The 72,089-nt window shown below is 44.0% G+C and overlaps 1 protein-coding gene across 1 annotated transcript; it reads right to left on the reverse strand.

Annotated features, from left to right (window-relative positions):
* Window positions 1-3,998: 3,998 nt before the first annotated feature.
* LOC134490675 (nuclear receptor subfamily 1 group D member 1-like) lies at window positions 3,999-42,143 on the reverse strand. Its single transcript, XM_063293881.1, has 8 exons — window positions 41,618-42,143; window positions 17,307-17,597; window positions 16,118-16,206; window positions 15,003-15,147; window positions 13,219-13,739; window positions 11,505-11,690; window positions 10,422-10,632; window positions 3,999-6,895 (listed from the first exon to the last, which is right to left on the reverse strand). Exons 1-8 carry the CDS (start codon window positions 41,631-41,633, stop codon window positions 6,699-6,701), a joined length of 1,656 nt encoding a protein of 551 aa, XP_063149951.1. The 5' UTR covers window positions 41,634-42,143; the 3' UTR covers window positions 3,999-6,698.
* Window positions 42,144-72,089: the final 29,946 nt, after the last annotated feature.

Raw genomic sequence — 72,089 nt, forward strand, 5'->3', positions numbered from 1 at the left:
TGTGTTCAAAAATTCTAATAAAATTCTAATTAAAAAAAAAAAGATCATGGACCCTGGAATTGATCTGAAATTTTCCACTGACTTAGTGACCCACATCTAGGATGCAAAAGAAAAAAGAAAATAATTTTTTAAAAATTGCAGGTGTCCTATAATGGATACAAGATGAAGCTTTATAGCAAGCTGGACCATGCCTCCCAGTATTTTGATAGGCAGATGTTCATTAGGTGAGACACATTCCTGGAGGGTAACTCTATTAATTGTGATGGCTGAATGCCAGAGATGGACAAGTCAGATCAGCCAATAGATATTTGGAAGATCTGCAGTAATTCAGCAACAATATCTAATTCTGAATTAATTTAGCATTAGTAGCAACCAGCCTCACGGGATGAATTATTTTGCCGACATTAATACATCAGGAGTATGTTCCTTTTGTCAGTTCTAAACTCTAAACCAATATCTACCAACATCTAAATGTTTAAAGTCCAAGGGCTTGTCTTCTGTAATAAGCTCCACTTGACGGGGCTCAGTGTCCTAGCATAAAACCCAATCTGTCCAGCCCTGTATTATGAAGCCTCCAGATGGGGTCAGTCTGTTTCTGAGTACCAGTTGTTGGGGAATAAGGCAGAGAGCTACTGCTGTCCTGAATTGCTTACGTGATTCCCAAGAATCATCTGGTTGGTTGCTCTAAGTTTGGTACTACTGGAGATGCAAGGGCTGATCTTGAAACTGTGAACCTTGGGTAAAAGCCGGCTTATGTCCTGTGGCTACTGCTTGACCTGTTACATGGGAAAGTGGCCATTTTGGAGGCTCCCTCTCTCTTCGTTTGAGGCCTTAAAACTGTAGTTGTCTGTAGTGGAGTGGAGATCCCAAGGCAGTTGGACTGGACAGTGTTCGTGGCTGTTGGTTCCTAGTGGGAAAAGGTCTGGAGTGGCTAGGACCACCTCATGGACTGATCGTTTGGGGGAATGGGCTAAGTGGGATCGGACCTTCCTGCCACTCTCAGGTGAGAGACTGGGCGGGGGGGGGGGGCTTACCTGTGGAACTCACAAGAGGTGAGCCTCCCCTAATCATCTGGGTGAGATATTTATTTATTTATTTATTTATTTAGCAGATTTACAGTATAAGGCCACCCAACTCACACACAGCGACTCCAGGTGGCTTACAGAATTAAAAACCACAAAAACACAATACAGCAAACACATTCATACCAGCCACTTGACTGGCTCCAAAGCAGCTTGGGGTCCCCAGGCCCGTTGACAGAACCACGTCTTCTGGGCCTTCCGGAACAGGAGCAAGGAGGGGGCCAATCTTATATCTGCGGGAATGATGTTCCAAAGGGAGGGAGCCACCATAGAGAAGGCCCTTTTCCTTGGTCCCACTAGATATACCTCCCTAACTGAAGGGACCTGCAACATGTCCTGCCTCCCTGCTCTAGTGGGCCGGGTGGAGGTAACTGGGAAAAGGCAGTCCTGCAAATAACCTGGCCCCAAGCCATGTAGGGCTTTAAAGGTGATAACCAGCACCTTAAATTGGACCCGGGAGCAAATCAGCAACCAATGCAGCTCCCACAAAAGAAGTGACACATGGGCAAGTCTAGGCTTGCGCAAAACTATGCAGGCCGCTGCATTTTGAACCAATTGAAGCTTCTGGATACTTTTCAAGGGCAGCCCAATGTAGAGCACATTACAATAGTCCAAATGGGAGGTGACTAGGGCGTGGGTGATTGTGAGAAGGGCCTGTTGGTCCAGGCGCATAGCCGGCGCACAACATGCAGTTGTGCAAAGACTCTCCTGGCCATGACTGCCACCTGCTCTTTGAGATGCTTGGGGAGGGGAGTTGAATGGAGTGAGTTAGGAAGGTGAGTGTGGTTCAGGGGAGGGGGAGGGAGAGGGAGAGCCTGACCAGGTGGAAGCACTGAATGCTAGGTAGAAGTGCCTTTGACCAGGTCTATGTCTCTCTACCCCTGTTTGTTTGTGGGTGAATGTTAAGATGGGTTCCTTTGCCTTGGGGGAGGAGGACGGGAGGGGGCGCTGATTGGTGAAAGGGGCAGAGGGCAGGGGAAGGCATTGCAGTGGTGATGGCTATGGGGACATATGGCAGGAGACAGGGGACAGGCCACTATTGGGGAAGGCAGCCTTGGTGTTCAAGACTGATACTGCGTTCTGGCCCCGTGCTCAGCCCTGGGACCTGGTTTCCAGAGTTTCAGTGGCTCTGGACTCCGGCTGCTGCTGCTGATTGCCAGGTCAGTGTCTAATAAAGCGTCCCTCATCCACAACCTAATTGTGGGTGAGAACACTGACCTGGTCTGTATCACTGAAACCTGGTTGAGCACAGCGGGGAGGTTCCCCTCTCTGAAATGTGTCCCCGTCCAGGTTTTGAGTGTGGCACCAGTCGCATCTCCAGGGCAGGGGTGTGTGTGTGGCTGTTGTCATTTGTGAGTCTCTGGTGGCCACTATGGGCCCTGTGCCACTGGGGGAAGACAAAGAGCAAGGCCAACTGAGCACAGGTAAAGAGCCTATATTTATATTAAGACTTAACTTGTGGCAATAAGGGCAGTGAAGCGTAATTACTTCTCTGCCCTTACTGCATCTGCAGATAGCCGACCGGTGGCCCCGTTTCAGTGGCCAGATCCCTCCTGGGTAAGGAGGACCTGGGGGAGCCATTGCAGGGTCACTGTGAGGAATATTCTCGACATCTGTCAGATAAAGTTGTTTGACCTCACGTGGAGTTGGACTCTGGCTGGGCAGATCCTTTGGTGGTGACGAGAGACATCTGAGCCTTGTTATCTGGGAGGAGTCTAAGCCGGTTGCTCTTGAGGAAGTTGGCAGGATCCTTGTGGCTGTGAGCTCGGCCCTGTGTTCTGGACCCATGCTCCTCCTGGTTGGTCAAGGCCTCCTGGGAGGTGGCATATGGTTGGGTCCCAGCAATGATTATCTATCTATCTATCTATCTATCTATCTATCTATCTATCTATCTATCTATCTATCTATCTATCTATCTATCTATGATTTGTCACCACCCATCTCCTCTCACCAGAGGGACTCTGGGCAATTAGTGCCTCTTTGCAGAAGGGGATGGTACCACCTGCTTTGAAGGGGGTGGTGTGCCCCCTTCTCAAGAGGACATCCTTGGACCCAACAGCGTTAGACAACTTTCACCCAGTCTCCAACCTTCCCTTTTAAGGGAAGGTTGTTGAAAAGGTGGCTGGCGCACAGCTACAGAAGGCCCTGGATGAAGCAGATTGTCTGGACCCTTTTCAGTCTGGGTTCAGGCCGGGGCACAACACTGAGATGGCATTGGTTGCACTTGTCAGTGACCTTTCTGGCAACCATTCTGGCCCTCCTGGACCTCTCAGCAGCTTTTGATACCATTGGCCGTGGTATTCTTCTGGACTAGCTTCGGGGGTTGGGAGTGGGAGGCCCTGTGTTAGATGGTTCTCCTCCTTCCTCCGCAGCTGGTTCCTGTCAGAGTTGGTGGGGGAGGAAAGGTCGAACCCTAGGCCCCTGCAACGTGGCATGCCTCAGGGCTTCACCTCTCTTTTTCAACATCTACATGAAACCGCTGGGGAGGTCACCTGTTGGTATGGGGTGTGTTATCAGTATGTCGATGATATCCCCACCCCTAGCCAGACAGGTGATGCTGCAGGGGTGCTGGCTGAGTGCCTGGAGGCTGTAAGGCCCCCACCTTCCTGGCCTTCCAAAAAGCACTAAAGACCCCGCTTTCCCCCCCAAGCGCTGGGATACAGTGAGATCAATGAGTTTTTATGGTGGGCTGCTTGTTGAAGTTTATCATGGTGCCAGGTTTTTATTATTTGTGGTTTTAATAGATATATGTATATTAATTGTATAATGATGCCATTTTAATTGTTGGTTGGGATCAGCCCAGAGTTCGGTATGAGATGGGAGGCTATATAAATGTTTTAAACAAGCAAGCAAAGAAACAAGCAAACCATTTTTGACATGGTCCTCACTTCTGACAAGAAAGACAGAAGCTTGTACTGTTAGCAAATATTTATTTTATTTATCTTTTAATGTATTTATTGCACTTCAATTTTAGACAAAAAATAAATTCTCTTTCTCTCTGCCTTGTCAGCAACTTTTATGAGTCTTTTGGACTCCCAGCAGTAGTAGCAGCAGCAGCAGCAAATAAACCCCTCTCCATTTTCCCATTGCAGCAAATATACTTCAATTGAGGGAGGGGACTCTTTGTTCCTACATACATTTCTAAGAAAAGTGCAATGTTTGGTTTCACTTCAAAGCAGTGTTGAACAGCAGCAGCAAGTGTCCCTCCCACCCTGCAAAGAACACCAAATATTCCCCACATCATGCAACAGGAGGGTGATCCAAACATGCTATGAGAACTCCTGTAAATGGGATGGGAAACCTGTCATACATCAATGTAGAGAACCAGGCAGGGCTGACCACAACCAGGCAGGGGCACTGGGAGATCCTACTGGAGAGAAGAGGGAGCTCAGGATCCCTTTTTGGTCATCTCCAAGTCTTTAAAAAATATCCCAATGGGTTAGCTTCTTCTTTTAAATCTAGAGTTTGATATGAGGAAAAATAGTTCCTAGGTTCTCAAGACCAAGAGCAGTGTTTCTCAACCTTGGCAACTTGAAGATGTGTGGACTTCAACTCCCAGAATTCCCCAGACAACTAGCATAGCATAGTTGGCTGGGGGATTCTGGGAGTTGAAGTCCACACATCTTCAAGCTGCCAAGGTTGAGAAACACTGACCTAGAGTGCTCAACTGTATTAAATCCATGTGTCTGCAGTTCCATCTCGTTTTGAGTATAGAATTTGGTATGTTACAATAGTTAGCATCCTGCCCATCTCAGCTTTCACTGTGTTTCTATCTGTAATGGAAAAATACATTTTCTAATATTTCAAGGTTGGGCTTCAGCAAAATCCAAGCCCCAAATACACATCAGAGCCATTTCGCCAGTGCTGTGTCACAAGCAGACATAAATAAAAAAAGAGTGCAATTTAATGTACACACTTCTGTGACCCTTTGGTGCTCCAAACCATATACATATTGCTTGACATATTGATGTGCCATTGTGATGTACAGTCTCAGAAATCCAGAAAAACCATTAACAGAATTTCTAGAGATCAGAGGGTAAAACTTCAGTATTCAGCATAACTTCCAGTGCCTCCTTCACCATCACTGTCCATGACTAGTGGAAGCAGAATACATTATGCAAAATAAACAAATATGGCATCTATTTGAATAATTTACTCAGGTCATAATTTACACATTTCTTGGCACAGAATCTGGTTGCTTAAAAAAGTAATATAAAGTGCAGAGAACACACTACTCCCCAAGGAAGGCAGTCTACTGATCATTATATCGATTAGCCAAAAAAAATTGGGATTACATGGGAAATCTATAATCAAAGATGGTGCTGAGTATATAACAAAGGCAGCTTGGAGAGTGCTTGGGATTCTTGGCCCCATCCTTAAAAAGGTATGGGATTTGGAGGTCAGAATGAGAGGCCCAGGGTTAGAATTTTCTAGGATAAAGTATCCCAAACTTCACCCTTTGGGGGGGAATGGATAGAAAAGCACCAAAGCTCAGAAATAATCAGAAAAGCTGAGCAGAAAGGTCTTCGGAGTGTTTGCTTTGCTTGGCCCTTTCTTCCTAATGGCTGAACCTTACTAGGGATGGAACACCAGCGAATCCAAATCTCCTTTCTCACTTCCAATAGCTCTCTTGAATCATTCAACTGCAATCAAGCCCCTTTCCTCTAACTTGCTGAGAAACTAGGCTTCTAGTCAACTGACAGTGTCTCCACAGCTTTTCCCCGCCTACAGCCTCCTTCGTTTGCTGTAGCCGCATCAGAGAATGGAGTGCAACTCTGTCATGAACCAGTGGAAGCCCCTTTGCATTTTTGAGATCTTTATGAAATATGTATTACCTAGACACCCATACCTGACAAGATGAAAGAGAATTGGGATTTCACTTGATCAGTTGCCAAGATGAGATAGGGTGGAGGTGGAAAACTTGAGCAGCCCTATTTTCTATCTGATGATACCAGCTACTCAGTAAAAACTTTCATGTGTGTGTGTGTGTGTGTGTACATACAGACACACTTTTTGAGAACAGCAGCAAGGGAACAGAGGCTAACAAAAGAAAAGAAAAAAGCCTGAGACTTGGGGCTGCGGAAGCATGCAGATTAAGGAAGCTAGATTTGGAGTGACTGCCTTACCAGGTGTCCTACATCGGCCCATCCTCAAGAGGTACCAATGATTACTGTTATGTACAATAGACTTGGTGCTTTTATATACAGGGTAGAGCCTCAAAACAACATCACATGGAAATATATGTGTGAATATATGCATGCGTGTGTATACACACCCACACCCATTTAGAAACAACACATGTGTCCAGTTCATTTGCCTGATCTCTCTTGGCACATAAATGATCTTCAGTCTGCATTGTGCTGTGGAGAGCGCTATCCGGGAAATGCATCCTTCTGCCTGTATCCCATCTCCTCACTGGGGAGGGATCTACTCCAACAGATCCAAGCTGCAAGGGGCCGTGAGCTTCCTGCCTTTGTCGTATCCTTTCCACAGGTCTTCTTTCATCAGTATGGTCATTTCCCAAAGAGCAACATTTAGTCCGCTGCAGTGAATTTACTTGATGGTAGATTTCTTCTTTCCTAAAGTCTTAGGGCTTATGAGATTGATGTGCTGGAATTAAGGGTTGATCCGGAAGGCAAGAAGTTTCTCTGAATGCTGGTTGTTCAGAGTTCTCAAGTCAGGGAGACGAAGAAGTAGCTTGGGGAAAAGTGTGGAGTCATCTGGATGCTTCTTGGTTACTAGAGTTCTCAAGGCCCGTATTAAAGTCTCCTGAAGAATTTCAACAGCATCCACATCGGAGATCCCAGAGCGATCTGAAGACCAAAGCAAAGGTGTTCAAGATTAAGAAAAATAAAGAAGACATGGTAAACGGGGGGTAGGTTTATCTGTCTTGGAAAAATAAAATACAACCTATGAGGGAGAATTAAAACACCTATTTCACTAGATGGTCGGTGCAGTTACTGGAGACATCCTGCTATTAACAAATATATAGAACACAAAATGTCAAAGTGATGTGTATTCTACCCCAAGACAATGTACAATGCAAACTGTGTGCATGCATGGAAATTAACTAGAATTGCACAATTTATCTAATTTTGCATGTTTATTATACTGTTTTTGACTCTTCATAATCTGTTTCGTTTTTTTAATAAGAATTTTATTAAGTTTCAAGCAAAGGTAAAAGCTACAGAAAAACAAAAAACTATAAAGAAAAAAAGAAAAAACTAAAAATGTGTGGAAACACAAGAGAAAATTTTTTCAAAGTTACAAAAATAGGTGATTTCTGACTTTTAACAACAAGGATATACAAAAATTTCCATAATCAATCCCTTACTCTATAATAAACCAAAATCAGATTACGTCTATAAACCATTCCGTTGGCACATTGTAAAATTCACTAAATACAGTTACTCCCTCCCCTTATATTAAAAGGAAAAGAAAGAAAGAAAATTTTATATAAACCTCCTAATCAACTCCCCCCCCCCAAGATAACATTTATTTATTTCCTTCCTTTTGTGTTGTTTATTCGTTCAGTTGCTTCCAACCCTTCGTGACTTCATGGACCAGCCCACGCCAGAGCTTCCTGTCAGTCGTCGCCACCCCCAGCTCCCCCAAGGTCGAATCCGTCACCTCTAGAATGTCATCCATCCATCTTGCCCTTGGTCGGCCCATCTTCCTTTTGCCTTCCACTCTCCCCAGCATCAGCATCTTCTACAGAATATTCTGTCTTCTCATTATGTGGCCACAGTATTTCAGTTTTGCCTTTAATATCATTCCCTCAAGTGAGCAGTCTGGCTTTATTTCCTGGAGGATAGACTGGTTTGATCTTCTTGCAGTCCAAGGCACTCTCAGAATTTTCCTCCAACACCACAGTTCCAAAGCATCTATCTTCCTTCGCTCAGCCTTCCCTCTGGTCCAGCTCACGCAGCCATATGTTACTACGGGGAACACCATCACTTTAACTACGCGGACCTTCGTTGTCAGCACAATGTCTCTGCTCTTAACTATTTTATCAAGGTTTGTCATTGCTCTCCTCCCAAGAATTAAACATCTTCTGATTTCCTGGCTGCAGTCAGCATCTGCAGTAATCTTTGCGCCTAGAAATACAAAGTCTCTCACTGCCTCTATGTTTTCTCCCTCTATTTGCCAGTTATCAATCAAGCTGGTTACCATAACCTTGGATTTTTTTAGGTTTAACTGCAATCCAGCTTTTGCACTTTCTTCTTTCACCTTTCCTTCCTACTATTCTATACATTTCTGTCTACTATAATAAAGATCAAACTAAAAAACATATAAATTGTCTGCCATTGTACTTGATAATACAACAATTTTAATAATCTTAATCATATTAAACCTAAAACCATCCAAACAGACATTTATTTTTTTTATTATACCTAATAATCTTAATCCAAATTGTTAAAGATAAATGAAATCAGCCAAACCCTAAAAGCAATCCAGATAAACATTCTTAAACCTTTATCCCACTTCAAAATATACCAGGACATTTACATATCCCGCAATGCGCACAGAGCTTTTTTCTTAAAAATAGTGAACAGCCCAACTGGCCCCCTCAAAAACTCTGACTTCTCTTCAGGAGACCGCCCATACATAATAACCCCTTCTTTTCCATGGCATTCTACCAGAAGATCAATTTCACTTGTGGCTTGCAACTTGCTCTCTCCCTTAAATTTCTCCAACTCAACTATCCAATCTTCATCCAGTATTTCAACAGAAACCCCAATCTCACTCTTAGAAGAGACATTTCTGTCACTGTTAAATTCCTCAGTTTCATCCACGACATCCCCAGCCAGATGACACATCTTAGACCTCATATTTTCCACAATGTCCTGAATATCTTGCATAAAAACTTGGCAGGAATCAGAAAAAGTCTGTTTAAAATTTTGGTAGAAGTCAGGAAAAATCTGTTTAAAATCCTCCATGTCTCATGCAGATTATGGCGCCCCCTAGCAGCTTAACTAGCAAAAGTCAAAGATATGAAAGAATTCCGGAATGTGTTTACACAAGTGAAAGTGAGATATGTAGACAGTTCCCCAGGGAAAGTAGAAGCAGAAAATTGAAAGTTCAGAACAGCCGATTCAATGTGTAGGAAAATGCCAATATCTTCAAATTTAGTACAAAAATAATAACATGGAGACAATTATTTACTCTCAAACCTCCTTAATATTTGGAGGGAAAACAAAGTCCAAAACTTAATTTAAAAAAAATAATCCCAAAAATAATAAGCACCAAGACAGCCCACTTGTCTTTACTGTAGAAAGCCTCTTAGGGTACGCATACTTAAAGGAAATATAAATTGGGTGATTTAGAAATGGGGTGGCTGGTCTTAGTGTTCCTTTAAGGCTACAGCGCAGCTTGGAAAGTGGTGATGGCCCAGCCTCCCAGCTGCTCTTACCAGTTGAAGACGAACACTGTTTGAGATCTTCTGGCTGCAAGCAGCTGTCCAGAGGACAGATGGGGTGATTCCAGCTGTTTTTCTTTTTCCAGAAAAACACTCCTGGGCTTCAGAAAAAACCTGAGCCCCAAAAAACTGCTGCATTGTCAGTTCTGCCCACTGAGCCCGCGGGCACAGCTGTTCAGTCCACCACGTCCCCACTGGAAGTCTCTTCATAATCTGTTTCTTCTAGACGCACGAAGAGGACAGAATAGACTCCTCCAAAAATCTTAATACTTGCTGGGCTTCTGATTTCTCACACCTTTCTTGTACACTGGATAGAAGCATTTTTAGTTGAATTCTAGGAAATTTAATCTTGCACCCAATGCCACAGCCTTAGCATAATTACAACTGCGTCTACATTTGTAAATGGAGAATCCATTAGAACCTGTCTACAAGCTCCTATGTTGAGAAAACTTTTTTTTCCCATTGTACTATTTACTTAAATGTCTTCTTTCTCATCAGAAATTTCAAAAAAGTTGCTCAACTGCCTGTCCCATAGGGATGCACTGGGGCATATCTTTTTCTCCACAGACTCCAGATGGATCCATTTCCTAACTCACCCTTCCTTTTGCTGGCTTATTCCACCATACCAAACTGGTCCTATTCTGTTTTGGTTTCAGAGAATAATCCTACTGGCAGACAGACTCCATCTATGAGATCCCCCACACAAACTTCGTATGTTCGAGATCTGATCCCAAACCGCAATTTGCACAGAACTAGTGGTTTCTGTTCTTTGAATTGCCTTGCGTTAATACTCTCTCCATCAAAGGATTACAGAGAGAAGGAAGGCCTTTAACAAAAACTACTAGAGCTCCTTCAACATGTCTGTCTCACTTCCCAAAGCCTTAGACTGGTCCTAACACTACAACAAAGATCACACCCACCTGCTGAGACAAGGACCACAGCCATGAAGAGGGCCATCTCCTGGGCATCTAAGCCCAAGGAACTGAGCTTCTCGCTGAACTCAAACATGGCATCCAGCAGAGAGCCCATGCCCATGGAACGTAGACTGCAGAGTGAATATGTCTCCCCGCTCAGAAATGTGACTTTCTTCTCCTTGGGACTGAAGAGGGTGGAGAAGCGCACCATCAGCACCTATGGAGGGAGGAATGAGGAGACAGTGCCACTTTAAGCAAAGACACATCTTCTTGACAAACACTCCACTGAATGAAGAAACAGCTAACAGCTCATAGTTTCCCAGTGCAAGCTTGTTATCATCCGCAGATGCTGGAGAACACAAAGAAATTTTAAAAGGGGTGCACAGCTTGAGAAAGTGAGGCAGCTTCTACATGCATGCGCTTTACATCTTGGGAGCAAACCAATACCAAGGGCTTTACCAGTGATCCAGTTCAAGCATAAAAATGATAAGAATTGCAGGTACAACTCTCTTGTTCTTACTTGAATTTTCCACAGCTGGGCAACTGCTGGGACACAAGAATGCTATTTAAAAAGAGTTCCAAATTCTGAGAAGAGAGTGACTCAACTATAAGAAAAATCCCCCATTCATTCATTCATTCATTCAATTTATCCCTGCCCATCTCCTCCCTTCGGGGGACTCTGGGCGGTTTACAGTAATCAATTAAAACAACAATTGCTTTTACTAAAAGCAATTAGACTGTAGTCTGCACAAAAGTTTTGGCTCCAGTGAAACCTTGCCAACAAGATGTATGCTCTCCAGATGATAGCAAAAATATTTTACAATTAAAAATTCCATAAGCCTTGCGACCGTGGAAAGCAAACCCACCCCAAACAGCCATAACTCTGTACTTCCTCATTCTTTCTGTGTACCACCACAGCTTCTCTCCAAAATCAAAGACCTTTTGGACAAAAGACACAAAAAAAAAAAAAAAAGAACCACACTAAGCACTGTTGCAATGCAGAAAAGAACATGAGGCTAACTTAGTTTGCATGAATCATTCTTTGCACAGATTTGGGCTGTCCACAGAAAGAATGCACCCAGCGCTGACCTGGAAAGTGCCTGCTTTGAGGAGCATGACTTGATCCTGCTGGCAGAGCGACTGGAAGCCTGGGATGCTCTTGGCAAACTCGACCACCTCCTTGACAGCTGGTGTGAAGCACTGTGAGAACTCTTCCCACACTTGCTGGCTGCTCTTGCCATTACCGCAATAGGGGGTGGCATTCAGAGGACAAGCCTGCATGCAACAAAGAGATTGACAGAAAGAGGTATGTTTGGTCAAGCAAAGCTATATGCAAAAGATCTATCTTGACACTCAAGCAGTATTATTTAATACTTTAAAAAGACTCTCGTTCTCACAACACATGAACAGGGTGGCTTTGTTACCAGAATGCACAGTAAAACTAGTTTAACACAAAGGCATATCCAGATGTAATGAAAGGACAGAATTGGTAAAGTGGTGGGGAGAGGGAGAAGAATGATAAAAGGGTAATTTCCCCCACTGGTCAGTCTTCTGGAGAAAAAGGGTTTGTTTGTTTTTCTTCTAGTTGAGGTTATTTCCAAAACTGACCCCCAGTGGGAGAAAAATGGTTTTTAAAAAGTATTTTGGAATACTAGAAAGCATTGCTGGAGGGTAAGAGGGGTCAATCTGCCCTTCTTCACTTGAAAGTCCCTCCATATCTCACCATTTCAAATAGATTTAGTAGTAGACTCAGCGGTCTGCCAGTGTGGATCTGCCATCACAACTAACTGTCATTTTTAATCTGTAATTGAGAAGTGGCCAAAATGATTTTACTAAAACAATGGATTGGTTCAAAACAATATTCAAAAAAGAAAACATTAGAATTTTTCATGAACCAGTACATATAATTTAAGAGAAAACACCAGACCTGTGTTTTTACTTTTTACCTTCCTTGTTAAAACTAAGAGCCACAAACAATTGCTTGAAGTCACCGGGAGCTATTTTATATTTGTGTTGATAGGTGCCTTTATCTGCTTGTGGTACACAATGCTTTACCTTGTACTGTTTGATCTGTGCATAGTGGGTGGAGAAAAGATGGTTCTATCTTAGTCTTTCCCAGTCTGGTGTCTTCTGGACAAGCTGAAATGGGATGGTGGCAATCAGCCCATTCCATTTGGAGGGCACCACTTTTATTATTTAGTCCTGTGGCTCATGGTTTTAGAAATTATCGCAAGAGCCATTCCCCACTTAAAACAGGGGCAGGGCAGGGACTGGCAACGGGAACCACCAATTTCATGCCAGCATAATTTTCTGCCAATCCAAGGATACATGGAGAGCAGTAAAGAAAGTCTGTTTGGCTTGCTTTCTTATTTTCACTGCACTACCAACAGTTTACAGCAGAGGGATGTCAAGGATTTGGAAATCAGTTTTCTGCTGGCAATGCTGATGTTTTTATCAGAGATTCAAGGAAGCAGATCTAATTCTGTGATCAGCAGGCCTTCCTCATCTGTTATATCTAATATTTTAAACTTCTAGAAAGAGACACAATGTGGCTCAAGCATAACCAGCAGTAACATCAGAGCCTCTTACTGTTAGAACTGCCTGTCTGCTGCAGTTCTGGTTGAACAGAAATTCTCTAGGGCAAGATGCCATCAGTTGTCCTCTGCTATTTCCCCCAAACATTTGCAGGAAATAGTCCCAAGGAGTCCATGCAGAGCAATCATACCAAAAAAGCTGCCTGTATGCTGGTGGTTACCTCCACACCCCCAGCCACCACTCCCCAATATAGGACTGGCCTACTCACAATGCCCCTTCTGGTGGTTCCCCGCCACGGACAGCTCCTCTGGGCATTTCCCTCAGGATAACCCAAATCAAAGGGTGGGTAGCATCCCGCATTTTGCAGATAGCTGGCCTGCTGGGCCTGGAAGATCTCATTGCCAAAGCACCGGGGACTGTTGTCAACATAACTGGGTGGCTCTTGAGGGCTGTAGCTGGAGAGGCGAAGAGTGGCCGATTCGTATTGCCCATAACCCAAGGAACGGTTCAGCTGTTGCTGTTCATTGTAGTTGGTCAAAGGGGCGGCCTCAGCCCCTGGGGAGCTACTACGCCTGCCCAGTCGGTCTTGCCCGCTTACAAAAATGTCATGGTAAGCCCTGGAGATGGCACTTATTGCCTCCTCTTCCTGGATATTAGGGCTGGGCGGAGCATCTGCCTCAGAGCTCAGGCCCACATCCATGGGGACCTCATTCAGGCTGTTCATGTAGCTTTGCATCTCATCCAACAGGCGCTGCTTCTCTCGCTTCGGGATGCGCCCAAAACGCACAGCTGTGGAAGGGAGGAAAGAGCATGACAATCTGAGTGTCGAGATGAAGTTAAGCCATAACAAGCAGCAATGGAGTAACTGCACAGGCACAACTTTCTTCTCTGCCCTAACCCTACAGGAAGAGGAGCTGCACCCATCAAGATTCTCCCTAACACGACTGTACTGAAGCAGCATCTCTTGCTGGGGAAATGTGGAAGACTGCACGATTCCTCAAAGTCCTCTAAAAATTCACTTAATATGCTCAGGAAAGCCCGTACAAACATACTCTCAGACACACGCATCTACAGTGCTGTCTTCTTCCTGGAGGTGGCGATTTATTTTTGTTCATTCTTCCCCAGCAAAGCGAGGGAGGACCAGATCCAACCCCCTTCCCAAACCAGCAGCACCACTGCAAAGCCAAAATCATAAGCAGATTCTCAAGCTTCTGGGTCATGCACTTGGGAGAGCCACTGTGCCATTAATCAAAGGATACTGCTTGCTCTCTGGATGCAAGTGGCTCTTCCCACATCCTTCTCTCCTGCTCTGCAAATTCTGACACAAAACCATTAATCAGCCCAGGGTTTCATTTATCAACCAAGCATTTGCTGACAGTGTACCCTTGTGAGAGGATGACCACAGGGACAGCACTACTGGCCAACTGGTTGGGACTAAGGATTTATCCCTCTAAATATATCAACATTGAAGTGTGCCTTGGTAACAGCCCAGCCTGGCTCAGCCCAGCCTCTGCTCGTTTCCCCACACCTCTCTTCCATTTTTCAGTCATTGTAGCAAGGGCACCCAGAGTCATCGTTCCTTAAAAAAGGGGTGAACAACCTTCCCAGAGCCGGGGACTGCTACTCATTCCCCCAACCAGCTGGGGTTTATAACCCTGGAGAAAGGGAGGAGGAAGTATCTGGGAGGCAAACTACTCATGTTCATCATTGAAGAGCTTCAAAACAAATAGTTCTGCCAAAATTCAATAGCTAAATTTGGGCAGTGCAATTTGGGGCTGGGTGGGGGGGGCTGAGTGCTTTTTCCAGGACGGAAATGGGAGCACGTTGCCTTCCTGCTTCACATCTTCTGCCTTGGAGCTGTTCAGGAAAAGAGAATTCACTTGAATGGCTTTCAGTGTTAATTCTTATGTGCTTGAAAAAAAGCCCAAAGCTTGATCACAGAGCAAATATTAATGGCTGTAGACTATCATTCAAATGAATCATCATAGCTGCCCTCAAGCCTTTAGTCCCCCCCTCCCACAAAAGAGGGACCAGCCCTACCCAGATGCTCACCATCTCTTGACATCCCCACTGCCAGGCACTTCTTGAAGCGGCAATGCTGGCAGCGGTTGCGATTCATGCGCATGATCATGCAGTTTTCATTCTTCACGCACATCTTGTAATTGATGTTCTGCTGGATGCTCCGGCGGAAAAAACCCTGATGGCACCAGGAAGGGAGGGGGGGTGAACCAACAATTGGACACATGTAAAATGAGCCTACTGGCTTTCAACTTTCTACTCTGCTTGGTGTCAGCTTTGGAGTATCACTCATGCCTTTTTTCTGAATGTTGGCTGAAGGTATCTAGAAACACAAAAGCTAGTTTATTCTCCCTTGTATTCCAGGGAGCCAGCTGAACAACCGGCAAGTTGGTAGGCTCCAGCTACTTGGAAGACCATACATGGCTGAAGCATTCCTTCTTCTGCCAACTGAACTGCTGGAGGATGCTGGACAGAGCTACTGCTCAAGGTTAATATTGTACTTTTTATTTAGAGAAATCAAACAATTAATGGAAAATCCAAATAAACTAGAATAATTTCTCTTTAGCCCAGGATCAAAACTAAAACTCAGTTTGGACTCAAGAGCTGCATGGGCCTGCCAATGTAGGATTTGACAGTAGGTATCCTAAACATTTTGGACTTTGAAAATATAGGACAGACAGAATATTGACCCTTTTGAATACTGGTGTTGGAAAGGCTCCTGAGAATACCATGGATAGCCAAGAAAACAAACCAATGGATCATCAAACAAATCAACCCAGAGTTTTCACTCGAGGCAGAAATGACCAGATTTGAATTATCATACATTGTAAACTTTTATGCTGGGAAAAGTGGCAGGAAAGAATAGAAGAGGATAAGCAGCATCAAGGTGAATGGACTCAATTTTAGTGGTGATGGGTGCACCACTGGAAGTCCTGAAGGACCAAATCGGGGGGAAATGGTCCTGGAGAAAATCCATCTACTGTACATGGTCGCTAAAAATCGACACCAACTTGAGGGCACGTAACCAACCGATCAATCTTGAGTGTTTCAACCTGAACTATTTTTAAACGAAGATGTTTTTAAGTCTTCTACAGTCTTGACATAATAGAAACAAACAAAAGAGGAAGGAAGGAAGAGAATGTACTTACCTTACATCCTTCACAAGCATGAACCCCGTAGTGGAAGCCTGAAGCAATGTCACCACAAACCTTGCAAAGCAACACCATCCCACCAGTCTCTGCAAAGGAAGAGAGCAACTAATCTTAATTCCCTACCAGGCCCAGTTTTCTAACCCAGTTCCCTCTCCCCTGCTCCCAGCAGTAACTTTCCCCAACTTGCTGCCCTCCAGACACAATAAACTTCAACTTCTATAATCCAGCCATCATGCCCTTACTACTGTGGGATTATCGGAATGGAAGTTCAGCACACTTGGAAGACAGCAGTTGGGAAAGGCTGACAATCCCAGACCAGCTCCATCAGAATGGAAGCCGTCTCATCTTCTATTTAAAATGGGAATAACGCTGGGGGCCACATGCACACATGTACAGAAAGGTTTTGCATGCTGGACTAAAACATGTTTAAACATGTTTTATTGACTGACTCACAACTGGCTAAATTCACCTCTCACGCTAAGCAGAACTCAAAATTCGAAAACCACAATGTACTATTGGTAACTGTCATAAAGGACCAAACCAAAATAAAACAAATCACAATATGGCTTAGTAGTGCATGGGGACCCTATCAATATACTTGCAAAAAGCTACTGTAAGTGAAACAATACTACACCTTGGAATAAGGAGGGTTTCAAAATTTCAAGGAACTGGGCAGATCTACGTCCTCTGTAATGGCCCACTTTTTTGTTTGAAGCTAAGCCCAAGATGTTGAGCAATGGATGATTTTCAACATTTGATTAGGTAAGCAAATGGGCACGCCCAAAGGAGCAGTAACAAGGGCAGAGCAGTTACTTCAAGGAGAATACAGTAGTCTTCACAGAAACCCTCTCCATCCATACAAATACTCTTCTAAGACAGCTCCCTGTTATTATCCCCTTACTGCAGAAGGGGCAGCGTCAGAGCAGAGGCAAAAGAATCTGGCTTCCTTAAGACCACCTGGCAAGTACATCCTGGCTCATAACTCACATCCTTACCCCCGGCTCACAGCCATTACTCCAGGATCACTTTGTAGCCCAAAGTTTTTCCTTTCTTTGCTTTTAAAGCAGAGACTTCAGGGAATTAAGACTGTGAGTTCCTGGCTTCAGTCTGACACGTCCTCCATCTCCTTTGCCACACCATCCCTACTAAACTAAGAAGAAGAGGTATATGTGGAAGAGTCACTTACTTGTGAAAGTGCTGGTGGCTCCACTCTGCTTGGCAGCAGGCACCTTACTTGGTGTTGGGGGTAACTGGCCCTTGCTGGGGTAGCAGATCCCTTCAGGAAACTGGAAGGCTACCTTGGGTGAAGAGGGGGAGCTGGCCTGCTGTGGCTTGATGGCTCCAATCTCGGTAAGGGTCAGCTCTTCCAGTGAGGAAGGCAGTGAGTGTTGGGGTGAAGACACCAGGTATCCACTGGGAGGGCTGCCGGGAGTGGGACTGGAGCCAGCTGTTGAACCCACATACAGGATCACGCCACCTGGTGCATAAGAAGGAAGGGAGAAGTTGAGCCCAGTGCAGAGTAAGAAAGACAACCTTGATGGAAATATGAGGAACCGTTACCTAAGCAAAAGGGGCTGAAATATTTTTAAAATCCAGAACCATGAGATAACATTTGGAAGTGGCTCAGACAGAGGCCTCCCTAATTCACTGAAGAAGGGGGAGGAGGGACAGCACAATCAGTCTTGCAAGATTCTGTTATTGAGATTGAGCCAATCTCAATAAAAGTAGTTTTAGACATCCTGTGGAGTTGATTCCCTGGTCTGGTCTAGGCTGACACTCAGGAACTATAGAAAAATGACTGCATTCCAGTTCAGTCTTCTGGCTGGAATCTCTGCTAGAACACACATTTGGGGAAGCTAAAGAACCACCGAATCCATATCCTATCCAATAGTGACACTATCCATACCCCATAGATTGACTCACACAATTCTGACCTTGATTGACCTCATGCATGCCACATAGCTCAAACAAAATATAGATAGTCTCATTACAGAAAGACCTCACAACACCATCAATCTGATCATTGGGTCATGCCTGCACAATTTATGTCTGACTAAAGCCCATGAGGCACATACCACAGCTGGCCTGCCAGATGCCTCCCTGTCTTCATTGCAATTCCAAGCAGGCAGGCAAGTTGTTTCTGAAACAAGACTGGTAGGCTGCCTTTGGCCTGATGGGTCACAAGCTATGCAAGCTTCCAGTAGACTGTTGAAGGAAATATTACATGCATTGGTCACCCATTCAAGAAACACAAGATCCTACATATGAAAGAGTAAAGGACATTTCCAAGCACCAGCAGACGAACTACACCTGAAAAGCTATAACCTTCATTTCCTAACTCTGCGTACTGCACCTTCTTCTTGGTGGCCGTAGAAGAGGCAGGATCCGTGCACTTAGAAGCTCTCATTGATTGTGGTTGAGCAGAGACAGAGGAAAGAAGCAGTTTCTACAGATGCAGGCACTGCTGTTTTGCATTTCCACAGGCCATAACAGCCTGCCTACACCAATGACATTGTTAGTTGAAACACACAAAGGTCAAGAATCTGCATTCACATCATCAGAGAGTGCTTCTGGAAAAGGCCTTGACTATGCAATTCCTGTGTGCTGTGGGGAGTGGGGGTGTAGCAGCCAAGCGGCAACATCTTTTCACTTGTACCCTTCTAGCATTTCCCACTTTTTATTTTTCCTTCTTAAAAAATGAGGAAAAATGCAATACTAGCTGCATGAGACAGCCACAAAGCAAACAGATCCTTCTTATTCCTCAGCTGCCTTTAGAAATAGCAAACAAGCAAACAAACAACCCCCACCTCAAGCCTGGCACGGCTACAGAAACAGGGAAAAACCAATGACTCCATTTCTCCTGTTGCAGCTTGGAAAGGCCTCTACAAAGACTGCAGGCCACGGACAGAGTCCAGCCTTTATGCTGCTGAACTGCCACTCAATCCTAACAGGGACAAAAAGAGGGTTCTGCTATTTAACTAGATGGCACATTTTTCTGCCCAAGCGGGACCCTGACATACACTGCAAGCAGTAGTAAAGGCTTTACATGCAGCTAAATTGCAACGCAAACATTTATTCAATACTCATGATTTAAAGCCACTGTTCTTGTTCTTGCCCCTGGTAGAAGACGCAGTAAACAAGTGTCTCATTTTTCCAGTCTTCTTTGTGCCAACAGTTTGACCTGCCAAACTATACATGGGATGTCAGAGAGGAGGAAGTTGGGAAACTGGCCTTGAACTAGGTCACTGCCACCCAAAATCATCATTCACCCCACCGTACCCTGAAAAACATCTCTTTGGCCATGGCTCTGATCTGCCCTACGGTTGCCAATTGCGTCTGAAGGTGCAAGGCCAATGACCAGCTGAACATGTACAGCCTCCATGTGACTCCTGGACAAGGCCAGAGAAACAGCAGGAAGTGTGGCCCAAGAGGCACAGGCTGTAGAAAACTAGGGCAAGCAAATGGCATATACAGGCAGATAACCAAACTCTGCAGAAAGTCACTCCAGAAAGCAACCCCTAAACCAGCATTGCCTTTGGGCTCAGGGCAGAGCTTTTCACCCTCATCCCCACAGTATATTTAAACAGCAATTAAAGGAATTAATAGCAATCTAAGACAGTTGGATATCAAAGCAACGGCTGGTCCTGAAGTTGCAAACAGAAGAGTATCAGGATGGAGCTCCAGCTTGCACACACATCCAGCCAAAGCAAAAGGTTAACTAGGGAAGGCCAACTCACAACAAAAATGGGCCAGGCCAGGTGATAGTCACTGATCTGATAAAGGCTATTAGGTTAGATTTGCTGGCTAACCTGCACTCTTAAGGCCTCTTCCTCACTTCTACCTAATTGTGGCATGAACATGCTCCACTAACCACATTTTGGGACATAGCCTCATGAGGTTGCTTTTGCCTCAACCCCAGTCCATAGATGGAAGCACCTTAGTCACCCTTAGTTGTTCCAGTTTTAAAGTAGTATTTTCCCTCTTCTCCCAACACAATATTTTGGTTCACTGTTTATGTGGTTGACATCAAGAGTAGGATCTGCCCAGCTTCAACTGGCCCCTTTAGGCTGCTGCAGGTCTGTCCTTTCCCCTCTGATCACTGGATATTGCTTGGGCTGCAGGACAGACCTAACACCTGCCTTCTACATGAGTAATTCCTGACTGGTACTTTCCATAGCACTTGTCGGATTTCTATGAATTCCTTACAAATACAGAGTTTAGTACTCTTCTGACAGCATGCTGGACTTGTTTAAAAAACAAAACTAGAACTCTCTTGGGGCTAGCCCTATGAAGTACAGAAACTCAATTTAAACCAGGAAAAAGACTTGGTTTCTGCTGTGTGTTGTCTGTTTTGTCAACCCTGGATGTATTACAAGTTTTCCACTACTTTTGCCAATAGCCTTTTCATGGCCATATTTTTAATTCTTTTCATATTTTTGTTACTTCTGAGACTTTCACACAAGCACCAGAACTGTTGCATTTACGTTGTCCTAGGTGGGTAGAGGGAAGGTCTACCATTTTGCCTACTCCATTCTGGCTTTGCAGTACTCAGTGCCATGGTGATGATTGTTATTTCATGGGGCCTTTCACAATTACATGTCCCACCAGTTCCTTCCAGACACTGCCAGCGATGAGGTCAGAACTGGCCTCTTTGGTCACCACTGCCAGTGCTTACCATTCCTTGGCAGAACAAGTCAAGGAATCCACTCACTTGTTGATTGCTCCCTCCCACTTCACCTCCAACATGCCTGAGATCTATCAGCTGGACTATTTTTAAACATGGATTTAGCTCTGAGGTGTGCAGGAGGTGCTGCATCAACCAGAAATCCCAGGAGAGCATCCACCTGCCTCAGCCTGCACCTGCTCCCTGCTTTCTGGGCAACATGACAGGTGGTTAAACCTACTATTCCAAGCATCTGGCTACATTGTCCTACCTGCCTACTCAAAGGAGTGGTTAACAGCATGTTAAAGCAGGTCTCTTGAAAAATCCTAAGATTTCAATCTGGTTGAATGGGAACAGATCCAACCATTTCTCCATCCAGCCCAATATTGCCTGCTCTAGGCATTTCTTCAGGGTCTGAGCCTGGCAAGGCCTTCCATATCATCTGCAACTTGATCTTCCTTAACTAAGGAGATGCCAGGGAAGCAAAGATGTCCTTTCCACCAAGGTCTGACCCTTCCCAACAGACGGCTCTCCCCCCAACTCAGGTCTCCCCTTTGCTTCTTGGACCCCCTCCCCTCTGCCCTCACATTATAATTTGCTGTATTCTTTTGCTACCTCCAATTTTTCTCATCCCCTGTGTAAGTACTTTGCAAAGTGGGCCACAGAAGTGTAGCAGAAGCCACAGTCTCCTCCCTTACATCTATGCCCAAACTTATTTAACACATCCACAAGCAACCCACAGCAAAACTGGAAATGTGCTTTCCATGTGAACCTCTCCACACTCACGTTCCCTCTGTCTCTTGTTGACAGAATGAGTTTAAGCTGCCTCCAGGACCAATCGTCGCCTGTCAACTCTGTCCTGCAAAACCCCTGGCTTGAAAAACATGTGCCCAAAATAAACAGCCTTTCTTTTACATTTTCACAGGCATTGTGGCATTTAAAAGGGCAGCAGCCGTTTGCTCAGGCCTCAAGCGCTGCCAACTTTAAAACCATTGGGGCCTCAGGAAAAGGCTTTGTATCCAGCAAGAACATGCTCAGAGGGGTCTCCAGCTGTGAGGTGTCAGAGGAGTGCTTCTGCTTTGGTCTAAAACTTAAATGAACTCAGCCTCCCTGAACGAGAAAGACGGCCCAACCATCTTCAAATGCACACCAATAAACTCAAATAATAATAAAACTCAGCAATAACAAAGCTCAAATAAAGCTCTTGGCCTCAACTTTAATGAGGTATCCCTTGATTTTATTGTCAGGGCTGCAATTATCAAGGAAGCAAACTGTTCCTCATCCCAGGAACGCCTCAGGATCACTTTGGATGTGCCAAAGATGCTGACGCAGGAGCAGAGATGTAACATTTTCAGTAATTTTGAAGCCACGGGGAGAAAACAAGGTTTGGGGGGTTTGTTCTGCCTGAAAAGAAAACAGACATGGAAACTTTGGGGGAAAATGGAAATAGATGCAATATTCATTTTTATGCCACCCTTTATTGACCTAAAAGCACTTTACTATTTTAAGAACTTATATGCAACATGTATAACTTAATTTTCTCATGCAATTATGTTTGGTATATTTATTAAAAGTAAGCGTTTAATTTAACCAGACAGTAATTACTATTTGAATTTACTTTAAAATGTTTTAATTTTTGTCTCAAATGAAACTACAAGCTGCAGAATTCTAGGAAACCTCAGATTCCTTAATTTTGTCAGTCTGACAAACCAGGAAACAGTAACAACAAAGGCAGAAAAAAACCACCCACATGATCATAAAACGAAGTTATGTCCTCTGAGGTCTAATCAGGAGCAGATCCATCAACCTCCAAAATAAAACACCATCAGCAGACAGTCCTACAAGCAAACCGGGAACTGAACTTGGGGGTGGGGGAAGACTGAAATGCACATCATGCCTCAGCCTGAGTGCTGAACTGCCCTGCTTGTCCTCTGTGTACAGAAAATGTAGCACTCCGGTATTTGAGATAAAAGTTTTCTTATTACTAATTAATAGAACACATGTTGAGGGAATAAAGGATAGCAATCCATGAGCACCCTGTTGTACTGAATTCATTATTCCAAAAGATATTTCATTGGTGGCTTTTTACTCCTTCCAGCATTTATTTATTTATTAAAAACGGCCTGGGGCAAAAATGGAAACTCCCCCTTTCCTCGGTTTTTCCAGTCTTCTTCCACATCTCTGCATCTCTGTACAAGAGAAGAAGCCCAAGGAAATTATTTCCCTTTCCCTGCTCTTCTGCGCAACTACCATGTGTTTATCCCTGGATTTAGTGAAGCACACTGGTATTGCCCAGAGATTGCCTCAAACCCCTTATTAAAGTAATCTTTGAGAGTCCATGGGCACGCAATAGGTATTTACTGCCTAGGATCTTGTGTTCCATCGCAGAAGGGCATTACAGTATCTGCTCACTTTAGTAAGGGGATACTGTAATGCCCTTCTGCAAAGCAATGCAATGCAACATCCCAGGCAGGAGATGCCTATTGCGTGCCCACAGCCTCTCAAAGATTATGTGTGATCCCCTAAAGAAATCAAGGACAGGGCACCAAGTCTACAAAATACTGGGAACCCTTTGTGAACTTTTTGCTGAAAATGGACAGAATTGAGTTAATGATGTTTGGATTTGCCAACTGAAAAGGGTTGGATATGGGAAGAAGTGATCTATGCAATGTAATTTCAAGGAGGAGGAGTGATATTAAGTCTGTGTAACTGCTGTAACGAAGATCGGAAGACACACCTTTAAATATCTTTTTTTTCTTTCTCATATTTTCTGCACCTTCTATTTTTCCATTATATTCTTTCTCTTTTTTCTTCTCATCTCATTTTGTATTATCTTTTATTACTACTAAAAATTTTCAATAAAAATTTCTTTTAAAAAGATAGGGTATCAAGTTAAAAAAAAACCCATAACATCTAGTGAAGGTTGAGCCATTTTGAAGTTCCATCCATTTTAGAGGGGAAATGAAGCACATACTTAATTAAGTCCTTGCTATGGAATTAATGACACTTAACCTTCATCCTGCTTTTCTTCAGAAGAAATAATACTGCATGAAAAAAGCATTTTAAATCAAAGGAAACCACACAAAACACCCCAAAAAAGGGATGGGTAGAAGGGACAGATTAACACTGAGCTCAGAGAAATTGCACATTTGTGTGTGTGTGTGTGTGTGTGTGTGAGAGAGAGAGAGAATATTCCTTCAAACGGAATTCTACTCCTGCTGACTCCATGTCAGCATGTGATACCCTTGTAGTTTTCTTGGCAGTGTGACCAAGTGGTTTGACCCTGTCTTCTTTTGAGAAGTTTTTTCAACTTCTTAGTCCAGCCTACAACTCCAGCTATTTCCCATCAAAGGACTAACCTAGACTGAACTTTTAGTTTCTGAGAGCAGCCAAGGTCAGCTAGGTGCTGCCACCTGCTGAGGTGATGCTTTGTAAAGGCTACCTCAAAGCAAAACCAGGCGACCTACAATAAGGAAATTCTAACTGTACTTGTTCCTTTCATGCTAACTTTCTACTTGCAGGGAGGTGCTGTTTTAAATGTAAAGGTATCACAGCTCTCAATTCCAAAAGTGAAAAAGGCAGTTCATTATATTTTTGCAAGTATCCACTAGTTCATTCTGCTGCAGGAATAACTACTATTTAATGGAATTTAAGCAGACATGCGTTAAGTACCTTTGAGAGCCAGTCTAGTGTAGTGGTTAAGGCACCAGGCTGGAAACAGAGAGACCTGAGTTCTAGTCTTGCCTTAGGCACAAAGCCAACTGGTTGACCTTGGGCCAGTTTTCTCTCTCTCTCTCAACCCTAAGGAGGTGGCAATGTCAAACCACTTCTGAAAAACCTTGCCAAGAAAACTGCAGGGAGTAGCCCAAGTAGTTGCTGAGACTCAACAGAGACTACATGCAGATGATGTGACAAGCACCAACAACAAAAGACTACATGCAATGATGTGGTGACAAACTGAGTTAAGCACTGAACAAAACCACCTTGGGTTTCCAACCCCCAATTTCTATCTTAATGGTATCTCCTGGACAAATCGACACACAATTGTCATCTGCTTTCAAATCTTGTCCAGCTACCGATAGTTTAATGAACTCTAATTATGGTAAACCAGTTACCTAGTACTTGCACAGGAAAGCACTAGCAAATATTAGGACTGCAGGGGAAGCCAAAAAAGTCTCAGAAGGCAAGAATGGAAAACTGCTGTTGCAAAGAAAACAGTGCAGATATACCCCTGTAGTGGCCAGGAACTGAACTTGACTTGATGGCATCTTTACATTCTTGAAAATGAAGGCTTCATCTGCTGCCCAGTTTACACTGCCCAGGAATTCTAAGAGATGCTGTCCTCACACGTGCCTTTTGGATTCAACCAAGTTGGGAAAACTACCTTAATGGCTTGCAGGCAGTTTTGTATTTGGAACATGTTTTATTTGCAGCAACAGCTGCTTCAAATGCATCTTGGTAGAGGACCTTTCTCTGTTTTCTGTCCCTAACATCACCTGCCCAAGGCCCCTCAAGAGGGAATTAAAGTAAATATGAATCATTTTCTATCTTCAAAACAGCACATACGGATTCCTCTCTTTTCCCTGTGAGGGAAGCCTAATCTAAAGGCTGTGACATCCAGCTGGGAATTTGGCAATTTAACTTGCAACTCCCCAATGCAAGTTAACCCCTAGCCCAGTGATTCCCTGCAATCGGAGGTTTTTTTTTTTAATCTTGTAAACAAATCCCACCCAGCATTTGCTGCTCTGATTTTCACCTCTTAAAACAATTCTGACCTATCAAAACCGCTCTTCCCCTCCCCTCCACAGCGACAACTGACCGTCTCCTATGCAACGGGGCCGGGGCGTGGGGTTACTCAAGGCTAACGGCACTCAAAACTGTCCCGGTGTTTGCGGTGAGTCAGTGCCAAGGGAGAAGCTTAAGTGCTGGTTATTTTTAGCGCCTGCCAATAGCTGGAGAAAAGTATGGACTGCAGGAGAGAGAGCAGGCTGCAAAAAAAAAGGAGGGAAAAAAAAAAAGCTCCGGTTCCCAGCTCCTCTTTGCCTCCAAATTCGGGTCAGCGCCTCACGTGTCCGCCTCTCGCTCTAGTCGAACGAGTGTAAGGAACAGGCAACGTGCTGGAGCGGAGCCAAAGCGAGGCGAGGCGACACCTGACTCGCGATTCACGTGGCTCGGCGGCGCAGGCCATTCCGACAGTAGGCGGCTTTTTTCGCCCGAACCGCCGGGGAAGCAAATGGGGGGGGGGGGGGGAGAGAAGGGGAAAAGAGCCCAGGGGCGCCTTTGAGACTTACAGCGTTTAATTTTGGCTAGAAAGGAACCCTAAATATCGCGGGAGGTAAAATGCAAAGTCACTTTGGAATCCCAAAATGAAATGGGGGAGGGGATTATTACGTAAAGGAGAGCCCCCTTTGCATTTACTAACATCTTTATTGCGTAATCAATTAATTTGGCTGAAATAGGGTTGGCTTGTTTGTGGTTCAGTGTGTTGTGCAAACATAGCTGAAGCATGGCACGACAGCTGCAGAGAACTGCACGATCCCAAGAAAAGTGGCTCCTTTAACCACGTTGCAGACAGATGCAGCGGTCCACACACACGAGCTATGAATGGTATCAGCACCTTTATTGTTTCACAAAATGGGCTCCTTAAAGCAGCAGTACCGAGGGCCCAGGTAGACATAATAAAATTGTTTAATGCTTGCTTGCTAACAAGGCAATATTAGATGCACATGATTAAGTTTCAAGAGGATGTGGGTTGAACAGGTGACTGAGGAGGGGAAAGGAAGATTGGTTTCAAGATATTCAGAAATTGCAGAATGACCTAGTTAGGAGACACCAGCTGACCTAGCTGTGACCTAAGGGCTAATTAACATAGTAAAACGCACAGCCCTAAGGTGAGGGTCTTAGGAAACACAGAACATGCTAAGGGGTTTTATGGGATAGTATGTAGCATGTAGAGTTACTGCACAACTGCTAAAAGAAATAGCCAATAAAGAAATTTTGCTGCCTTTATTTCCTTGCTAGTAAATGTATAAAAGAGAAGCCGAGGGGGTTGCTCGGGACTCTTGCACTTGAGCAGGAACGCTCTCTTGTTGTAGTGCGCAGAAATAAAAGAGAACAAAGGACCTTTCCACCTCCATGTGGTTTATTGGGTGACAACGCGTGCCGAGTCACAGGCCTCTTGGCCAACAGTACCTTCCCACAAACTCAGAAGTCTGAAGAAAGCTGGCCTATTTTGATAAATAGCAGAGAGGAGCTATGGTCATGCTATGTCCTAAGCGAAGTAAACAGCCCCAGCTGCTTCTACATGTTACAGATGTGTAACTTTTTAACTTCTGCTATCACCTCCCATTTACCCCTCTGCTATTTTGCAAGTCAGCAAAACTACCAGTAAGAATCCAAAACAGTAGGTTGGGTTCGCATGTCACACTAAACTAGATACTGCAGTATATTGTGTTTGAGGTTCAAAATATTGTCAACTAACTCTACAAACCATGGTTTAACAATGTAAAAGAGGTGATTTGTTACACGTATGGATTAATTTATGTCACAGTAAGTGGGAATATCTAGCCAAGCTTGCCTGATTCTTACTAAAAGTTAAATGTCACAATCAGTCCTACTTATACTTGGATAGGATACCACTAGGAATCCTAGGGACGATAAGATCTACTCCCACATACTGGCTGCCTGTTCTGAGTCATATACTATCCCCAGATATAAGACAGAAAAATCTCCTTCAAGATACCAGAAGATTATTGATAACCCCCAGCTGCCAATATTGAGTGACGTAACCTGCCTGGAACGAAATAGGCTGAGATCTAGACATTCAGCCATTTCAACTGCTAAATCACTTGTAGTAGATGATTTCAACATCCACAATATGTGGAAAAAGAATTGGCTAGAAAATTGTCCTCCACGATGTTGAAGTTTCTCAGAGAAATCATCTGGGTTTGATCAGCCCCATGCGATATGGACATTGAATAGAATCCACACGGGCCATGGTAGATGTGCTGATGTCCTTTATGAGTGGGGCAAAATGACATCACCGAATTGTGACTCTGGGGCTGAAAACAAACTATCCAACATATAGTGACAGAGTGCCAAAACACAGATTTTGCCGACTTCCTGGCTGTGACAAATGAAGCAAAAAATTATATTTGTAATCTAGATATATGTCTATAATTTTATATTCTATATTTTATATCTTGTATTTTATCTTCTGTGTTTTTATTCTATTGAACTGCAATGCAAATGTGCCATACGATAAATAATAACCACCACTAGGAAATTCCTGGCTATACAGTACACTACACTGGGAAGTTGGAAAAAATATCCTAGAATAATGGTTTGAAAAGTATTTGGAAGAACCATTTCAGATCTCACACAAGCACACCACTGGTTTGTTATTCACTGAAGCAATCCATCTTTCTTCAGGCCTGAAAAAAATGCAGCTGCATTAAGAAATCTGCAACTCTTAAAGCAACTTTTGGATTACACAGAAGCCTGAAAAAAGATGGGCCACTTTAATGAGTAACAGAATAGCACCGTGTTGACACAAGGGCTGAAGCATTTCCAAATCATCTTCAAAGTTTGCACGGCCCTATTCTGTATTGGTGCTAAGAAGACTATTCATGTAGTGACCAGGATTCAAATCTGATCTGAGGAAGCCTTAATCTTTTACTAATTTTTATCCCATTATATCATTATTAAAAACAATCCCCAAATCATTGTCATTTAGCATTATTTTTTCAATAATAAAACCAAAGATACAGACAAAAAGCATACAAATATTGACCTTAGAAATTGAACCTTGTATAATATGGCTTCCCCATGATGCATCTCCAAGATGCTTGGAGACTGCAGTCTTTTGCTAGTCTGCAATCTCAACTGTTAGCAGAGCAACCTTTATCTAATTCTGAAAGTGGTACTTAAGTTCCATTCTTCTCAGCCCATCTCCTCCATGACAATATGATGAAAAATGCTTGTTGCTTATAAGAGTTGGGTATTAACATAGTATTCTTAACCATCAAGCAAGACTCCACTTCCCAGCATTCCATTAGAGTAGGGTTCCCCAAAGCAGTCAATATCAATTCCCAAGCGTCAATGGGACTATCCATTATTGTTGCTAGTAGCAGTAGTAGAACTATTAGAGTAGTGTTTATTAAGTTATGTTGATACAATAAATGGTTGGGTGTCAGTGAACAATCTGAAACTTCATGAAGGGGTCAAGAGTTTGAGGACCCCTGCATTAGAGTAAAAATCAGTCTGCTAGTTCCATACAGACCCAGTTCAATCAGGAAGGGCATTTTTACTCAACACCCCTCAAAAAGCTTTTGTGGTTGCCTGTGTATGAGTGAACCCCAGTTATAAAATGGCCTTGCTTCATACAAACAAACATACCAACTGAGCTTATATGTCATACCAAGCCAGAACTAAATAAAACACATTATGGTTCAATGTGAGGTATAAACCCCCTCTTCTTCTAATAGTTGTGTGCTTACAGTTCAATACGAAGCAGGACGTTTTCTGTCCTATGTTAAACTGCAGTAACAACACACTACAGTAGTGGTGGTATCCGTGGCTGGTGGCATTGTCAGGGAAGGGCTTGGACACAAAGCTCACCTTAAAGCTGAATGAGCGCCCATTACCTCCTGAGGAAGGGCCTCCGTAAGACCATTATGTTCAGAGTCTCTAAAGTATGGAATTGCACGGCTGTTTGCAACTTACCAAAGTGAATTGCTATACACAAGGTCAGTACATCTGGTGAGTGTATCTTCCCAGCTGTCAGCAATTCTAATTTCCACTCTGACCCTTGCAAGGTTTTAAAAATCTGTCTTTTTTTTTTATTTTATGGCAGCTTTTCATAGCAAATGGCCCTGTCTGCAGAAGCAATCCCCTTGCTGCACTGCCCTTCTCCCAGTGGCATGATTTTCAACTGTGTTGCATCTGCCTCATCCATCACCACCGTTACCGGACCTGTGCTGCTGAAACTGCAGTTTGTTTGTCTGCAGCGCTGTGGGAGAAGGAAGCAGTGGCAGCCAACACTGGTGATCTCTGAACCTTCAGTAAGCAAAGAATGTACGGCACCTTTCGTGTTTCAGCAAGAAAAGGAGCTGCCGTTGCAGGATACACACAGAGATCAATCCACGGCATCCTCCAGAACTGTCATGCCAAAGACAGCTGCTGTGCTGCTTGCTCCTGGTGACCTGAATTTACCTGACAAAGGCACATTCAGCTGTGCTCAAGAGCTCTTTGGCATTGTTATGCACTGCCTTTAAAAGCTAACAACAGCTGGGGGAGTCCTGCTGTATGTCTGAATGTAGGCCAAGGAGCTGCTTTTTCCCTCCACCCACCTTTTTTTAAAAAAAACAGCAAATCTGATTTTTCTCCTCTCTCTGCAGATATGAGCAATGGCCGTATTTTGAGCTCACTTATATCAGAATCACTTTGAAGCTGACCTTTGCATATGTTATTTCCTTGCTCTAAAGACTGCAGTTCCACAGGAAAGAAAAATTACTCAAATTTTGCTTGCTTAGCTGATTGATAGAAAAAGCAACCCCAGCCAATTTTTAATAGAGAGACTCCTGATCCAAATTTGGAAGCCAAAGTGGGGGTTATCTTCCACCCGAAATAATAAAAATTTCACTGAATGAATTGGACAGGTGACACTTTTCGAGCCTCACTACTCCTAGCAATGTAATGGTTTTCATAACAACTTCACCACAGGATTGTTCTGATGGCAGACAAAATTAAAACAAAAGGACCTGATATTAAGATGAGATTAAAAGCTTACTAAAAGGTGGAAAAGATCCTCCTCGTTGTAACCTGTCAGAAAACCTTTTCTAACTCTTGAAGCTAGCTAAAAAAGAATTGAGTGGTGTCACCCTGTTACCAAAAGTGAATGCATTCTTTTTCATCTTGCCTTACTTTGGATGCTGGGATAAGAACCCCCCATAGAAAAGAATAATTTCATTTTTTCTCCTAGTATATTCCGTATTTCTTCCTATACAGCAAAGAGCCTTTAACACAGATAGCTTTACCCATCCCCATCCACCTCCTCTCACATGTGTTCAATCCAGTACATGTTTTCTCTACACAGGAGAAATGCCTTGGCATCTAAAGAAGCATCACAAATCCTGCCTCTTTAGTATCCACCCATGAAAAGTTCCATGTAAAGCAATAAATCAAGAATAATGGCTCTTCCACATAATTTAAGAAAGTAACAAGGAGGTTTGCCCTTGAGAGATAACTCTCCCAAGCGTGCAGCCAGGACTTTGCCATATGGAAGGCAAACATCAGGGCAGAAATCAGCACATCAAGATTTGTCTTGTCATCTATTAGTTGTAACCAACTGCCTAGAACAAAGTCAGCCAAGAAAATTTGGTACTTAGCTGGCCATGAGTCTTTCCCCTGCCCATCCCATTCCCCCCTGCCTTGGATCTAATATAGAAGGATGTAACAATTAGGGAGAAGGTGACAATGTTCCCCTTGTAAGATGGGACCAAGACTAAGAGAAATGGTGCATGAGCCTATTAGTAGCTGAAGTCTGCTAGGAGATATCAGCGACTCATACAGACTTTAATGTGTCCGCATGCACCTTCATCAGTGGAACAGGGATGGGAGGGACAGGAGGGAGCAGCAGCTCAGCTTTTTTGGCTTTAAGTAGGTTAAACAAATCAGGGTACATCCGTGAGCTTGCTAGAACCCGTGAGCACGCCCAGAATGCCTGGGAAATAAGGATACCAAATGTGATCTTAAAGTCACTTGTTTTCCTAATAGGGCCAGATACTCCTCCAGTGACATATTTTAGAAGAATCTAGGTTTCCAAGGATCCAGTGTTTGCGGTATTGTTTGTGTATTTTACTCTAAAGGTCAGGTTAAAGTTCCAAAGAGAGAGAGCGCTCTCCTTGTATCCAACCTATCCTACACAGTGCTGAGAAGCCAGAACACTTTAGAAATTAGAGTTTTGTGGGAATTTATTTTACACTATGTTTGACCATCTAGTCTAGTTTGTACCGGCAGCCCTGACTAGCCATGGCTCTCCAGAATTGCAAGCATAAGTCTTTCCCAGGCCTACCTGCAGAAGCCAGAAGTCCCTATGCATGTGCGGTATCTGTGACCTGCTGCCACAATATGACATCGTGGGAAGATCCATTCTCTAGCTTACACATATTTGAGCTTGTTTTAAATCCGAAGACCGCAGAATCCAGTTTGCTCCCAGTGCAAGCAGAGAGGTTGTTCAAGCTCACTGGTAAAACCCAGTTAGGGAAAATCGTCACTGCAAGCACCTTTGAATCAGATTTTTTAAATTGGTTTTACTACATTATAGAATACAAATAACTTGATTTTTGATGGTTAGCTTACACTCAAGGCGAGATCTGGGACCAGAGACAATGTGACTAAGATCTCATCCTTGGGCAAGACCCAGCATATTCTAACACTTTATTACCTATTATTATGCATAAATCGAGAGCCAGTTTGGTGTAGTGGTTAAGGCACCAGGCTAGAAACCAGGAGACGGTGAGTTCAAGTCCTGCCTTGGGCACAAAGCCAGCTGGGTGACTCTGGGCCAGTGACTCTCTCTCTCAGCCCTGGGAAGGAGGCAAGGGCAAACCACTTCTGAAATCTTGCCAAGAAAATTGCAGGGACTTGTCCAGGCAATCTCCGAGAATCAGACACAACTAAACGGATTTTTAAAAAAGCATAAATTGGTGTAACAAAAATCCTGACAGATTATTCTAGGCCAGGACAAAGGTTTTGTTGAGCTACAAACCCCCAGCACTCTTAGCCGACCTGGCCCTTAGAGAAAGATGCAAGGGATTGGTCAGCAACATGTGGAAAAGTACACACTCCCCACTGCTGTTCTATGTGAAACAGTCTTGTGCCTGTAAATTAAATTTAGCCTTGCATTTCTAGTCCCTGCTGCTGCACTTCGCAGACCTCATTGCTTCTAAATTAAGTTTTGAAGGTCTCTCCTTTTCATACAACACAGCATTAAACATCTGTCAAATGTTGTTTTGCTCAAGAGTCCAAGCCAGAAAGAACAAAACAGCAAGAGTCTGCTTATCCTCTCCTTTCTTCACCCCCTTTCAGCTGCTCTCACACTCCAGCAAAGCTTTTCTATGATGCTTGAATACCACCAAAGCCCAAAACGTTTCCTGCAAAGGTAAGCAACGAGCTGCTCCACTGAATCAAAGAAGCTCAAAACAGGTGGCAAGCCTGTGCCCAATCCAAGCTGGCTTGTGCTCCAAGGTTGGCATATCTTGCCTGCTGCAATACATTTTAACTTTGATCTCAGTCTCTTTAGCACCTGGGAAAGTGCTGTTGACGCCTGCAGTCAGCAAAGTAGGTCAAAGTCACCCACAACAGGAGAAAGGGTAGGATGAGGTGGCACGACTCTAAGTTGGGAAGGGTATTTTTGATGCAAAACCAGCTAAGCATCTGGTGAGGGTGTCATCTCTTCCCCTCCCAACTTCCAGTGGGAATAAGAAACTAAAGCAGGCTTATACACTGTTGTTCACTTGGGACAAGTAAGTATCAAAGCCAGTTGACAAGGCTGTAAACATTTTGTAAACCAAAGAGTATTGTCTGATAAACAACAAATAGATCTTTTCCAATGTATAAAACTTCCTTTGCTTTTTTGCCCAGAATTGATGCTAACTCACTATAAGTGTATAACTAATCACAAGCCTGCCTTGGATTCATATTTGTATTTAAGGCAGAGGTTGCTACCTTTCCCTCAAGGTTTCTCTTCCTCCCCTTTTCAGGCTCTCACCATGCCTCAAATGTATAAACTTTGTGTAACAGGACTTTGCCAACTTACTTATAAAACTGAACTCAGCATGTTCCCCAGGTGATGCTATTGATCAACCTGTATTTTGGAGGGTGCCATTCTTGTGTAAGCACTGATCCCATTTTATATTTGGGGTAAATGTCAGGGCTATCGTATGTTTTTAAAAATCTGCTGATATGCCCTTAGTGTATTAAAATCCTTCTCATTTGAGCCCAGTGGAGCTGTCAGGGCAGGACTCTGGGGCAGAAGACTAGAGACCAACTTAATAGAATGAAGAAAAGGATCTTCAAATCCTTTGATGGTTTCTCACAAATTAAAAAAGGGCACAAAAGTACACTGCCATCGAAAGAGGCATGGCAATGAGACAGCTGGGTGATCAATACAAGTTGATGGCACAAAAGTGCAAACCAAGTTGCTATAACTTTAACATCACCAATTCCTGACCCATAAACGGCATGCCTGTTGCCATTGCCTATTTCATCCATCACCCAACTTCTCATTATCTCTTGTGTTCTCCCCCAATCAATTTGAGAGGGCATTCTTTGCATCCTTACAAGGAAATAGGCTGTGGGCTAATCAACATAGCATCCAGATATGTATGTAATCAGCCCTGAGGTTTTCAAATTATTGGACAAATACCATGAAGCTTTAGCTTGCCCAGAGCACAAGGAAAGTGCATATACTTCCATACAAACTAATTCAGTGGTTCTGGCTCTTTCTCCAAGGCTGAAAAGGTTCTTCCTGATGCTGTATCCCAATAGCAGCACTGGGTGAACAACTGGACCCCAACCCCTACCTAAGTGTCTGCAAAGCAATTCCTTTTCAAGCCCTCTACTGATATCTCTGTCCCGATGCCCACTCCCCAAGATCCTAAGGGCCAGGACTAGCCTTGAAAGGCAAGTGAGATGTGTATGTAGGGACACTTCTGCTCTCTGATAAGCATCTGGCTTAAAAGAGTCCAAGAGGTCACTATAAACAAGGCACTGGCCTTGCTTAAGGGAAGGCAAAGAGAAAAGGGGAATGAGCATTTTGTGTGGATTATCAGAAACGTACAAATCCCAGAACTGACTGCCCTTATTTTCCAACATTTCCTTTTGAGTAAGAATCTGTTCATACCCTACTATGAAGCTGCAGCTGCAACCAATATCTTGCCTGGGAATAACAGAATCTGTGTGTGTGTGTGTGTGTGTGTGTGTGTGTGTGTGTCTTTTTGGACCTCGTGTAGCAGGGTTGAAGTGGCTTACAGCTACTGTATGAAGACTCCTCTTCCACACAACTGTTAAATATGCTGGCACTCCATCTATTACTCCCTACCAACTGCAGTACCAGCTTCAGCTGTAAAATTAATTGCTAAGAAAAATTAAAAGATGATTATTTTCATATGAAACTTGGAAAATAAGAGAGATCAATGCCCTTGACTGCCCAAACCCTGTAATTTACACAGAAGTCTAACAGTACATGCAAACAGAAAGGGGAAAAAGTATTTGGTATTTGTGGAACTATGTACTGTGATGTGACCTGTGATTTGTGGAACCACGAACTGAATGCACAGTGCATTTACTACATTATATTAGCTGAGGCTATGGCTCTGAGAGAGCATGTTATTTTGAGCATGCAGAGAGGTCAAGGATCTAAAGGGAAAGGACAGAACACAAGCTAATTTCCTCCCTAAGAGGAAGCTGTCTAGGAAAACCACTGATTATTACAGACTGAATGGATTGTGAAAAGATGGCAGGAGTCTCCTCGTTGTACACCCAAAATAAAACAGCCTATGACCTGGGAACAGTAATAATAGCATATGAATACTACAGTTTCTGTAATGTACAGTTCAAATGGATCATTCTTTAAACAAAACTTCCTTGTGAAAAGGAAAAGACTCTTAAGACTACAGATAACAGTCTGGCGGTAGTGGTGGGTGGAAGGAATGGCTTAATGAAACACGTGTTTCCTTTAATAGTTGCAATGCCTTCTGGTTAGCAAAGGGCAACCTTTCACAATTAAATAGCTGAATATTGTTGGGAGCCACTATATTCTCCAGACTGTAGCCTGGAACCAAAAGTGTATTTTGAAGCACAACTCAGATACCATCCCTCTCCAAATATTCACAGCCCAAGCTCCATCCACTGGGATGTTATATCTAATACCCATGAAAGGATTAACATTGTTTTAAAAATCTATTTACAGAATAGACCCTACATAAGACCCTGTTTTGTGTCTTAAATATCTTTGATTACTACAGAGTAGAGCCAGGATGAGGAACAGAAAAACGCTTTTAATTCCAGAATTTCCAGAATTATATAAACCCATGATAAGCAACTGCCAGCCCAGAGGAAGAATCTGGCCCTAGATCTGACCATTATTAAGTGTGCAGTGCAAACAGACACATAGGGGGACTCAAGAGAGGGGCAAAAATCCTAGAACACACAGGCTGATTCATTTCCATTTTCTGTTCCCACTGTCTCTCCTTCCAAGAAAAACAGAATCAAACTTTGAAACTTTCATCTTCAGTGAGGAGCAAATGAGAAATATTTGCCTTTGAAATCCAATTTAGATCGGTTTGCAGACCAGTCTATTTGCTAACCGCTGCCATCACGGTATTTCTGTGTCTCTCACCCCCAGGTATGTTGTAGCTCTTAAGCGGGAATTAATTTTGAGTACTTCTTCACAGGACAGGCCATTTTCCAGTGGTACTAATATACAGGGTGTTACACTACGCACAGCATCCCTTGACACTTTTGGCAGCCTTGAAAGCCCAGCTTCTGCCCACTCGTATGGGAGAAAAGACAGCAACAATTCCTTTTACAGTCCTGTCATACATTCTCCTCCTTCATTGATGTGTCAGGCGGCTCTCCTGATTTGCTGTATAGGTGCAGGAGGTAGGGGCAAACAAAACATCATTTACACAATGTTTCCAAAGATGAGTCTTGTAGCAACCCAGAGCATGGTCCTAAGACTCCTGCAATTCAGACGGGGGTGCCGAACTGAGAAAAAGACACAACAGCAAGAGATGACACTTAAGGAAAACTACCAGCCAGTCCCACCTGAAAAACAGCCTGCCTTTCCTACACTTCGTCCTCACCAACTGCAGAGGACAAGCACCTTCCAGAGCTTACCACTGAAGCCATTAGTGGCCTGTTAGGACCACAGAATGGAGCACAGTTTAACACAGCAGAGGAGCTGTACACAGAAAAAAGAGTATTATCTTAAATGGCTTTAATGAGCACGTCAGAAAAACACAGGTTATTAATCTTACACATTCAGCCCTCCCAAGCATAAAGAATCACACACTTAGACATAGTAGGTTTAAGATAAGTAAAAAGAATCTTACTGAGTTTATTCTTGGTTCAGTTACATTCATCTTCGGTGGAAAAACGAAGTTCCTTGTTTCTTCTGTTCTTTCCCTAGACTTAATTCACCCTTAGCCCTATAGCTGCTAAGGGCTGCATGGAAGATAGTGGCAGCCTCATGGCTTTAGGCCCAAGATGGAGACAGAAGCAAAACATGTTTCTTCTCCGATGGTGAAGGAGGGAGAGAGAGAGAGGAAGTGGGAGTGGCAACAAACAGCTTCCTCAATAGCACAGAGAGTTTGCATCCTAGAGCAACTATCCATACGCTAATGAGGCATGTCGTATTTGCCAGGAGTTCCAACAAGCATGGCAGGCTATCAGTTTCTCCAACAAGAAAACAGCAGAGAAGCCCACTAGAACCCAATTCCACCTGATGGGGAGGCACATGAGAGGGTGAAAAGAATTGCTTCCCAAAGCTGCAGACAATCAGGGTTTTTTGTTGCCAGCAATACCGATGCTGCTTTGGAGCCAGGACTATGCCTGGGGCCTGTCCAATGGCAAAGGTGGGGGGAAATCATTGTACAGAAGATGTATGGTTTTGTCCTTCAGCCAGTTTGTATGATTGAACCTGCACTACTTGAAGAAGTAAGGTGTACAGGCCAGGGCATGCAGAAATCAACAGGCGATGCCCACTTTCCAAACATGAAGATGCAAGAGTTTCACTTGCTGTTTCCGATCCATTATGTAGATTTTAAAGGCATGGAGAGTTTCACTGTCAAAAACAGAGATGGAAGCCTGATCCAAGTCTTATGTCTAATGGGACACAAGCTTGAAATTTTACCCAAGGCAAAATTTGTATCCAGTTCCTATTTCAAGCCAATTCTTGTCCTATAATAACGAACACTGCTGTCTGTGCTTGACATGTTTATCCACACATTAACCTCATTTCCTGGATTCACATATAATACTGAATTATAAACTAGCCACATAGTGATTGCACTATCTACTAGGCTAGCACACAGCTGGGTAGTTTGGATTCAGTGCCAACACAGCCACCATAAATGCCACAGGAACTACTACGTATGAATGAACTTCATCTGCCCAAGCTGCCTGTGAAGGCTGGTCTCATCTTAGGATCACTTGCTCCCAGCTGGAATCTCCACTGCAGAGTCTTCTCCCACTACAGTACAGAGCAGCTTTTGGGATCCTTTGGGCTCCTCCTCCAGAATTCCATTAGCCACAATGGCTATCAATTTCAGTCCCAACACAAAGTATTCCTAAGGAACGCTAAGGAATGCTGCCACAGGGGTTGGAATTCCTTATTTTATGGAATACAAGGAATTAGCTGCCATATCCCAATTCAGACTCTTCGCTTATCTAGCCTAGAGCTGTCTACTCTGCGAAGCATACTCCTGGATGACCTGCAGAGAACTGCAGCCCTTCTTCAAGGTATATGGCCTAGCACTGAATTGTGGTCATTCCCCAGGACTGCCTGGAGTGGAGGCAAAGTGGGAGTTCAGTTGACTGCATAAGGGAACAACTTAATCCTTCCGAGTCCTATCTGACCATGAAGTATCTCCTACAACTTTCCTTTTTGGCTTAGTAGAAGGCTGCCTCATACTTAGGCCAGCCAGGGAGGAAAGGAATTCAAGGAGCAAACTCTGAACTTCCCTTGAGCTATAGATGGATGTGGCTGCCTTGAATAACCTTAGTCCTTATATATAGAATCCACTGAAGACTGTTTTGGTAAGTAAGACATTCCTGATCTGTTCTGCCAGCCTTCAAAAGACTACTCCTGGCCCCTGCGGGCAGATGTAACTATGTTCGGCCTCCTCCTTCTCATTGAGTCACTTTGTGATTAACTGGAGGAATTCTTGGGCATGTGCAGGTGCCAGGGCTATAGTGTTGTCAGAGGACAGCGCTCAGGATTAGTTGGTATAGAAACATACATTTTCATCCCCCAACCATGCCCTGAAGAAGAAAATCTTTCAAATTTAAAAGCTGACCCATCTCAGGGAAAGGGGAGTCTGGCATTCATTCCATTTCTAGTGATGATCACTGCTCTTGCATAATTCCTATCTGGGGAGAACAGGAACATCCCCAAAAGAATCAATATTGAACAATAGCCCTCCAACAAAAAGCACACTAACACAGATCTACAAATGTGACCTGATATGCCAATTGCTGGCACAGGACTTGAGTGCCATGTCAATGTGTCACCAGAAATTATCACCAGTGGACCCCCTGGGATGACAAAGAGCTTAAAGAGGCTACATGTAGTAGCAGAGCAGAGCAGCCAACTGGAAAATCACAAATTCTGGATCATAGGAACAAAGGATCGGGTCCTATTATTCAGCTGGGTTCATATATCATGCCAAGCTATGGTTTGCTTAACTATGGTATTTAATCACCAAGTGGCTGGGTTCAGACATTTAAGTCAAAACCAAACAGACCAAAATATGGCTTAGCAAAGTGCATGAACTGGGCCACTGAGTAAAAACACTTGCTCAATATTGTCAGCTCAGCACGCAACTACCGTAGCAGGAAACTCCAAGACTTTAGGCAGGTTTTTTTTTCAACTCTCCCGGGAGTTGGAAAAGATTGACCCCCAGAGCTTCCTCGGGGAAAACCAGTGCCCTACCAGCAAGCCATGAACACCCCCATGAACATAGCTTTGTCCTCTGTGGTGGATCAGTAAGTTATCAAACCTCAGCTCAGGGGCACTCCGAGTCCTCACACTCTGGCCCCACCTCCCCCTTTGGGGCAGCAGCTTGGCAATTCCTGTTGCCAGCATCTGTCTCCCAGGGGTACCTCACCTTGCATGTCAGAGAGACAAGATTCTCCCAATCAGTACCTTGACCATATACACAATCAGGGTTGGGGAGGGAGGAGATGGGGGCACCAGGAAGTTGTTGCACTCTAATGCTTTGAAGATTTCCCCATGTGGCACTGCAAAAGCTTCTGAAGGATCATTTACCAGGAGAGAGAACATACAGGATTTGCAGTGTACTCTGAAAAGACAGCAGAGCTGAGAACTTCTACCCCAGTTCTTCGGCACATTTCAAAACGCTGCAGCAAATTTAAGAAGCCCAGCAAGGAAGTTCATGCAGCCTATCCAGGCTTGCAAGCAATTTATACTAAACCAACAGATACACAAATGCGTAACAAAATTGTGTGAAAACAGAATAATATTTTATTCTTTGGAATAACAGTATGCCAAATCTCCAACAACGAAAGATAAATGTCACCTGAATGAAGCATGCAAATATACTGAATCTGCATCTACCAACTTTTGTATCTATTCTGCTTCTGAAAGATTAGCAGCCAAGTAGCTTTGCAGATCAATGAAGCCATGGCCCCTTAGAATCTTGCTTAGGCCACCTTCTTGCTGCAGAAATTTCATCAAAACAATGCAGGAAGGACCAGAAACGTGCCTTTTTAAAACAGCAAAATGCCGAATTCTGCCCAGGAACTCATTTCTCATTTCTCTCCTTCCATTTCTCCAACCGTGCATCAGAGGAAAACAGCACTCCGGCAGTAACAGAACAGTAAGGCTTTCCATACAGGAAGTTGCACATACTGTTTCTTGTTATCTCCCAGTGAAAAGAGAAAAAAGAAAAGAAAACAGGCTTTCACCTGATTCTCTGTAAAACAGGGGAAAGCAATCTAGTGTCCTCTGGATGGTTTCAACTACAAGTCTCATGATCTCTGAGCTCATCTCATGGGAGTTACAATCCACATCTCCTGCAAGGCATCAGATCATTTACCCCTGATATATCAAAAGGTGGTTTTGTTTTGTTTTTCCTGGACTGGCCCAGCAACCTAGTTTATCCACGTTCCCCCTTGTTTGGTTTTGACTATTAACTGCAAACTCTTCTCCTACATTCCACAACAGTCAAATCTCACTGACCCCGCCTAACCTCTCACGCACATACACACAAGCCAGCTGTATACTAAACAGCGGGCTGTATGGAGCATTTTTTCCATTCTTCTAGCCGAGGATAACGCAAAAACGAGGAGCAGCTTTCCAGAATCATCCATCAAGCATCGCTGGGTTTGTTTACTGAGGGGTACAAACGCAGCGGCACCCTTGTGACCCCGTTTCATTATACACAAATTAAAGCGGTTTTGAACAGCGACCTCCCTCCCCGCGTCCCTCGCCCAGTCCCAGTGGTGAAAGATCCGCAGTCTCCAATAATTTGCATTGCACCAGTAAGTCCCCTCTTCCTTTGTACTACACTCCAACTGGCTGGCTGTAGCTCCCTTTCTTCTTCAACAATCATTTCAGTATCAACCGAAACTGCTTTTCCGACTCCTCTCCCTCCGCTGAGGTGGTGGTGGGAGTCCACTGCAAGACCTCTTTTTTGAACCCACTTACAAAGACGTTTAAGATCCAAGAAACACGATCTAAACATAATGCGAAAGAATGCATTTCCCGATTGTTTTTTTTAAAGGAAAATGTATTAAACCTCAGACCTATGCGCGCCTTCCGGTGTAGTGATCTACAGTATAGCTGTAACGAAGATAGCGGGCAAGCTGAGAAAGAGGTGGAAAACGTTAAAAAAAACGCCTGTGATGGCATGTAAATACAGAACACCATTCAACATCGCCACAAGCCTCTGGGCTAGTGCATTTCCTCTCCCGCCCTCCCTCAGTTCGTGCCCATCAACCCACTTCGAAAGAACTGAGGAATCTCCTGAGGATAAATCCGGCGTGGGGGGGGGGGTAAAATTTGCAGCAGAAAATCAGGGGCTTACCGGAATTGTTATCCATGCTGGCTCGCTCTCTCTCTCGCTCTCCACCGTTCTCCCGTTGTTAGTGCAAACCTGGCTCTCGGGTTGCCAAAAAAAGGGGGGGGGGGGAATCGCCTTGAGGGCAATGAAGAGTTGCGCGCTGGGTTTGCTTGCCTGTTTTCGTGGGAAGGACAGCACTCTCCCAAATGAGCAAAAATAACTAAAAAGGAGGCGATCGGTAGCAAGCCGGCTGTGCGCAGTAAGGGAATCCTCTGCGCCCTTCCCCGCTTCTTCTCCCACCGGTGTGTGTGTGAGAGAGAGAGAAAGAGAGAGGGAGTGTGAGTGTGAGTGTGAGCGCGCGCGCGCGTGCTTGCCGACTCCTGAGGCACCACGCTCTGCAAAATGGATTGTGCTTCCCGGAGGCAGCGTTGTGCTATCGACTGCGACTTCCACGTGCTTTTTGAAGCAAGGTTCGATAAGAGGTTGAAGCCGAGGCCCCCCAATCCACTTCCCTTAATTCGATGATAGATGGGTGAGCTTTCCTGCTGCGGCTGTTTTTTTGCTTGTTCAACTCCAGCCTGAGCCGCTCGCTCCTGTTTTCTAGCCAGGAAGGAGCGGGGGAGCTAGGATGTGGCGTACCTCAGCGGCTGGCTCATGTGTAGCCTGCATGTGACAGAATCAAAGGCTTGCCCCACTGACACACATTCGGGCAGCCCAAGCGATGACATCAGCTCTACGGCTGCACATGGGCAGGAGGCGGGGCCGAAGGAGGGACAGAGGGAGACAGCGAGCCCGGGGCGCACGCGTCGCCCCTGCTTGGGGTAGGGAAGGGATGGGGAAGAAGAACCACCACCACCACCCCCGGCCTGGCATTGCCCCAGCTGGGACATTGTCGAGCAGCAGTGCCCAGGCTTTTGTCAGAAAAGAGAATCTGGTGTTTCGCCGCCAAGCAGGCGCTCCAGTGAGGACAAGAAAATTGGCAAAGCGAGGCGCGCCAGATTGGGACTTCTGCTAAGTGTGGGCAGGGGCGCTGCAAAAAGAACAGACGCGCCTGTTTTATTATCTCATGGAGGTTTTAGGTTTGCCCCTTTCCCCAGCCCATTCTGGGGGAAGGCATAGCTTTCTGCTGCAATTTGTTGTGAGCTGCACAGTCTTTGAGAGTGGTGCAGTATACAAGTTTAATAAATCATCATCATCGCCATCACTTTGGAGGAAAGCAACAGATGTTGAATTTGTCATCATACAGCTGTTCGTTGTGCCTCTGTTAGGATTATCTAGACCCCTCCCAGTCAGGTTTCAGGCCTGGTTATGGGACAGAAACGGCATTGGTCGCACTTATGGATGATCTCTGGCAGGAGCAGGATGGGGGCAGTGCATCCATCCTGGCTGTTCTTGATCTCTCAGCAGCTTTCAATACTGTAGACCATGGTATCCTTTTGGGTTGGCTCACAGAGTTGGGGGTGGGTGGTGTAGTTCTGCACTGGTTCACCTCCCTTCTCCAGGGCTGGTCCCAATTGGTGTTGATAGGGAGTGCTGCAGGGTTGTACTCCCTCCACTCCTTTTTAACATCTACATGAAACCGCTGGGCGAGATCATCCCTCACCACAGGATGACGTATCCCGGGTGAAATAAGTGATACCGTGACCACCCTCTCCCGATGCCTGAGGGCCCTGGTAAGATGGAGTGGCTGTGGATTAATGGCTCCTAGGTATCTGGGAAATGGTCATCCTTGGTTCTGCATGGGGTTGCACTGTCCCAGACAGACCCAGTGCATAACCTGGGGGTCCTCCTGGACTCATGGCTCCTGCTCAAAGAGCAGGTGGCAGCCGTGGCTAGGAGGGCCTTTGCTCCATGTTGTGCACCAGCGATGCCCTTTCCTGGATCAAGAGGCCCTCTGAACGGTCACTCATGCCCTGGTCATCTCCCATATAGACTACTGTAATGCACTCTACATGGGGCTACCCTTGAAGAGAAGTTACAACTGGTCCAGAATGCGGCCGCGCAGGCAATTCTAGGTGCCCCAAGGTTGGCACGTGTAACACCTTTGCTATGTGAGCTGCACTGGCTCCTAGTTTGCTTCTGGGTCCAGTTCAAGGTGTTGGTTATCACCTTTAAAGCCCTACATGGCATGGGGCCAGGTTACCTGAGGGACCATCCCTTCCCCATCACATTGGCCCGTCCCACCCGGTCATGCACAGAGGGCATGCTACAGATCCCATCTGTAAAAGAATTCCATCTGGCAGGGTCCAGGAAGCAGGCCTTCTCTGCAGTAGCTCCCGCCCTCTGGAACATTCTTCCCCCAGAGGTGAGACAACCCCCCCACTCCTGGACTTCCGCAAAAAAGTTAAAAACCTGGTTTTGCCATCATGCCTGGAGCAGGATGGGGAACAGCCATTTGTGGGGATGGCTAGTGCCCTAGGACGATCTTGTATACTCACAGACTGAAACACAACTTTAAGACATCTGGATTTTACCATATTTTTTATATTTTTATTGTCTATTTATTATTGTATTTATATTGATAATGGATTTTAAATCCTGTTTCTGTAAACCACCCAGAGTCCCTCCTTTGGGGGGGAGATGGGCAGTAATAAAATTCAACAAACAAACAAACAAATAAAAGAGAGATAACATCCTTCTATATTCTGGAAGTTTTGTCCTATGGACATGATTCAGCTAAGTTAAGGACATGGTGTGTCACCATCACCAGTGTATGCAGCTGTGCCATTCTCTGCTAAGCGTGAATTGTGCTTATCTTCCAGAGAGCAGTTTAACTAGACTACAATCTTATAAACACTTACCTGAGAGTAAGCTTCACCACACCTAATCAGACTCACTTTTGAGAAGACACATGAAGAATTGTAATCTTAAATATTGTTGCCTGTGCTGGGAATTTCAGAATTAAAAGAATTCTTTCAGTTTCTCTGGGACTAAGGATAGATACCAACAGCTAAACCATCACAGGAACATCTTTTAAAGGTGAACTGATGCACAAGAGAAATTATTTTATTTATTTATTTATCTAATTTGTCCCCGCCCATCTCCTCCGGTCGGGGACTCTATGAAATTAAAGTCACTCTACACTTGCTCTCTGCAACCTGAAATGTTACTGAAAGGTATCTGCGTGCCTTAGCTTTGTTAACACAAGGATGGGAAATCTGGAGCCCTCATGCTAATTTCTAAATCCTAGACCACAAATCCCTGCAATATTTGGTAGAAATCTGCCTAATCCTTCCCTTCAGGTTTGGAAAAAGAACAGGGATGTCAAAAAAAGATTTTTGTCTCTAACCCCACTATTCCTTTGCTTCTCCCTTACCCATCATTCAGCTGTAATACCTTGCACTTGAGCAAAGGTGGCCTTCAATGTTATAACGAAAGAGGGACTGAAAATTGGGCCATTTTAAGTGATCCTGTTTATAGCCCATGGAACCCATTCCAAAGGAACTTGAGCATGTTTAAATGCTTCAGGCTCAGAATGGCAAGCATTTGTCCACATATTCGCTAGGAATAGAATCTAACTAGCTTCCTGTTAGTGAAATAAAATTGCTTTATATAAAAAACAGAAAAGTCTTATAAATATAAAAATAATAGGGCAGGCTAAAGGTGTTCGTCAGGAGTGGACAGACTACAGAAGGTTGGCTAGCTCCATTTTTCAGTCCCCAGAGCTCCCCAAGATCATGCTGCTGAAATTCAGTGGCCTATTAGAAGGAATTCTTACCAGGGTTCATCTCGAACCAGGAATGAAAAGACACAGGCAGTTGCTGGAACACAGGTTGAAGGTTTATTTTCCCAAGAGCATGTACAGAGTACAAAGTATGCTGGTTGGAAGGTGGCCACATGTGTTATCTTCTCACCAGCCCCTTATATAGGGATGTGGCCCTTTGATGGAAGAGGAGGTGAGAACTGTTGCTTGATTCACACCTGTTTGTTAGTTTCAGGGATCTCTCTCTCTCTAGGATTTTCTGAATGAGCCTTAAAGAACAAAGGCATTCCGTCCCCTGCTATCTCTGCCAGATCGTGGGTTCTGTCTGACAGGTTTTTAGATTCTTTTATCATTTGATATTCTAAAAGGGGAGCCCTTCTGCTAAGATGCTTGTTGCCTTTCTACCTTTCCTGTGCTGATCAGTTTATGGAAGCAGGAAGCATCTCTCAGCACGGGTTTCGAGGAGAAGGAGAAATGGGGGGGGGGTCTTAAATTATTCTAACAGGCCGATTACTGATTTCCAGCAATGCAATTTTTATTTTAACTAAATAATGGGTTTGTAAAGCCTCTATGAAGTTTAACACACTTATTTGACCTTACTTTCCTCCTCAAAGGCTGAGAATGTGAGTCCCTTCATTCCAAGGACATTGTCACAGCCTCTTGTGATCCTTGGGAGTGCTCCATTTTTTTTTTAAGTTGGTCTTAGCCACAACAAGATTACTCATTCTATCTAGTCCAGTGTTTCTCAACCGTGGCAACTTTAAGACGTGTGGACTTCAATTTCCAGAATTCCCCAGCCAGCCATACCAGCTGGGAAATTCTGGGATTTGAAATCCACACGTCTTAAAGTTGCCACGGTTGAGAAACACTGGACTAGTCCAATGGGCTGTTCTGCCACTAAGCATCCAGATACTTATGGGAAACCCATAAATCAGACACTAAACCACAGCAACAGAAATTGAGCAGCATAGGCCAGCCTTCTCATCAGGTAGCATGAGACGTTTGTTTATCTATTTATTTATGCATACAATTTATATGGCTGCTGCTCTCCCAACAGTGAGTCTAGGTGACAAGCAAAGGACTAAAACCAAGAAAAACAAAACAACATGATTAATAAAAATACATAATTCAAAACAATCAACATAACACATGCCTGAGGTCGAAAAAAAAATCACTCCATTCTACAAGCATTAAAAAGACAACAGCCAAAGAAAGCAGCCAACAAAGCTTCTTTAGCATCCCAGCCCAAGTGCCTGAAAGAACAACCAGGCCTTTAACACTGTACAAAGGGACAACAGGATTGGGGCTGTCCAAAACCCAGGGAGATGCTGTTCCAGCAAGGCAGGGGTTGTGACAGACATGACTCCTGGGTCCTGCATCCTGCTTAACTGAAGGGATGGGAAGCATGCCCAACCTATTGGCTCTGCTGGGTCAAGCAGAAACAGCTAGAGACTAGCAGTTCCGCAAATAACCTGACCCTGTGCCATGTAGGGCTTTGTAGATGATAACCAGCATCCTGAATTGTACCCGGAAGATCACCAGAAGCCAGTGTGGCTTGGGGAGTAGTGGTGTTACATGAGTGTATCATGAAATGCCCCAAACTGCCCACACTGCTGCATTCTGGATAAATTGCGGCTTCTGAATGCTCTTCAAGGGCACCCTATGTTCAGTACATTATGGTAATCCAAATGGGAGGTGAGAAATGTGAGTTCCTGTGAGTAGAGCATCCTAATCCAGAAATGGGCACAACTGGTGCACAACGTGAACCTGTGCAAAGGCTCTTCCAGCCACAGCTGCCACTTGCTCTTCGAATAGGAGCTGTGAATCCAAGGCATGACACTCCATCAGGTCCTACAACCACTGATCACTGCAGCTTATTAAAAGATAAGGCCACCAAATTCCATAGCAACACTGGGCATATACAACAGTAAAATTATTAATAAAAATACAAATAAAACTACAGGCATATGGAGGAAGACTATTCATTCTATAAACAATGCAACCCACAGGACCCACCACCCAGTTTAACCCAAGGACTGGAGGAAGAGCCAGATTGAAGGGCTCTTTTAATTGTGGTCAGAATGGGGGCAGATCAATCTCAGGAGGGAAGTTGTTCCAGAGAGCAAGCACTGCCATAGAGAAGGCATATTTCCAAGGTCCTATCAGGTGGCGCTGCTTAATGGATGGGACTTGGAGCATGCCGACTCTGCCCAATCATACAGGATGAGCAGAAACTGTCAGGCTCAGCTCAAGAACTTCAGAGAATCAGTTCAGCCAAACTTCAGTTCTTTATTTGCTTACACCATATAGACAGAGTCTTGCCAGACTAAAGCAACTCTACCTAACCTAAGGGGAAATAACCTGGGAAAGTTCTAGGGCGGGGCTATTCTGAACCTCTTAGTTTTCCCACAATCGCTTCCAGGACTGTGTCTCCTCTTATCTTGTCCTGTGCTCCCTCCTTCCTGAGAACCAGCAGCATTACTGAAATCCACCACAGAAACTATGGAAGACAGACCATTTCTTAGATGACCAGCCCTATGCCATTAAGGGTGTTTTAGGTTTTAACCGGCACCTTGAATTACACCTGGAAGCCTACTGGTAATCAGTGCAGCTCGTGTAGCAAATCTGTTACATGGGCATCATGAGGCATGCCCATAATTGCCTGTTTCACTTCACTCTGGAACAGCTGCAGCTTCCAAGTGGTTTTCAAGGGCAGCCCCATGTAGAACATATTGTAGTAGTCCATGCATGAGCTGGCCAAAGCATGAGTGATTGTCTGAAGGGCTCCTTGGTCGAGGTAGGAACACAACTGGCACACAAGGTGGATTTGTGCAAGGGCCCTCTTAGCCTCAGCTGCTACCTGCTCCTCAAGCAGAAGCAATAAATCCAAAAAGATCCCCACACCGTCCACCCATCCTGAAGATGAAAGTGCAAACCCATTCATGACTAAAATGGAAAATTACCAGTCCCAGGGGGTGCAAAAACCCACAGCCACTCAGTTTTGTCAGGGTTGAACTTCTGTCCAGGCTCCCACAGCCTCTGGATACTGAACAAGACCTTGACATCATCACCTGGTCAGCCTGGGGTCAAGATGTACAATTTGGTATCATCATCATAACTGACCCCAAACTGATGGATGACCACACCAAGTGGCTTCATGTAGAAGTTAAACAGAGAGTATAGAGCCCTGAAGTACCCCACACATTAGGGGCCTCAGACTTGATTGCTTCCTCTCTGTCAATACCACCTGGACCCAACCACAGAGAAAGGAGAAGAACCATGGCAACAGCATGCTGTCCCCACTCATAATCCCCTCAGGCAGGCTAGAAGGACATCATGGTGGATGGTGTTGAAGGCCACTGAGAAATCAAGTAGTACCAGGACAGTTGCATTACCCCTTCCTGGCTCTGCCAGAGGTCATCAACAAGCTCAACCAATGTTGTCTCAGTACCATGTCTTGGCCTAAAACCTGACTGAAAGGGGTCTAGCTAATCAGTTTCCTCCAAAGCCTTTCTTCTGCAACCCAACCACCTTCCATAAAATGGGAAGGTTGAAGATCTGAAAATTGTCCAATACAGTTGAGTTCAGTGAAGTCTTCTGGAACAGGGATGCACCACTACCTCCTTCAAGACAGTGGGGAACACCTCTTCCCTAAACGAAGCAGCTACTACCCTACTACATGTCAGCTCCCAGGCAACCTTCACCAGCCAGGAAGGACATGGATCTAATAAACAGGTGGCTGAGTTAGCAGATCTGAGGATCTTGTCCACCTTCTCAGGAGTTACTGTTAAAATTGTCCCCAGGCTGTTCCTTCTGAATTCCCCAAGGACTGGGGAAGAGACAAGGACTGAATATCACCTGGTTGTTTCTGAGGTCTTGGAAACAAAATCACTTTTGGGTGTTTCCAGACAAGGTTAACAATGAATTTTTGTGAATTTTCCCAGAAATTCCAATCTTTATTTTTTATTTATATTTCAAATTTAGTCACCACCCATCTCACTCAAAGAGCGACTCTGGGCAGTTTACAATAAAACAGGAATAAATAATCATTAAAATACAATAAAACAATATTCTTAAAAAGAAATATAATCCAGGATATAGGTGTTAAAAAGTTCTTAATTATGGGAGCACTTTCAGGGTGTTAACCACCCCCAGGGTTGGTTACTCCTCCTCCCGCCCCAAGTGAGATGGCAGAGCCAGGTCTTCACCCCCTTCTGGAAGACGGGGAGAGTGGAGGCCTGCCTCACCTCTGGGGGAAGACTTTTCCATAGGGCAGGGGCAATGGCAGAGAAGGCTCTCTTCCTGGGCCCCGCCAATCGACACTCTTTCATGGATGGGGTCCATAACATGCCTCCTCTGCCTGACCAGGTGGGACGGGTCAATGTAATGGGGACAAGACGGTTCCTCAGGTAACTGGACCCGTGCCATGTAGGGCTCCAAAGGTGATAACCAACACCTTGAATTGGACCTGGAAGCAAATTGGCACCCAATGCAGCTCCTGCAGCAAAGGTGTTACACGTGCCATCCCTGGGGCACCCAAGGTTGTTCATGCTGCTGCATTTTGCACCAGCTGTAGCTTTAATCTTATTAAACAAAAGCCATTATGAAGAGAAAGAAAAATAGCTCCATGATATATTTTGACAGATAGTGCTTTTTGATAGGTAGCCTTAGTCTAGAAGATCTCTTTGTTCTCTCCCACCACTATTGATGTTCTAGTACAGTATGTCTAGAGGACCTGTTAGCTTTTCTAGGGGTGGAACTGTGTGAGCCAGGAGTGATATATATCTAGGGCACAGAGAAAGACCCTGCTGAATATGAAACTAGGACAACAGCTATTAATAGGACTCCATTTCTACTTTGAAAAACTGGGACAGTGCAGTGCACTATTGACACATTGCCAGAACAAAAGATTACAGAGTAAGGCAATATGCATACCCAAATTTAGTGACTTGGAAGGTGACTTTTTGTCCCCAGCTAGGTAGCCCAACCTAGGTGACCTTAACTGAATCTTGAAAAGCAAAAATAGAGCCAGCCTTGGTTAGTATCTGGATGGGAAATCACCAGGGAAACCCAGAGCTGTAGACTAGATTGGAAAGTTTGAAAAAATCATGGAAGCAAGCAGTGACAATCCACTTTCTTGATACTGTAGCAAAGAAAACAATATGGACATGTCCATGAAGTTGCAACGATTCAAGCCTGAATTAAGAGAACGTTTACTAATTCTTTTATGCTGTTTGTCTTGCGCTGGAAATCTTGGGATCAAAAGCTGCCCCATAGAAGCACCAATAATTTGCATAGCTGAACAAGTGCTATTGGAAATGTCTGTACTTTTCCCCAAAAGATGCTGTGCAGTCTGTCATAACAGCCACAGGAACAGCAACATAAGGCAGCTGTCTTGTGGACCAACTCTCAGAATTTCTCAGCCAGCGTGACTATCGTTGAGAATTCTGGGAAGTCAACTCGACACCTGCGTTGGGGACAGCTGGTTTACAATAGCTGTAGCAAACAGAGAATCAGCTCAGACTTGGGTGCATTTTCCTGGAAGCTTTTCAACACAAGTTGTATTGAAATGAGTAAAAGCTGTACGACAAGGAATCTCTGGTTTGTTTCAAAAATTTGGGGCCACAAGCTACAGTAAAGACTGCTAGTTTGATGGCTCTTAAAGGAGATTTGGCAAATTAATGAAGGATGCATCTTATCTCTGCCAACTAGTTGTGCAAGCCATATGCCAAATTTCCGAAGAAATATGCAGTTCTACAGGAAACAGCCATCACCTTCCTTCCCTGCATGCAGGTTTCTTCTTGTGGCATCTGTTTGCTCCTAGGGAAAAGAAGTTCCTGAACAACTTGGACCTTTTAGTCTGATTTGGCAGGGCTTCTCTTATGTCCTAGCCTGTCTTTTACTGGATATGCTAGGAGCATACAATTGCTTCTAATGCAGCAATAGAATTACTCATCCCCAGAGCAGACTATTAGTTGTGCCTCTGCATAAGTCTCTCCTCTGGGCATACCTCCTTCCCATCAACAGGCATGGCTGTAGCAAAGAGAAAATGGGTTTTACCACCAAAAACCAGTTCAATATTGTCTTCTAACATTGGCAGCAACTCTCCATGGGCTCAAGCTCTTCAGTTCCAGAACAGTGGCTCAGAAACATGATGTCTGGATTCCTCTGATTGCAAGAACCCATTGGGTTCTGACAAACACCTGAACATGTGTCTGATTTTAATTCAGGCTTGGAAAACATTATTCTAAACCAGCAGTTTCCAGTCATTCCTGTTATGTGAACTCCTACATTATAATTAAAGCTTGGGGGACCCTCACATAAGCTTGGCCCAAGCAGTGGGGCACTTCTAGTATATGGGACACACCCAGATAATGCCTGCAAGGACAAAGAACAGAACTACTGTATTTTTTTTACAGAATTAATAGAAGTCTCACTCAAATCACACTTGACTTCTGGTGAGTTCATGGACATAACTATGTTGTTTTCTTGACAATACAGAAATGATTTGTCATTCATTGCCTTCTTCTGGAATTTTTTTTTTTACTGTCCAGACTCTAATGCGATACTGAATCTAATGAAATGTCCCCACCTGAAACCTTGCAAGATTTCTAACATCTTGTGAGATTTGGAATGAGAATTCAGAATTCCTTCCAGATTTAGTGACTGTGAGAGACTTTTGTTGAAGTGACGTCCACATTAGGAATCACCTCCCATACCCTCACAAGTCCTAGTTCTGGACCACAGGGTGGGGATCTTTGCTCTCTAGGAACTTGTATTACTTATGGCCTTTCCAGAAAGCATTCTATATAGCCTTTCTTTGGCTTTGTGCATGACATCTTAACCACCTCCCAACATGCTTTCCTAACATTCCCTACTGCAGCCAACATGTTCATTCATTCAGGAAGGAATTCTGCTTTCTGGAAAGAAAACCCACCACCGCAAAAGATCTCAGAGGAAAGAGAAAGAGGAGGGTCTGAAATACTGATAATGGCAATTCCGGAGTGAGCCCAGCCCGTTGGATGTTTGTGGCAGTTTGCGGAAACTGCACTCTACACAAACATGGTCCAGAAATCCTGTCTTCCCACCCTCTTCAGGTGACCCAGATTCCAGCAGTGAAACTCTTCATTTTGTACTAAATAAAAGGGAGGCAGAGTTTTTCAGATATAAACAAAAGAGACTGTGAGGCAGCAAGAAGAGACTCTTCCTTGATGTTTCAACTGAACCCATCATCAGGACAAAAGACCCACTTGTCTCAGGGGTGCCAAGAACATAATGACAAGGGGGAAGATCATTCTGGCCCTATCCCTGTCGCAGAGAGGGCACAGCTTGCTTCCCCAGCCCTTCCAGAAAGAACGCTCTGCTCCAGTTCCTGCTTTCCTCACTCCCTTCCTTTCATTTTTCCTTTTGCATTTTATCCCATTTCTAAGCTTGGACACGAACTCTGTTTTATTATTTAGATATACATCTACCTTCCTTCCTGGCAACCTAAGGCAACAGATATAGCTCTCCCTCTTCCAATTTTTCCCACAACAACTCTGTGAGGTAAGTTGATCTAAAAGAGTGACTAGCTCAAAGTCATCCCAGGATCTTCCATGGATTATTTCCAGGTGCTGACATTCCCATACAACACTAGTCCAGGACTGAGCTCACTACTTATCAGTTGCTCCCTCCCGCTTCACTCCACATCATTCCTCCATGCCTGTAGTCTGTCAGCTGGACTATCTGTAGACAGTTTACAGTAGTGCTCTTTCAGAAGAGCATTAGACCCATGTGCAAAAATAGCCTGACAGAGAAGTCACAGATGCAGAGCATGTCGGCATCTGCAACTTGTTGGTTGGGCGACTTGCCAAGTGACTAAATATGCCACTCCAAGCATCCACCCACACTTGCCCAACCCCTCCCCACCCCAAATTAGGGAAAGTGATTGCTGGTGGTTTTCTTGCTGCCAGGCAAATTTTGTGGGAGGGGAAACAAAGTGGGAGAGTCCATCAATCATTTTCCTTAACTTGGTCCCGCATTAAAACAGTAACACAGCACCAGTCACTGGTGCTGTTACTGTGGAAGAATAGGGTTCAGCACCCAGGGCAGCAAATGTTATGCCAGCATACTTTTCTTATGAGTCAAGGACTGCGGGATAGCATTTTAATGCAGCCATTTGGCTGTGCCCTCAATCTGCAGACTCCACCTTGAGAGCCAGAACACCTGGCCTAATTTCTGAACTTTCTGTTTCCCATAGCCCCTGTTTTTTGGGGTTACCTCACCTGATGCACAGTTTGGAGAACTCAACATTGCACATCCTTCTGTGGCATTTTGATGGGTCCTAATACAGATTTTGCTCAGCTGTCTATTGTGTATTTTAATTTCCTAGGTCAACTTTTCAACAGAAGTATATATTAGATATGTTGAAAATACTAAATATTGTCATGCTATAATGCAAGACTGTGGGCACATTTGAGAGTAAATGCCACTGAATACAGTGGGATTTGTTTCACAGTTTGAACATCACTGTATAGTTTCTACTTGGGAATAAGGCTAGTGGAAATCAGTAAAGATGAAAGAGTTGGACTGTGAAAGCATTGTCTGTAGTTTCCTCCTAATGGAGATGCATGGCTTTGTAAACCATGTTGTCTCTTTCCTAACTCTTATTAAGTAGATTCACATGAGTGGTGTTCACATGAATGGTGAAAGAGAAACTGTCTCTGGGATCATCTAAATGCAATAGGGTGGATCCTTAAAAACAGCACTGTTTTATCGGTATTCTTGAAGTAGCTTGGTATAGTAACTGTGCCCAGTGCCACTGATCCAGCAGAAATAGCACAGCCCTCCCTTTTTACAAAATGTCTAGTTCCTCCTTCCATGTGTCACTCCTTTGGAGTGAAGGCAGGACTCATTTAGATCCAGATGTTGCCAGCAAGGCTCCGACATACAGGTCATTTTCAAGGGCAGGCTGAAATCATGGAATCTAGTTCCCCACATCTGCACTGTAGACTTCCCATCCAAATAGAGCTTCTCAAATAGACACAGTAGTGCTGTGTTTTGCAGGGACTTGTGTTTGTGTTTGTTGCTCAGCTTCTGAACACAGGAAAGACTACAATAAGCAGGTATTTGCCAGGCTCTGCTATCAAGTCTATGCATGTTCATTGCTTGGTAAACAAGCCATCTGTGGTATCTAGTCAAGCAGGAAGAATTTTCTAAACAACCAGGTGCACATGGTCATTTGTATGTCTCCACTGTCTTAGCAGCTATGCTCATTCCTCAGAACAGGCAGGAGGGCTCCACTGCTGATCTGCCAAGTGACAAGCCCAGTCAGCGCATAATCAAAACTGCTTCTGAGCACGTAGTGAGCAAGTTCCTCCAACCACTGAGTAACTGTGTTCAGGCATATTATGATAATACAATACCATCAATGCACATAGGAATAACATAGGACTATATTAGGATATTTATTTTCTATCCGGCCTTTATTATTTCTATAAATAACTCAAGGCAGGGAACATACCTAATACTCGTACTTCTTCCTCCTGTTTTCCCCACAACAACCACCCTGTGAGGTGGGTTGGGCTGAGGGAGAGGGCCCAAGGTCACCCAGCCGGCTTTCCTGCCTAAGGCGGGACTAGAAACCCACAGACTTCTGGTTTCTAGCCCGTTGCCTTAACCACTAGACCAGACTGGCTCTCATTTAAATCTATTTCATTAAATTTATTATAGCCGCCCACTCCAACAAACTCTGGATGGCTTACAAAATCCAATACAAGTTTAAACAATTAAAAACAGAGTAGTCTAGTGCTGTAGTAAATAAAGGGCTCTACAGAGTTTCTGAGCAAAACTGGACCCACGTCTTCTAAGTTTTAAACAAGCCAGGTTTAGGTTTTTCAAGAGGCCAGGGGTCTGGTATTCAGCAGGTCTGAAGCCCGGTATCTCTTCACCTACTGTATCTATCAGTCCGTCTGCCTTCCTTCCCCTCTCTCGGTTTGGCAGAACCTCCCCAGGCCAGCGCTGAAGGTAAAGTTACAGCCTTGCAAACGTCGGTTTGACTGCTTTTAACTTCAGTCCGACGAACTCACGGACGGAAGGGAGCAATTAACCGGAGAGATTTACTCTCTCCCCCCACGCCAACCTTCATTTGATCCCGTAGGCAAGAGTCGCGGCCTCCCAAACCGGGATGAGCCCAGCGGCTCGGATCGCACGTGCGGCAGCGAGAAGTCCCCCATCTCTGAAAGTCCGAGTCTGGTTTCTGCCCACTTGATTCAGGAAGGACGGACCGGCCAAGCTGGCCTAACTGTTGCAGCTGTTCCGGCCTTCTGGAGCAATTTCAGGCAAAGCGGGGCGATTATGCTAATTCCCCAAGAAGCTGCTGGCCCTGATCCACCGGGGCGCCGCGGGATTAACGAGGCGAAGCCATGTGCCGAAAGAGGAGGGGCGCAGCGTGACTTTTGCCGGAGGACGAGGAAGCCCGCAAGTGGCACCCTGGATTTGAATGGCATAAGGTTTTTCGTTGAAGAGTTGTACGTTATGAAGGTATGGTAGCATGGTGACCTAAATGTGCTTTTTGTCTTAGCGTGGTATACAAACACTCCTAAAGGCTACTTTGATATCCACATTCAGGTACAGAAATATTTCAACGTTTCTGTTTCCACTCCCCCCAACAAAAGAGGCATCACTGCAGGGCAGGTGACGATGATCATGATCATCAACAAGTCAGTATCAACTTTCAGCAACCACACAGGTACAGTAGACTGTCTCCAGGAGGATTTGTCCCCAGCCTGGTCCTTCAGGTCTTCCAATGGTGCACTCATCGCCACTTTAATTGAGTCCCTCCACCTTGCTGCTGGTCATCCTCTTCAGTGCATATACATAATGGATCTAGAGGTCCCCTACAAAATTTTCCCCCCAAGCCACTGGCTAAATTGATCAGCTGACCTCTTGTCTGAGTTCACACATCACACTAAACCACACTTTGTTTAACCATGGTTTATTGGGTAAACCACATTTCAGTGTATATAACATGAAAACTAGGTTTTACAAACCACAGTGTCTGTATTCATACCACATGCTATATCAACACCAAATTAGCAGGGGTTTGGTCTGAATAAGGCAACAACTGACAGGGCCGCAACTAGGGTCTGTGTCACCCGGGGCAAACATGGATTCCGCGCCCATTTTGGCGCCTTCCAGCACACATTTTGGTGCCCCCCCTAGTGCTCATTTTGGCACCCCACCCCACATGCCCCAGTTGCCCCCCCTAGCTGCGGCCCTGACAACTGATTCCTGAGGATGTAAGGAAAGCTGAGCAATGGGAAGCAGGCCTAGCAGAATTCATCTGTTCAGAGAGCTTCCCAAGTGGGGGGGGGGGGGTATTACCTGTCCTCCTTCTTGGCACTCTAGGTAACAACTGGTGGTATTTTGCCATGTGCTTAATTCCTGGACTTTTGGCTTCACCCTTCTAAAATCTATTGCCTGACACATCCCAGAGAGGGGTCCTCTCCATGAAAGCCTGAAGGGAAGGGGCTGGTTCTGGCTCACAGGCTACGAAAGGTGTTGGATTGCTGCTGTCTTCTGCTTGAAACTTAGAAAAAAAAATAATAAACTAGTTTGTAGCAACCAGTCTGAATTGGCTATTTAAAACTCTTGGCTGCTGGGTTTACACATCATGCTAAGCTATATTGAGGTTTATTTGATTTTGGATTAGCATGTGATATAAATCCAGCCTTTGTCATGAAACACATTAACAAAATCATTGTAGAGTATGATGCATGAAAGTAAGCCTTTACTAACTTCCACAACCATTTATGTTATAATGTTTAATACAGTTATAAACTGCTTTTCCCCCAGGAGCCCAGGGGGTTATATATAGCATTCCCTCCTCCAATTTTCCCCCCCACAGCATGGTAGAGATTGTGATTGGCTGAAAGTCACCTTGTGGACTTCCACTTGCACCACTCTTCCATTCTTTGTTCTGATATAAGTACAGCAGAATAGCATGGACCAGCTTGTTGCCATCCAGATGTGTTGGCTATAACTCCCATCATGCCTCAGAAATAGTCTAGAATCCCATTGGACTGGGGCAGTGTACACATTTCATTAAGGTAGGAAGCCAGCTGGCTAGCTATGATGAGAATTAGAGTCCAGCATACCTGGAAGACATGAGAATGAGGAAAGGCTATAACAGAGAGAATACTTCCACAGTAACTGAGACTGTCAACTTTCAAATGTGCCAAATATTTCATAAATAATTAGAGCAATTGATAGTAGTTAAAATGGCCTTCACGGTAGGCCAGTGTTTTCATCTCCCTGAGCTGAAATGGAAGACTAAAAGAAGTGTAGCCTGCCTCAAGGCATTGAAAGAGAAAATTTGGGGAAAAGGATTTCCTGGCTTATATTTATTCCAAATATGTGCACATGGAGTATTAAATATTATAGTTTTACAATATAAACAAAATGCATAAAGAACACTAGTTTCCAAAATAAAAGCTTATCTTTCTGTGTTTCTAAAACTAGAGTGAGAAACTGTTTCACCCAAAGGCATCTTACTATCCCCAGAGCTTTTCCAGCTGAAAATAGATGATAATTTTTTCAATATTTTGAGGAAGGAAATATATGAATCTTTCATATCTTTAGTGTAAGCCCTAAGATATGTTAAGCAAAACCCAACCTCCCATCTCAACTTCACTCACGTGTGTTACACATTCCCCAACTCTACTGTCACAACACCTTACCCAAGAAACATTGCGTGTCTCTCCAACCTCCAAAGCTTTGCCTACTCCTGCACTTTTGAAAAATGAGGCCACCTGGGGAGCCAACAGTAGATTCCCATGAATTATTTTATGGGAAGCATGAAAGCTGGCTGGGTGACTTTGGGCCAGTCACTCTTTCTCGGCCCAACCCACCTCACAGGGGGGTTGTGGGGAAAAGAGGAGGAGGAAGGAGAATTAAGTATGTCCCCGCCTTGAGTTATTTAAAAAAATAATAAAGGTGGGATAAAAAAAATCTAAAAATAAAAAAGTTGACATTCCTATGGCGAAACCAAACTGTAGTTCAATATTAGTAATCTTATACCTGTATTGTTACATCTCCTAGATTGTCCTGTAGAAGGTTGATTTGGCTGCAAATGCAGAACACTCAGGAGACCCAAACATACTATCTTAAGGGAGAAAAAGTTGTGGAGTTCTGGGATTAAGGACAAAATCCTTTGCTGCAAAGACGCATCTGATAGCAAGTACATTTAAAAGGAAAAGAGCAGCTGCAGTTTCACAGTAGGAAACAGTAGTGATTCTACTGCTGCACAGATTTGTTTTTTAGGCATCTTTCTGACCCAGCTTTGTGAAAAGTACCCTCATGGTTACTTGGGCTGTTTTGTAATTATAGCTCTTGACCTGCCTTTAGCCATGCTCATGCTATTCCCAAATCATGCTTGTCTCTGTTGTGCTAGTTTGCTCAAATTTTTGGCTTTGGGCAAATCTCCTTTTCCGGACTTTGTATCTCACCCATAGATGCCATTTTGCAGACACTGCTTAAGGACTCACTAGGCTTCCTTAATGATCTGAATTCTTATATTTTTAAATATATGTCTGTGTCTATGTATCTATATCTACCTTTCTCCATTTTTTTTTAAATTGGAAAGCTGGTGTGTGGTAAAACACAGCACTGTCCTCCAGCATCCTGTTTATTTGTAGCAATGCTTTTGGGCCACAAATGAACCCCAAACGGTTTCTTAGAAAATAAAATGCAGCCCAGTGCTTTGTGTGGAAGTGTGCCAATCTGTCCAGAAAAAGAGCAGGGATAACTTGGCATCGTAGGAAGCATCCCACCAGAGATCAGGGATACAGAAGCATCAGGGCTTTGTTTATGCCCCCAATGGCAGCCATTTTATGAACAAACAAGCCCCTTTCCCTCAGAATGCTCAAAGGGTGTTTTCAATATTTAAAATGTGCTTGCCGGCTCCCCAAAATTAAGGATCCCTGAAGCTTATCCCCCTGAAGCTTCCCCATCTACGCCTATGCAGTTGCCTGCCTCCCTGCTGATAAAAATTGCCTAAGCAACAATTGTGTTCAGCCCTGCAATGCTGTTCCTCAGCTCCCTCCAACTCACTGCCCTTTCTTTGAGAGTGTTCTTCCAAAACAATCCATGTACTTGTGTGTAGGAGTCTCTGCTGGGCACTGTGGTTGGAAAGCTCACAGCCCTGTGCTCCAGATCTGTCAGTTAAAGAGTACTCCCACTGAGCTGCAAAAGATTGGACAAATGGTGTTCTTCCTCCTCATTCTCTGGGAAATAACTGGTGGGGGGGGTTGTTTGATTGTACAGGGGCCCAAGATCCAGCAATGCTGGTTCTGTTCCTCATCTCAGGATCATTGGAGCTACATCAGGAGAGCTGGTCCTCTTAGCCCTTTTCTCCATAAACAACAAGCAATCTTTCCTCATTGCATCCTTCATGGCTGCCCTTCCCCTTCAAAATGCAGCAAAGTTAAAGGGAGTTCCCCTCAGAGGGAGAGAAATAAATGGGATTTGGGCTTAGGATCTGCTTCTCACAGGGCAGAACAATGTTGAAGGGGATTGCTGAGAAAGGCTCTTACGGTCTGGAACTGAAGTCCTAGGAGGGGTGGATGGAGACCGGTTTGCTAGCCATTTCTCACACACCACACTACAGATTCTGCACTGAGATCTCCTGCACAATTGTATCTCCACTTCTGTAGAGATCTTAGGGGATTATTGTTTGGCAGGATTATTTTAAGGGTGATCAGGAAGAAGCAGTCTTTCAGAAATGCCAGAACCAGACTTTCCCCTCCACCCCCAGGTCTGTCCTCTGGCATTGGGGGCAACCAACCTGAATCCTCCAGAGTTTGCTCCCTCTGTCTGATTATTACTATTGCTGCATGCAGGTTGTCCAAGTAGACTGCCCTCTGAGCCAGCAGATTGGCACTGCCTCCCCCCTCCAAAAAGGCTAGGTGGTACCTCCTGTAACTTTAAGCCAGCATGGTAGGTGGGTGGAAATGATGGGAGGTGGAGCCCAACATTTAGAAGGCAACAGCAGGTCACTACACGGAGATGATGGGTACTTACTAGCGTGCGTGCGGTGTGTGGTAGCTGAGCTGCTTCTGTCCCCAGGGCTGGGTGTCTTCCACATCAGAGGGAGGGAAGCATCCAGGGCAGCCGGGCAGCTCATCTGGAACTGAAGCGGGTCCCTGACCTCCGACAGGCTGGGCAAGCAGGGGCGTAAGAGTGAGAGGGCAGGCGGCAGCCTGGACAGGGTGGAGGAGGGCAACAGCTGAAGCTGCCCCAGGACGGACAAGGGTAGCAGCAAGGGACAGGAGGGCAGTAAGTGCTGGGGCAACAATTTGGATGGCAACAGGCAGATGGGCAGTAGCAGCAGCAAGAAAGGCAGCAGCAGACGGGGCTGCGAGGACATGGGGAACAAGCAGGGCAAGAGGACCAGAAACAGCCCAGGCAGCACCTGGGGCAGGAGGGGGGACAGCAGCCAATGCTACACATGAGCAAGGCCGGTGTGGGAGGAGAGGTCCTCCAGATAGATGCTGGTTACCTTAGCAGGGTGGGGAATGATTGGCAGGATCCTTGCTACTGGAGCAAAATAAATGCATCCAGCCAGGAGCCTTGTGGCTCCTGAGAGCCTCCCTTCACTTCCAGAGCATTTGGGGCCACGCGCAGGGTCAGCAGGTCCACAGGATGCAGCTGCTTCTAGTGTATTTATAGCTCCCTAAGGCCAAGGGCACTCACTTCTAAAGCCGGCTGAGCCAGCACATGGCCAGAGCTCAGCAGCTTTGTATGAGCAATGGAAGGCAGAGAAAAACTCCTGCCTCTTGTTTCTTTTTCTAGGGATGGACCTTGCCCCAAAAGTGGTGGTGGTGGGGGGAGCTCCATGCCTCTGAGACAGAAGTTCCTAATTTCCACTTGCACTGGGATTGCAACTCCTGGAATTCCCAAGGATGAAGTTAGCTGACAAACTGGGATGTTATTATATCAACACATTTTGAAGCTGTCAGATTAGGGAAGGCTGATCAAAGAGCCACATGAGATAGAAATCACCCAGTGGCCTTTTCCCAGCATTGAGGTATAGTGAAAAGCCTCATGTCTTGGTTTCTCTTTATCACAGCGTTTCTCAACCTTGGCAACTTTAAGACCTGCGGACTTCAATTCCCAAGGCTGGCTGGGGAATTCTGGGAATTGAAGTCCACAGGTCTTAAAGTTGCCAAGGTTGAGAAACATGCTCTATCATATATTTTATTTATTTATCAAATTTGTCACCACCCATCTCCTCCCACCAGAGGGACATACAGCTTTTATTGGCAGATCAGATTGCTATACAGAGATGCCTCCAGGGTTGAGATCATTCCCTGTAAAGGCTTTATTTCTTGTGGCTCCTAAAATGTTTGTGACAGTTACTCCCAGATATATTGTTCTTCACACCTGAGGTCTGAAGACAGGCTTCAGATTGAAATGCTTTTGTTTCTGAGCAAGAAAAACTAAAAAAAAAAAAAGTCAGATATTATTATTTCATACCATTGCAAAGGTTTCTAGTGATCAACAAACAAGTCCCCTCCAACAGAATAACAATTATTTTCTGAAATTTTTGCCACATTTTTCCAACTTAGCATATTTATATCCCAATTCCTAACTGCATTACTTTTTTGTTATAGGGAATAAAATAACAACTGTCCACACTGAATGGGGCAGATGTTATTCTATTGTTATTCAAAAGGGTATTAGAAAGATAGATATTTCCTTAATGGGGCAGTAAGCCATTCTGGAACACACTTCATCTGGTCACAGGACAGAGTCCAGGAAGATGGATTTCTTTTAAAAAAGAAGAAAAAGGATACAAATATTTGGAACTGGAACATCCTATATTATATAGCTAAAGGCTTCAAGTTTTAAGAAATGCTTATGTTTTAAATACTCAGTAAAAAAAAATAATCTTTTTCAGATGTTTTGGACTCCTCAGTGGATATTTTTAAAAGGTTGTCTATCAGTTTGAAGAAACGGTACATATGCTTTGGGCATGGTTGTTCCTTATTCATTAGGGATTAATACTATAGTGAACCAGGTTGTAGGAAGGAAGTTCACATTTAAAATGAATTCTATTTCTCAATTTGTACGAACATGTTTACATATGAAGAGCTCTGAATCTATCGCGTCTGGATAGTAGCAAAACAGGTGATTTTGCATTCTTGGAAAAATATGTGCATTAACAGATGTTAAAGTTTGGTTCAGTGAAATTGCCAGCTCTCAGCTTTTAAAAAGACTTTGTATTGACAGAGAGGCAAGATTGGACCATATGTTTCTGTATGGCCTACATTTGATTAATTATTTGTTTAAAAAGGAGTAGTATAACTGTATTGTTAGAAAAGTATTATTAGAAAAGTATTTTTTCTGCCTTTTTTTTTTTACTTTTTTTTCATTGTCTAGTTCATCTAATTTTTTTGTTTTATAGCTTTGTGATACTGGTTTAAATGAAATGTGGTTGTTTTCTTTGCAATTGTTATTACTTCTGATATCTTTATTGCCACTTGTATTGATTTTAAAAACCATAAAATTATATTTAAATATTCCTTTTCTTCAGTTTGGGGTGGGTGTTTGTTGTTGTTGTTGTGGGAACAATGTGAAGAATCTGTGTATGATGGGAAGAGCAATTTTTTTGTTTCTACGTTGCTATTCCTGTTTTAGGACTGAAGTTGGTTTGGGACTTCAGAGAGACATGTGAGCACACAGATGACCATACAAGGAACCTCACTACACAAACCCAGCCTGATCCCCCCCACCCCCCATTTTGGTCTCTGTGCATCACATGTATGGTTGAGCAACAAGCAGCGCTTACTGGTGGTTGAGTAAGAAGGTCAGTCAAGTACTGATGACAGCCCAGCCTGTCCCAAAAGAACTTAAGATCCAGCCTGTATATTTGTATGAGAGTGATGGATGAAAGCTGACACTGAGACTAGAAAGCCATGTGCTAAACACTAAGCGGCAAAAGACCTTGGAGAACTGCCACTGAAATGGCTGTTGTGCTCCTTGAGCGGGTCTGTATCACTTACAGTAGAGGAAGCATACTATCCAAGCAACTATGGTGCTAGGTACCCAGCATGCTCTTGTGTGAGAAGAGCGTGTTAGCAAACGCTGCATCATTTGAAGTGGCTATATTCTGTTTAAATAAAAGGTTGCAGCATGGTGGACATCCAAAGAGTACCTAATGCAGCTGGTGGTGCTGTATAATTGGTAAGCAGTTATCTTGGTTCAAATGAAAACAAACCTTGTTACAGAGAAACTGGTATTAGGATGTGGCGCTTTGATGCCCTCCCTTCAGCACTGCTGGCAGGAAGATTTCATGGGACTCCTTATTTAACAGAGACTTTGCCCTTGTGGATCCAGGGAGGTAGAAACTCTTGCCCGTGTCCTCATACGGTGTTCTTTTTATGATGTCCCAATACATGCTTTGATCTCCCCAATCATCTCTAGATTTGAGGGTCATACTGATAGATTTTATGTTTATTTCTTTTTAAGGGATGCTGACGCTGCACTCATATACCAGGTGGCCAAATACTTTTATCAAGTTATACAATTGCATAAAACTTTTAATTAGGTATATTGTTTCACTGTTTTATTGTTTTTTCTTTTTCCTGATAATGAATTGTTGGACTAAACTATTTTTCTTCTATTGTAAAGGCTGGTCAGAGACTGTAATAAAGATATTTGAATTTGATATTAGGACAAAGAATATCTTCTTAGTGTGGAAAACTGTTTATAATCCATTGGTTCATAGACCTGCCACTTCACCAGTTTGGTGAACTAAACATCACCAAGAGAAAAGAAGAAATGTATAGCATCTTACTTGAGCATGTAAAGCCACAATAACCAAATGATAAACTTTTAGGGATATAAATATCAAGCTTCTAGAACATGATGTAAAAAGATGAAAAATCAACCAAGTAAAAACAGTGGAATGAGCCAGTTTAATGCAAAGGCAGGAATACTGCACAACTGCTGTTGCTACCACCCTGCAGTCAGGCAAATTAGGAGTCCTGAACAAACGGTGAAACCATCTAAATGATTTAGTGTCCGGCTTTTCCGTGGCAAGCACAAACTTGGCTGAGAGATGCAGTGCAATGCAACATACCTAGGGCTTAATTTTTATTGTAGCTCAATGAGATAGGTGTTACTAATTATAGACAGTCACTAAACCATTTGATGCTGATTCCTGAGCTTATATCTTGAGTTCAAATCCAGTGCCTTCTCTTCTCTTGTTTCCATCCTCTGCATTCTTGCTCTGGATGGTTACTCTGGTCTCCCATCCTTCAGAATCATAAACAACAGGAATAGAAGCATTCTTAACATCACCCACTCATAGCTGAAGTGATACAAGCCTATCCTCATTATTGTTACTTTAGCACAACAGGGTTGGATGTCTATAGCTATCAGGAAATTACCTTGGGGTTGCACAAGTATTCAGTCAAAAATGCCTCCTGCCCTAGTCTATACGTCTGCGATAATTCAGCCAGGAATGTTGTTGCTCAGAAGGAAAATGGAAGAACACAATATAAGGCTGAGGCAGACTTTGATTTTGCTGTTGCTCTCTGCTGAAATGGACGTAAGAGCTGTTAGTTTTGATGAAAAGGAATCTCATCTTTTAGGCTAGAATTTCAAATACTGTAGCCTGGGTGTGACAGAGCAAAGCTGATGTGATGAGCTATATTTCACAGCTTGTGGATATGATCCATAACTTCATCCATCCTTATACAGAACAGGCCATCACTGTGAGAGGCAGCTCATTTGGGGGTGAGGCAGGTCCATGACCCCCGCACAAGAGGGGGCATAATAGCGAGTAGTTCTTGTTTCTCTCCCTCAAGCCCTTTAGATATTTTGATCGGGTTGATCCCATCCTGGTACCCTCCAGATGGGTAAGTGTGTAACTTTTTTTTTTAATTGTATGGCATAGCAGTCTGGTGTTCATGCTGCTTTTTCTTGCTGGGAAATCCTTGTGAGGTCCAGCAGCCAGATGTGTAGACTGTTTAGCTGTGACAAGTCACGTTGCCTAGGGTGCACCACGAGGAGGCTAGTCTACATTGCACCGAGTTGGGCTGAGAGAGAATGACTGGCCCAAGGTCACCCAGCCGGCTTTCATGCCTAAGACGGGACTAGAACTCACAGACTCCTGGTTTCTAGCCCAGTACCTTAACCACTGGACCAAACTGGCTCAGTGTGTAACTTGCATCAACCCTAGCCAATCTCAGCATAGGCTATGCTGCTAGGAAGTGATGGGAATTGTAGTCCAACACCACTGCAGGACATCAGGTTGGGAAATGCTGAGAGACTATGAGTTCCTTGTAAGACAGAAATATGAATCTCACAGAAAGACAACATAACACTGAGTCTTATCCTCTTAAAAAATGAATTAAAAGTAAGGGTCCTGGGGCACCAGCTATGACCCTTAGATTTCTCCAAGACTCACTCCCCACCCCTCCCCGTTTTTAACCTGTATCCAAGCTTTGTAGGAATTTGTATCCATTGCCTGTTGGTGGAGACATATGATCAGCACTCCTTGCTTTTCTATTGCCTCTTTGTTTGTTGTTGTTGTCTATTCGTTTAGTCGCTTCCGACTCTTCGTGACTTCATGGACCAGCCCACGCCAGAGCTTTCTGTCAGTCGTCAACTCCCCCAGGGATGAGTCTGTCACCTCTAGAATATCATCCATCAACCTTGCCCTTGGTCGGCCCCTCTTCCTTTTGCCCTCCACTCTCCCTAGCATCAGCATCTTCTCCAGGGTGTCCTGTCTTCTCATTATGTGGCCAAAGTATTTCAGTTTTGCCTTTAATATCATTCCCTCAAGTGAGCAGTCTGGCTTTATTTCCTGGGGTATGGACTGGTTTGATCTTCTTGCAGTCCAAGGCACTCTCAGAATTTTCCTCCAACACCACAGTTCAAAAGCATTGATCTTCCTTCTCTCAGCCTTCCTTATGGTCCAGCTCTCGCAGCCATATGTTACTACGGGGAACACCATTGCTTTAACTATGAGGACCTTTGTTGTCAGTGTGATGTCTCTGCTCTTAACTATTTTATTGGGATTTGTCATTGCTCTTCTCCCAAGGATTAAGCGTCTTCTGATTTCCTGACTGCAGTCAGCATCTGCAGTAATCTTCGCACCTAGAAATACAAAGTCTTTCACTGCTTCTACATTTTCTCCCTCTATTTGCCAGTTATCAATCAAGCTGGTTGCCATAATCTTGTGTTTTTTTTTGAGGTTTAGCTGCAGGCCAGCTTTTGCACTTCCTTCTTTCATCTTCATCATAAGGCTCCTCAGTTCCTCTTCGCTTTAGGACTGAGCAAACTCTGGCATTCAAAACACTTGGCTTTCACCAAACTTTGTCTGAGTGGTAGAACTGCTATAGAAACTTAAAAAGCTGCTGAGTAGTAAGTCAGACCACTGGTCTGTCCTAGCTGCCCCTCTCCAGGGCTTCAGAGACAGAAATTTTCCCAGCCCTCCCTGCAGATGCCAGGGAGTGATCTTGTCATGTAAAGCATGTGCTCTGCCCCTGAGCTACAAACCATTCTCTTCATATCCCTGCAGTTCCCTTGGACTTTTCTAATGCTGAATTACAAATTTCCTTTGGAGCACAATGGAAAGCTATGTCAGCACTGCTGTAGTGTCTCTGTAACCCTCCTTCAAGTGTGAACCTGATGTTAGAAAGGGGGTGGGGGATCATGGACACCACAGAATCCATGTTTATGGCCTGCTTGTCTTGCTGCACTCTACAGGAGGATCTAAATTGTCTTGCTGCAGTCTACAGGAGGCCCACAGTGAAAAACTGGGTCAGACATGAACGCTAGAGGCTGCTGCAGTACCTTACCTAACCCTTCCTCCCTTTGCTCCAGTGGCTTTTATACAAGCATGTACACGTTGTGGCTCAGCTGTCTGCGGCTTCCTCAGCCTTTGCTGTTGCTTCTCTACCATTCCTTTCTTACCAGCCATACAATATGGGATGCATGAAATGGTGCAAGCAGATAGCCTCTACCTAGGAGATACTATACATTAGAGCAGTGTTTCTCAACCTTTGCAACGTGAATACATGTGGACTTCAACTCACAGAATTCCCCAGAACTGCATTAGAGGGAGAGGAGGCATATGAACAGCAAGCCTGAGCTCCCAAGAGAGTAGCAGGGAAAAATGAAGGTGATGCCAAAAAAAAAAAAATCAAAACCACAATGAATTTGTATTTTATCTGTATTCTGAAACTCTAAGTCTTTTGTAACAAAAGGAACAAAAAAGATGAATAAGAACATTTGTATTAGAACTAAAGTTACTAGAACAAACAGCCTCTACTGCTATTCCCCCCCCCCTTGATTGATACTTAGTTTGTATCAATCAGTTCAACAGATGCAGCTTCTCTATGGGAACCAGAAAATCCCTGCTGGATCAATTTCTGCATTCTGCAAAAGACACAAAGTACTGATAAGGGAAAAAGGGATATTAATTCTACATGGGTCATAAAACATCAGAAGATGTCTGATAGCATCTTTTCTGACATACCCATTTTATTAAAAGGCATAAGCTTTTGTGAGCTGCAGCTCATTTCATCAAGTGCCTAGAATAGCTAGACTAATGTAGGATTTAAATTGGGATTGTTAGCAGATTGCTAGGAAAGCCTTTGGCCCAGGAGAGATCAGAAAAGTCACACCAGGCATTTCTATAAAAATAATTTTATTTACAGAAAACAAACATATTTAAAGGCTTCTGCATTCTTACAGGCTCTCAGTGAGAGCTGCTTAACTCTCTACATGCCTACACAGAAGGGAAACAAACTAAAACAAGTCCAGGCAAGTTCTTCTCCCCAGGTGCAAAAACATCCGAAAAGAGGACAATTAAATTCAACCTCTTCACCCGGCCAAAATGATTAGTTACCATAGTAACCTTAATCTGTAGTAGAAAACATATTAACACTCCCCTTTTTATACTACAGAATAAGATGCAAACCAATTTGCTTTGTTAACTCTTTGTGTCTTGGTACAGCAAGAGTGTCATGTTCACCGTTTCAATGTGCTTGGTACATCGTAACACTTCGCATGTCATTTGCCTGATCGTAACGCTTCGCATGTCATTTGCCTGATACGTGTTTGCTCTCGGGAGAGGGGAAGATTCCTCATCAGGGAGTTATCTGTTGGCCGCTGGATTGGAATGTGTTTGGGTTATCTCATGTGTTCAAGGTTGCTTTCCCAGGATGTGTGGAAAATGGTTACCAGCACCTGGGAGGGGGGTGGTTGCTATGGCTGGTAGGGGGGAGGGATCACGTTTGGAGCCGAGGGTTTTTAGTTTGTATTTGGCGTGCTTTTAGTCATTCTCAGCTTTCTCTGTATCTGCCATAATTTCCCTAATAAATCAGATTTCATTTAAGTAACCTCTTGTGAGTCTGAGTGTTTGGGATAGGCAACCATTACAAAGAGGTTTGGTTAAAATATCAGCAATCATGTCTTTTGATTCACAATATTTCAACATTATTTCTCCTTTGCTTATCATATCTTTGATATACTGATATCTAATATCGATATGTTTTGTCCTATTTTTGCAGGCTTCAGATTTTGCCATAGCAATGCTTGATTATCCTCATAAACAGTTATAGGCTGGTTCACTTCCATGCCTATGTCTTTTAACAAATGTTTAAACCAAATAACCTCATTACAGGTTTGTGTTAGAGAATAAAACTCTGCTTCTGCAGTGGAAAGAGCAACAAGTGTTTGCTTTCTAGAATGCCAGCCTAAGCTAGACCCAGCAAATTGAATTAAAATCCCAGAAGTGGATTTCCTGTCACTGACATCTGCTCCCCAGTCAGAATCAGCAAAAGCCTGCAATTTCTCTGTTCCAGAGGCATTTAGCTTCAGGCAATAATTCTTTCTTCCTTGCAAATACCTCATTAACCTCTTCAGTGCTGCTTTTCCAGTAGATGTAGGCTTCTTTACCTGTCTACTTAAAATGGCCACAGAATTTGAGCTATCTGGGCGATTTGCAACGTACAGTAAACTTCCAATTGCAGATCTATATTTCTCTGCCTCAGTTGAGTTTCTCCTATATCTTTCTGAAAATCTGTTATCGGAGTAGAGACTGGTTTACAGTCTTGCATATTAAAATCCTCTAGGAGCTTTTGAATTTTACTACTGTTGGTTCAACAGAAAGCTACCATCCTTCTCCCTGTGTATTTCCAAACCTAGGTAATTTGTTACAGTTCCAAGGCTTTTTAATGTGAAATGGCTTTTCAGGCAGGCTTCAAAATCAAGCCTTTGTTTTTCTGTTGGTGTGAACAGCAGCAAATCAACATAAATGCACAGATACATACAGCCTTGTTTGTCCTTCATATATGCACGTGGATCTGCTTTTCCTTTTTCAAAACCAAAATTCTGCAGTTTTTCATCTAATTTTTGGTACCAGGATCTAGCAGCTTGTTTTAACCCATAGATTGACTTCTGCAGTTCACAGACTAGATTCTCCCCTTTTTCATAGCCAGGGGGTTGCTGCATGTATAATTTGTGGTCTAAATCACCATAGAGAAATGCAGTTTGAATGTCATAGTGGTGAACTGACATTCCCTTGAGTGCAGCAATTTTTAACAGTAATCTAATTGATTCACCTTTAGTAACTGGTGCAAAAGTCTTGTCAAAGTCTAAATCTTTCCTTTGAGTGAACCCTTTTGCAACTAATCTTGTTTTATATTTTTGGATTTTGCCATCAGCATCCCTTTTCAGTTTGAAAACCCACCTACAACCCAGACAGCGTTCATTGGGAGGTAGATTTACCAGTTTCCACGTTTTCTTTCAAGAATGCTAACTCCTGTTGCATGGCAGAATGCCAATTTTGTGCAATCTCAGGTGGTAAAGCATTCACTTGTTCTAAAGACTCAGGTTCTGTGAATATGTGGAAAGCCTTTACTGTTTCAGCCTGAAAACATGATGGAGGAACGCCTTTATTACTCCTCTGAGACCTGAGAGGTAATACAGGGCTTAAATTTTGACTCCTATCACTTTCCTGAGAAGCACCTGTCTCATCAGACAGATCTTCAGGTTGCTTTTCAGGTTTAATATCCTCATCAGGCACAAGATCACCATCAGCAAGTCCTTGCTGTTCTCTTGTGGTCAGATCAACTGGAGAGCTAGAATTTAATCTCCCCCAGTTTTGTTCAGGAAAAGCAGCGCTTTTGCTAATTATCAATTTCTCTCCCGTTATGAACCTGTAGCTCCTTTGGCTTTGTTCATAGCCAACAAAGATGGCTTTCTTTGTTGTGGGGCCTCCTTTCCTTCTCTGTTGTTTTGGAATATGAACCCAAGCAGTGCTACCAAACACTCTAAGATGATTTACATTTGGTTTCACACCATAAAACAAATGGAATGGAGTGCCCTGAATCACAGAGTTATACAATCTGTTTTGTACATAACAGGCAGTAGATATTGCCTCTCCCCAATACTTAAAAGATAAATGTGAATCTTTAAGCATGCATTCCATCGCATTTTGCAAGGTTCTGCCCTTTCTTTCAGCAGCACCATTTTGCTGAGGGGTGTAAGGGTTAGAAAGAATTTGTTCTATCCCCTTTTCCACTAGGAACCTTCTGAATTTGTGAGAAAGGTATTCTCCTCCTCTATCACATTGGAGTGCAGGTACAGGCCTAGGGAATTTTCTATTTGCCCATGTCACAAAACTTTTAAATTTCTCAAATGCCTCATCTTTGTTTTAAGATGTAGATAAAAATGTGTATCTTGAGAAATCATCAATGATGGTCATTGCATACCTTGCTTGTCCAAGACTTGGAGCAAAAGGACCAATAATGTCAGAGTGTACAATTTCCAAAGGTCTAGTTGTAACTCTGTCACTGTGCTTACTCACAGCTTTTAGTGTTTTGCATTCTTTGCAAACTACACAGTCTAAGTATTTATCACAGGGTTTTATCTTTAGGTCAGCACACAGCTGTGGCATTTGTGCTATATACTTGAAATTAGCATGACCAAATCTCCTGTGCATCAGGTGTACACATTGGTCATGATATGGCATGTTGCCAACTGCAGCCTTGCAGCTTGGCTTCCCTGCATTTTGCACAATGTACAAGGAGTCTTTTAACATACCAGTAGCACACACTTTCCCATTTTTTCGTATCTCACAACCATTTTTCTTAAATGTTATGATATACCCTGTTGCAGCCAATTGTGCCACAGATAAAAGGTTTGATTGTAAATTTGGCACATACAACACACCTTTTACAGTTTCTCCCAAGCAGGATAAATACAAGTCACCTCGTCCCATAATTTTGGTCACAGACCCATCAGCCAAAGATACACTTTGTCTTTCAGTTTTAGACAGTGACACAAAAGAGCTTTTACAATTACATAAATGACAATTGGCCCCAGAATCTAACACCCATACATCAGAATTACCCTTCTCAGCAACCTGTGCAATTTGGGTTGTCTGAAGAGCCTTCTTCTGTGTTGCCCTTGTGTTCTTCTCTGTCTTTCTACTCTTGGGTCTCAAGGCACAGTCTTTCTGCAAATGTCCAGCTGAACCACAGGTGAAGCATCGCTGGCTGGCTAGTGCTGTGACCTCAGCTTCCTTTCCCTTTTCCCTTGTTTTCTGGTACTGCAGCTTTCCAGAAGAGATGGGGGGGATCTTTCCTCTCTCTTCTCCCATTCAGCGAGTAAGCGCTGTGTAACATACGATGGGGTGAGGTCTGCTTCAGGCATAGCCTCCAGGGTACAAATCAGTGTGTCCCACATTTCATTCAGTGAGGACAGGAGGATATAGGATTTTGTGAGAGGTGT

Source organism: Candoia aspera, chromosome 2, assembly GCF_035149785.1.
Source record: "Candoia aspera isolate rCanAsp1 chromosome 2, rCanAsp1.hap2, whole genome shotgun sequence".
NCBI lineage: Eukaryota > Metazoa > Chordata > Lepidosauria > Squamata > Boidae > Candoia > Candoia aspera.

Excerpts from the sequence above, each read along its gene's own strand:
- LOC134490675 (XM_063293881.1), bottom strand. Across the intron at positions 16,207-17,306 it reads AGCCACCAGCACTTTCACAA|AGACTGGTGGGATGGTGTTG; the intron begins GTAAGTGACTCT and ends CTTCCTTTGCAG. Across the intron at positions 6,896-10,421 it reads TGTGGTCCTTGTCTCAGCAG|ATCGCTCTGGGATCTCCGAT; the intron begins GTGGGTGTGATC and ends TTTGGTCTTCAG.